The sequence below is a fragment of the Mya arenaria genome, chromosome 7 (genome assembly GCF_026914265.1).
Source record: "Mya arenaria isolate MELC-2E11 chromosome 7, ASM2691426v1".
NCBI classification, from domain to species: domain Eukaryota; kingdom Metazoa; phylum Mollusca; class Bivalvia; order Myida; family Myidae; genus Mya; species Mya arenaria.
Window position 1 is genome coordinate 15,349,856 of NC_069128.1, and position 72,089 is coordinate 15,421,944.

At 35.4% G+C, this 72,089-nt stretch overlaps 1 protein-coding gene across 1 annotated transcript; it reads left to right on the top strand.

Annotated features, from left to right (window-relative positions):
- The first annotated feature begins 5,562 nt into the window (after positions 1 to 5,562).
- LOC128240889 (uncharacterized) lies at positions 5,563 to 38,807 on the top strand. Its single transcript, XM_052957875.1, has 19 exons — positions 5,563 to 5,815; positions 8,041 to 8,235; positions 8,722 to 8,889; positions 9,334 to 9,360; positions 18,454 to 18,746; positions 19,586 to 19,681; positions 23,186 to 23,578; positions 24,479 to 24,564; positions 27,690 to 27,753; positions 28,019 to 28,201; positions 29,416 to 29,585; positions 29,747 to 30,074; positions 32,009 to 32,152; positions 33,559 to 33,835; positions 34,291 to 34,481; positions 35,478 to 35,756; positions 35,948 to 36,050; positions 36,245 to 36,386; positions 36,995 to 38,807. The coding sequence occupies exons 1-19, from the start codon at positions 5,743 to 5,745 to the stop codon at positions 37,071 to 37,073; spliced, it is 3,291 nt and encodes a 1,096-aa protein (XP_052813835.1). The 5' UTR covers positions 5,563 to 5,742; the 3' UTR covers positions 37,074 to 38,807.
- Positions 38,808 to 72,089: the final 33,282 nt, after the last annotated feature.

Genomic DNA, 72,089 nt, shown 5'->3' on the forward strand with positions numbered 1-72,089 from the left:
TTTGGTTTTAACATTACTTTCACATGGGTACGAACAATAATTAGAATCGACCAATATTAATTTGTTTGTTCAAGGAGTTGAAATAATACGGTCTCATGCACAATTCTTCATTGTTTTCATAATTAAACAATTTTTGTGAAAAATTAACAATTATTAAGGAAGGGAACTCTTTCTCTTTGCCGAAGGTTCAGTTGTCCGCCCTTCTTATGTTGGCGCCTTTCTCACTTGTTCTTTTGTTTTAATCCGGTTCGGACGTGTGTTTTTCCTGAGCGCAATGATAAATTCTCATACTTGATTGCAATTTAATATAATTTTAAAATGTATGCGTGCCCTTTACCTTTAAGCCTCTTTGTACCAAATTAGTGTAAACTCTTCCGTAAAACCTTCCGTTTAAAAAAGCAGACATTTAATACAGTAACCTGACCGGGTGGAGCGGCATGTACATTCAAATGTTATATAATCAGACAATTCATTTAGATGTAAGGAGCTGAAGTGAAGTAAACCATGGGGAATATTGTTATTGAAGTTTAAACGACGACAAACGATGTTATCAGTGGTTTAAACGATAAACATATTATGCGTCGTAAAATAGTGACTGATGAATAACATTTACACATTTAAATGGCTAGAAGTCTGGTAATTTGGAAGTGAGATAAATGAGTTCTGACATGAGCTGTGATTGATCTGCCGTGGCAGTTACAGCAGATGTATGCATTACCAATTCAACTTAGTGGTAAAGAACCGACCCAACTTTAACAGTCAAAACAACAGGAACACCTAAAAAGCTGTATCAGCCCAATAAACTCATCAAGACATGTATTATGATTGGTTTAAACAATTGTGATTTATTTCAACATATTGTGTAATATTTTTTTGTTATTAAACGTCAACCTGTCAAGAAGGTGTTTGACGAAACTGAAACCGAAATTACACAAATCAAGCTCAAAAGTGTATAGTTATCCAAATCACACGCGAAACATTTTGGAACGTTTCAAATTGTCATTGAAACGAAACAGAAATGCATTACATGTCAAGTTCTTATGACGGCAGGTAATAGTGCAACTCCCGTTGGAACAGCAGAAATAATGCTAACGGATGACTTAAGAAGTTATATGTTATGCAAGCAAATCATTACCAGATATGGGAACTCGTTATTCGCAAACAGAAAGAGAAAATATAGTAATCGTATGGGCCATAGAACAGTGGCATATTGACATTACTTTAATAAGTGATGCAAAAGCTCGAACAAATATATGCAAATACAAAGTCGAGACCATCAGTGCGACCAGAAAGACGGATAATGAGGCTCCAAGCGTACGATTTCAAGGTGAACTATAGACATGGCGAGTCAAACATGTCTGACTACTTCAGTAGAAATCCGAATGCAGCTAGATCAAAGCCAACAAAACCGCCAAAACGTGCCTAGGAAAATTAGTAATTTATAACACATCACGCTGTACCAAAGGATATGAAATTGAATGAAAATATTGATGAAATACGCAAGGATGACGACCTATAAACGATGGTGTCTTAAGTTAAACCGTTCGACATGGAAATAGTCACAAAACAATGTAATTGAGGCATTTGCACGGTGTAAGAATGCACATGCAATCGCGTATGTTGAAGATGGTGAAGTGTTACTAAGTCTTCATGAATCAAAACTGGTGATACCGAAAAAAGTGATGAATATTGCCCATGAAGACCATTAGGGTATTGTCAAAATCAAGCAGTTGTTACGAGAAAATGTGTATGTTTCAGGCATCGACAAGCAAGTTAAACTAAAATGCAAAAGCTGCATCCCATGTCTGGCATCTACATGAGTAAAATTCTTGAAAGTGGTCCAAATCAATCATCGCTGAATTTTAAATGTGTGTGGTCCATTTCCCAATGGAAAGTATCTATTGGTATATATTGACAAAAACTCCATAAAACCAATTGTTAAGCTCATCAAGTCACTTTTAGCAAAGACTGTATTACCTATCTTAGATAACATAATGTCTAAATATGGAATACCAAAAGTACTCAAAACGGATATCGGTCCACCGATGAATGGTACAAAATTCGCTTCTCATATGATTTAAAACCACTGAAAGATAACTCCAATGTGGTCGTAAGCAAATGCAGAAGTTTAACGGTTTAATAAATCAGTCTTCAAGTCCTACAAGCAGCAACTGTAGAAGAAATTCCATAGAACCAGGCGATTAACTCATATCTGAGAATTTCCAGAGCAACACGGCATGCAAGTACAAAACAAACTCCAATTGATATTTTCAATGGAATACCCTTGAAACACGAAACTACCGTTAGCAACCAAAGAAGAACAACTTCTGTAATGCACCAACAGACAAATTAGAATGACTTCAAAGCCAAACAGAAGATGAAAACATATGCACACAACAGACGACAGGCAAAAGACTCAAACTTAAAAAAGGGAGATCAAGTACTTGCTAAACAAGAAAAACGCAATTAATTTGTGACACCAATTGATCCCAAACCATATAAGATCATTGAACAGGAAAGGATTAATGATATATGGCGCGCAGCGGGAAGACAAGAAAAGCACAAGAATATTGTCAAAATTTAAATATGTTCATAATCCACCCGCTTTACCCGGTATCAGTAAACAAAGGATACACAGTCCACCCATTACAGCTTTGGAGGTCAGAAGAGTTCCTAAAGCCGCCGAAATAACTCAAAAACTATATGTGTAAAAAGCAGTGTAAATGTATTAGTTTTATGCAATGGCACAATAATCCATTAGGATAATAATCAATTGAAGATTAAGACGATGTATGTATATGTGTAAATAATTTCATTTTTAAACTACTATATGAGTATGTGTATAATTTTTATTTACATGTATTTTTTGTTGTTTTTAAAATATAAGAATATGTGTCGTTTCTTAAAATGCTTTAACTTTGTTTTGAATCCAGTGACCAATCTAATCTATTGAGCACTAGTTTGGAATATTTGATAGAACTCATCGGTATGGAATTTCATTCATAAGCAAGTGAAACATGATACTGACTGAAACATGTTTTCCTGGATTTTTAAAGCCGCGCTGATAACTTGACATTTATATCTATTTACTCTTACAAGTTGCGCTTTAATAAAGTGGTTCACCCGTGCATCATTGGTTGTGTGTTATTTTTATGCAACCTTTATCAAATAGGAGCAATAAAACTAAACTTTGAATTAGATGGCAATTATTTTTGCAAAAACAGTTTTATAAGCCATGTGAATTTGTGAAGTTGTGAGGGGATGTAACTTATTGTTATTTAAATGTCAACCTGTCAAGCACGTCTAGCTATATTGGCACCGTACTCCAAATATTATATTTGAGTTCACTTAGAATATATAGTCATGTAGTGCGTTGCATCTTCGTCCCTTAACACGTTACATGTTACATATAGTAGAAAAGAAAACATACAAACACTACAACACAATCATAGGAAATACATTGTAGAAACATTAGAGCAAGATACCCTATCTGAAATATGTTAAATGATTTAACTTTGACAGAATCAGGAATCGCGGTTGGTTTGGCACCCACCTACACCAGACACAGGTTGTATGATACAGTGATTAATGTTGCGTCTTGGATTGTTCTTCACTTGCCAGCTTGGGACTGTTTTAAAGTTAAAAGTCAGATCAGCGTCTATCTGAAACATATAGTAAAAATAACTGTAGCATGACGCCAGTAGAAAAACTGATTTTCGTTTGGCTACAAACAACCAATGTGTATCTTACCTCCACAGATATTTCGTATAATTACACTGGAACATATCAACGTTGTTGTTTGTTTTTTTCAATTAATGGTCAAAATAAATTTAACTCTCTGAAATCAGTTACAGGCTTTTCTTCTCCTCCGTTCAATTTTAATTAAATGCTAATATTTGTAAACGAGCACATTTTTGTATAAATATCCAGATAACGATGTGTAAATCACCGTGGTCTTGATCCAAATGTCCTATTTATTAATCTGGCCCCAATTTCTCGAAACTTCTTAAGTCCCTTATAACAGGGTTAAGCTAATCTCACTATTTTTGTTGTTCTATAAAATGAGTAATATTTACTTCTTCAATAAATTTTAGAAATTATGTTGGAATAATCTGTATGATTATCAGAATAAACCATTTTTCATTTATCAAATCCATCTTCATTATGTATGTCGTCTAATTAAGCCTGTTACGTTTAAGAAGTTTCGAGAAATTGGCGCCTGGTCATAATATTAGACATACTGAATTTTAAAAAACAAAACAACTTTCTCTTAATATTTGTATACAGATAAATAATGTAATCACTGTATGCCTGCAGACTTCAATAATTGTAAATCGGAATCTACCATCGGCAGATCGAGAATCATTATTTACATTTGACACCCCTAGCGCTGTTAAAACTGCAGTGGTTGCAACGTCCTATTGTAAATAACCAATCTGCTCATATATCGCCGAAACTGCGTTATGCATGAGTATGAGTAACTTGTTAAAAATAGCATTAATCGGCTCCTACTTTTTTGAGATTGTTAGGATGTATTTACACAAAAATAGTTTTTGTCGCATCAAACCAAATTTTCGTGTAAGTACATACTATCAGCCTTTAACCGTTACTGAATTCAAAACGCTTAAAGCTCTAAAAGCGTTGCAGGCTTTCGGACTGCTGCGATTTGTGAGTGTTATCATGTAATGCCGAATGGAACGTAAACTATGGGAAGGTTTCCAAGTTTGTCTCAGTAGTTTCTGCACAGATAAAGGCTACAAAATTGGTAGTTACTTTAATTGGCGGCAATTGACGGTTGGCAAAGTGGGAACAAACTACAGAAACAAGCTCTGTAGCAAAAGGTTTAAACATAAACCACTGATATAAATGTGTTCACTTTGTCCACGAGTGACATAGTTTAAAGGCAATGATATACAGGGAATAGATAGTATGTTGTTGATTCGGTCGAGATACATTTTGCGCTAGGATCCTGTCATTGTAGGAATATACCTTAAACATAAACTTTATTAACATGTCCAACGCATTTTGTTGGATGCATTTGATTAAGCGAACATACCCTGTTAGTAAATTGAATTAAACTCAGTCATGAGAGTAGATTTTAGTAAAAATGCCAAAAGGCTTAAACCGTGGCAGAGCCTTGTTTATGAAGTTCTAGATAAGGTTTCGTAAGCAATTGAATATTACTCCAAACTTTTGCATTAATTTTTGTATTCCATATATTTAATGAGTATTTCAAGTGACTGATACTCCATGATTTTGATTTAATTAAATATCAGCATAAAAAAATAAATGTGACAAGTAAAATGTATTTGCGAAGGAATTCATGAGCATGCATAAACTATCTTAAGATGTGTATCTTAATTTGTTTAACAAGTATTGCTATACGTAGCAGGTCGAATGTCTCTCAATGCTCTACGCGCTTTGATTTATCAGAAATCAGTCAAGTTCTTGGTCGAATAGAATTTACCAACGCTCAAACAGATAGAATTAGGTCATTAAATTTTATCATCGTTTGCAGAAGTTTCCAGTTCGAAAGCACTGCACTTGGCTTTTATTCCCTGCAGAAGATACAGCCATATGCAATAGCAGTAGCCATGTGTTTTTGTGCATTTGCAGATAACATCATCGTGCACAATTAAATAGCTGTGGCCGGGGAATAAAGTATTCTAAGAGAAAGGATATTTGGTGGTTCTACATCGACCAGAATTGTGAAAACATTTATTGCAAGGGTTCTGACTAATCATGCCAGTTTTGCTTAAATACTTGTTTGGAGTATTGTTCATGTTTATTCTGGATATGAAACTCCACGCATTTGGTAAATGTTGTTTGTTTGTTTATATTATAATTTGTTCCCAAAGAACGTTCAATTTTCTTTTAATGAATTGACTTAAAAATTCATTTAAAGCTCGTTTATGGAAACTTTCCACCCAAAAAGGTTTTTCTCGAAACATAAACTTTGTCCTGATGACATTTGTTACTGGCTGTGAAATTTATTTTTTTCCCTAATGTAAAACAAATTTTCACTGCATAATTTCCCATCTTCAAAACTGTTGTGAAACACTCATAGCATGTACAAAAATAACTGCATTCAATTGTTACCGTTTATAGTCCAAGAGCACAGAATGACCTATTCTAAGGAAGTTATTCACCCACTAGGATATTCGTAAGTACATGCTTCAAGTCAAGTACGCCGTATGGAGGAAATACTTAGTTTTATGTTATTATACAAAATATTATTTTATTCATTTATATACGCTCGTTACAATAATGGGAATATACGCATTAGGATGTTTAATTTTCTTTCTATTTGACTCAAATATACATTTATTACAAGGATTCAATTGCATATAAAAATAATGCAGTAATTGCTAAATTAGCATTTAAATTGTAAATTTGTCATTAAAAAAAACAGATAATATTTTCTCTGGCCTCTAGCTTTGGAACCCTGAAACAAATTAATCTTGAAGAGTCTTATGTCATTTTTTCATGCGGTCGTAATATTTTCTCCGCGTGCTGGTACATTAACAAACTATTCCTGTTTTATTATTTCATATCAATCTAAATTTGAATTTTATTTTATTATTATAAGTGGTGCATCTATTGATGGTAAGTCCTTTACAGGCAATAGCCTTATTTAAGTGTGAAGAGTACATCGTCCCTTATTTAGGTCTCTTTTTATTAGTTTTAAAGGGGGGGAGAAACCATCGCACGGATTAAAAATGTCATTGGCGCCCCCTTGGGGGAGGGGAACCTTTATGAAACACCATTTTCTGGTTGAACATGGGAGAACGAGTTATTAATACAATTTGTATGAAATTCGTTAAATCAATCGTACATCGTTTTTGTTACTCTTTCCTGATTGTTTTAATACGACAAAGCCAACAAATGTGTGTTGTTCCTTAACACGCTAAAACATAACACACAAATATATTTTTATAAAAACATTGCAACAGCTTTTCCCGTTGTTGTGATAATTGTATATTTAATACATGACGACATAACTTCTTTATAGAGAAGCGTAGCAGACAGCATTTTCGGCGGTCTGATGACACCGATATTGTTAACACGGCTGCTACTCTCCTTTGAAATTATGTTTAAAAGCTTTAACATTTGCATATTCTTTGTAGTTTTACCAACGACAGGCGATGACAGATATTTATAATGCAACTGAAACGTAAAAATAGCTAAAGTCAAGACTTGATTGTATCATAAACAGAAGTTAATGTATTTCTAAAGGTCATCATACATCCTATTTTACTGTAAAAAAATAAGTTGCATGTAACCTTGAATAACATTTGTATTGTATCGCCGTTTGCAGCAAATATATAATACTGTTAAAAACATGCAACTGAAATAAAACAAAATCTTAAGTAGGATAACAGATATTTAAGTTAACAGTTATCGCACATTAATGAACAGTCCTAATTCACGAGTCATGCGTCAAGATTACCTGCGTATCTGCAAAAACTTGAAGAATGCATGAAATAAATTATGCGTATCGCAATATACACGTTGACTGGACGAGAGTAGTCTCTTGTTTTTTTGTTTTTTTTATTAAAAACCCTTAAAAGAATATTTTAATAACGTATCGCAATGTATCGTTATACAGATCTAGCGTCTTGCGATCCGTTTTCTTCTGGCGTATCGTTACAACCTTATTTGTACATATGGACTAAATGAGAGCCGTCACGTGGTGTTAAATTGAAACCGATAAAGGATATTTAAAACAATATATTTATCTTAAATGCGTTTGTCATTCATTCATTTCCAACGATTTTATTAACATTACAATCTAATTCATGGCGCCCTTTGATGCTTTGCAATGGTCTTTCTTGTTTATTTGTTGCAATTATGGTGCAACATTTCAAACTAAATGTGAGTCCATACATCAAATGACTTCACAAATGGTGTTGGTGTAGAAAAACGGCGAAATTGGTAACCTAACTACTGTGACCTCTTACTTTCAGTCGTTTTAGGTATATTTTACTACTGTAGCATATAACGTTTTAACTACAATACTAATAGTCCTGTTTGTTGCAGTGTCTGCTACCTGTGCTTCAAAAAACGCAACCATCCTAGATTTTCTCGACAAACGACTGGCTGGTAGACCACTTGTCGGCGACGAAAGCGCTATTTGCGATTACTATCTAACAGAAAAATGGTATTCCATGTATAATTACACATTGGCGTCCACCCCTGACAGATGTGGCACAGAATATAACTGGTACAGAAAGGGTAGGTCATACAAACCTATTGTAAACCATGTGTTTCGACACCTTAAATGCAAAATCTTAATATCTGTTTCTTTGTCTATATGCAGTTATTGAGTTACTTTACTAGAGTGACGAATTGTGAAAAAAGCTGTGCTTCATGAGTTTGCATTTCATTGTATGTTTATATATGTTTACCTGATCAGGGCGATGACGTTCACCTGTTTACGAATGATATATTGCGATTGTTATATTCTTTTAGAGCTTTGACGATTTTAAAAAGTATAGTTGTGTTTCACATCGTATACAAACAAACATATTTGTGGAAAGTTTAATCTGGTTTTATGTTTTAAACATTGCATTCTATACCATATCTGCAAGACGCACAATTCCAGATAAAAAAAGACGAACTGTATTGCTATGTGGTCCAAATCTGTTCTGAATTAGAACTGTCCTGATTTCTTGTATAATAATGTCTTATCAGTAGTAAGTGCTGTATCTACCAATGTAGGTTCGCTGCCAACGAAGAAAAATGTTGAAGAAGCTTTGGAAATGTGCAGGAACGGCATAAGCGGCAATTGTGATCAACAAATGAACACAAAAGCAATGCTTTGTGACGATGGCTCTTACATATTTTTCCTCCCATACGTTTTTGGATGTCCAGAAGCATACTGCATTGGTAAGGAATACAACGTAGATAAAATATTGATTTTGTAAATGACATTTATGCAAAAGAACTGAATATATAATATAACATCGACAGCGGCCGTATATTGTTTGCAGCATATATGTATGTAATGTGGTGAAGAGCTACTCTAGTACTTTATCATGTCAAGACGGTTACTTTTGTACAATACCAATAATGAACCATATGTTTATGCTATCTATACATAAGAATATACACTGACAGTTTGTTGTTGTATTAACACATGCATTCATCAGCCGAGACTATGCACTTTGTATATTTCCTTAGAGCACGTCTAATGTTTATAGTTATTAAGAAAGTTCACGATTCTTGTCATTGCCTTTCGATGAATACGTAAATGTTTGCATGGATGAAAAGAGTAGCCATATTCCTTAAACATTTCGATCGCTTATCAATTTTGTAATGGTTTCATTTCAGAGGACCGAGACGATGAACAACAGCAAGGTAAGCTAAAATTAATTTGGCATTCCAATAATAAATAAAGCTTGATTTTGGTATTCAGATTAATTGCGACCCATTTACCAATTGTTTATTAACAATCAGTTGATTATAACTTGGCGGTATGTGTAATTATATAGTAGCATATCATTGAATAGTCTGAGTGATTAATTGCTTTAAAAACTCGTAGTATCAAAATTATTTTGACTATTGATAATGTAAACACAATCCCTAATCGGGCATATGGTGTTTTATTTGTCTACCGATTTTCGAACTCGGACAAGGCTCAGGGTTGCGTTCAAACTAAAATAACGCGTAGCACGCAGAGCAAGGGTACTTTACTTATCAAATACCTCGTATTCATAATGGCCAGATTCAAGTACAGCGAACAACTTTTAAGAAATAGATCTTCTTATTTTTTGCCAAGATTGGATTCAATGACTTCCGTTAAAGCTCGTTGTATGGTACATGTCATCGGATATAATCCCACAGTTATCTCAGTGACTTCATGCGCATATATAGAGATCCTTTTAACCGTTTTCGTGTTCACAATTGCTGCTGTATTGGTCTTGTTTTGTCATTGTCAGTGGTAAATATACACATGCCCAATAATCGCCGTGGTTATTGATCATATGCTATGTTTGCTTCCCTTATAATATTTGAAAAATAGTAAATTATAATGTCCGAACGGATCGATACAATTTATTATTATGGTTATATTTCATCTGATGATTTTGTTAGTAGCCATTTTGAATTTATAACGAAAATGAATTTGTTTATAAAATATTCAAAAGGCGGACCGCAAAACTGATAATCATTATTATACGAGACGAAAATCTATTACCATATATAGTATCGTATGTAGTAATGCCTATCAATTGGAACGATTGTAAAGTTAATATGAACTAAGGCGCTGCCTCTACGGGCTTGAAGTGTTATTGCCGGAATCGTAGTTCTTTTTATGAAACACGTGTTCTACAATACATCGCGGCCGGCATTTTTGGCCTCCCGGGCCATCAAGAACAACTAGCTGTTTTATATAGACAAGTCAAAAAACTTTTCAGTATTAAAGTTAAACACAGAGCCTTAATTTATGAATATTCATATGGCAAGGACGAAGAGGCTTTTTTTAATGTGCTTTTCAGCTGTATAATTATTTTGATATCGGGTCTACACTCCAGTTACCAGAAAACCATTTTTTGAAAAAGTAAAAGACACAGACCATTATTTGTCCATGATTTAATGAATACTAGTATGATAATACAGGCATATCTCTGTTGTTCGCCATCTTCCTTGCCACATACTTTGCATGATCTCTCAGTATTTTGATCAGTAATTAAGACCATACTGAAAGAAATCGGCTAAGTAGTGTGAAGGAAATCGTTCCTATTACCAGATGTAAATCCTTATAAGTATTGATCTTTCACACCTTCCATAAAGCAAGCAGTAAGTATTTCACAGTTCATTTATGAGTCCTTAATTTACATAGATACACTATCTACATACATTTATAAACTAAAGCTATAAAATATGAGATAAATATGCACATGGCCATTGTAAATGAGTAATGTGATAATCATATAGTTATGTTGCAGTAGACAAATAATTAATTATTATAAACAAGAACTAGGTAGCAAATAATTATAATGAGGATAAAACATGAGCATTCAGCTGATACTGAAGACATTTTTTTTTAAAAAGTAAAAGATGAGTACATGGTCACCTTAGTGCAAGAACACAATATCTACTTCTATTTCTATATGCAGTTATTGAGTTATTGCACTAAGGTGATTTATTATATTCTTGTAACAATAACATTCAATACTCATATTTGAAGATTTAACTTCAACACTATTCATATGTCGATTTAACTGCAACATCAGTAAAACATTCCTTTGACCAAATGCATGAGTATAATCCCTGATAAACAGTAAATCAAACAATTTTTTTAATATATGTCAAGAGCATTATCACATTTGAAAAAAAATATATTGTTTACACAGAAAAAAATAAAAATAAAATAGTAGTTAAGGAAAAATATGAATGCAATAAATTGCCCATTGAGGTCAAACATAAGAACATTACTCAACTTTTATTAAAACTTCAAACCAAAAGATTTAAGGGGTTTACTTCCATTTTCAAAAACTAGCAACTAGTATATTTTTTAAAGCACATTTCAATATCTGCACTATATTTCCATCACATAAGTGTTTTGTTTATAGTAAGTATAATTGTAGAATAAGTCTGTAATTAGAAAATAAATATATAAAAAAGTAACATGGCATGGATTTTTTTTAATTGAAAATGAAAACAAAAGTGAGTCTTACAGTTTTCAACAAAAATGTTTTATCATTTGAATGTGGAGGGCAACATAAGTGAATGAATAAGTTAATGCTAAAATATATTTAAGGCTTATACTAAGAATAACTGATAATCTATTGAAAAATAATGGATTGAAAGTAACTACATGGTCTTAATTAAGCAGTGTAATGTACATGTTTGTAAAGTTTAGAAGTTAATAACTTAACTGTTTGTACATGAACTAAAGCAAGTACTTTTTGCTTTTGATTGTTTTTCTTTAAAGCATTGATATATAATAAAGAAAAATCCACTAATTTGAGGTTGTCATTTCTGCACACACTTGATTATGGAGGAAAATATCAAAATGCCATAAAAGTTTTGCTGTTACTTAAAGCTGCACTCTCGCAGATTTACTGTTTTGACAACTTTTTTATTCTTTGTCTTGGAATAAGATTTTTTTGTAATTATCTGCTTACCAGTGATGAAAGACTGCTGACAAAAGATCAGATCGCAGATTTTCATATTTCCATTCCAAATTTAATGTTTTATGACTTAAACCGTTACTAACGGTTTAATAAAAATCCATAAAACATCGTTTTTGGGACGGAAATATGAAAAGCTGCGATCTGATCTTTTGTCAGAAGTCTTTTATCATTGGTTTGCAGATATTTATGCAAAAACTGGTTCATTCAGACAAAAAATAAAAAAGTTGTCAAAAACGTTAATCTGTGAGAGTGCAGCTTTAACATCAGATATCAGAATAAATGAAAAAAAAACAGGTATAACACATGTCCGAAAATAAATTACATAAAAAGCTGTTTAATTTCTGATAAAAATAGGATAGAAACTCTATCGCTAAACTATGACAAAAACAGTGCTATTACTTTGATATATAAAGTCTTCTTGATGTTTTTTGTTCTGAGTAATATCCCAAAATATGACATTATATAAATATTGCATGGCTTCCAGTGTGACAGTACAGATTTACCCGAATGTTGACAATATGTACTGTCACACTGGAAGCCATGCAATAATTATTTTATTACACAGATACATTTATATACATATATAAGATTTTTACCATAACACAACTTTCAAGTTTAATCAATTCATTCTGTAATTATTGTTTGTTTACATTAGCTGTCATTTTTTTGGAAATGTCGTTTAGAAATAAGGCAAACACCGGTTGTTACCAGATTCACAATACATTTTAATACATGCAAGCAATTTTCATAGTTCCACAGACAATGATTTTTCCAATTTTTACACTGAAAACTATCAGTTTTTGCAATACAGTGTCAAATTATTTTCAGCTCTATGCCACCTGTTTCTTCTCTAGCATTCAACTTTAATAAAATATTGATACTTGAACACAAGCACTCTTTTTTCTGTATTCACATCCGGATCTTGGTCAACGGGGGGGGGGGGCAGATAACTGTGGTCTTGAGCCTATTGAAGCAACAGTTTTTCAGAAACATACTAGTACTTCAAAACTCCTATAGTTCAACTTCAGGCTATATGCAGGCTATATGAAACACATACTGAAAGTTAAACAATGATATCGATATTAAACACTAAATGAATGAGACAAGTATTAGCACCTGTGGTATTTTCATAAAAAAGCAGAAACAGCCATTTCCCTCAAATGGTAAGCCGCAAACCTTTGAAGAGCCATTATTTCCTTATGCATTGGAATAATTTGACCGAGTAAAGTTTTCCTTGTAGCTTTCAATAGTGTCTATAGAACAGACCACAAAAATGGCCTGCCTACTCTTTCAAAAAATTTATCTAAGCAAAATAAGGTTTTTTCACTTCATCGGCTTAGTGTTTTACATAAAAAAAGACAAAGAGCCAAACTGAAATGCTTCAACTTGTCAAAATTTTGCTTTTCTGGTCCACTTATATACAAAGGTAACAGAACTGTTCAGTTTAACAAAAGAAATTTAGTGATCATGTGTTTCTAGACAGTCTAAACACCTCTATATGTCAAATTGTTTGCTTCTGGGACAAATGGCGCAACAAAGGGAATGGCAAAAAAACACCAAAACTGAAAGATTCATGACAACTGCTAGTGTTTTCATGTATGAGGTGGCTACATGATGTAGAAAATGCAGAGATAGCATTATTATGCCCATTTTTTAAAAAAAAAAAAACTTTAAGTATCTGTTTTGAAGGCTAGATTTGGCATAAAATTCAGAGTACAGCACTTCACCATTGTCCATAAGTTGCTTATTTACACCTGATTTGCTATAAATCTCACTCTTTGGAATCATTTACATACAAACAAGTACTACAGAGTTGACTAACATCTTCATTCTTCCGTAATATTGGATTCAGAGCTGCATCTCCTGGATTCAGATTGCAGGACTACCGCCGGGGGGGGGGGGAAGCCGCAGCTAACTGGAGCTTATTGGCACATCATGATCTGCAAGCAAGACACAAAAGCAATGTTTTACACTAATAGAACTATCTGCCACTACTGTTAAAGTTTGAAAAAGGCCTGTAAACACTCATTTGAGGCATACACAATCTTTTATGAATCAAAAATGTGATAAATATGTAGAAAAGTTCATGAATTCAAGGATTTTCAGGACAATTTTATGAAATATATAGTCTTTTGGACATTTTGCAATCAGTTAACAACTCAAAGGTTAATCTCATCTTATTGAGTACCCAGATGCATTTTGAAAGCATTAAAACCAGACATGCTTAGAATTTCTTCTTATTTGGAGACGGTATTCCTTTCTCGGAAATCCTTGCCGAGAACCGGTATGGAAAACCACACGAGACCACATTTTGACCAGCACTGGTTCTTGTCCTTGAAAATTCCTGTGTGACTACAGCAACCAGGCTGGCTATTGAAATAAGCAATAAATTACGGTTTTTAAGACATTTATAATGTATTAAGGTTTTTTTAAATGCATGAAGGGAAAAGGCTCTAATGTGTATGAACGCGGCTCACTTTTTTATTTCGTTTGCCTTGAGAAATGGCAAGTTTTTAAATGTATAAACTGAATAAATGAATGAATATATATGAATTAATTAATGAATTAATGAAAGGTGGCATTATTTCTTTAAAATAGGGATCTCAGTGTGTTGCTGTGATTGTTAAAGTAGATGTTTTCTTGTCCATAAGCTGAAAATCATATGCACACTAATGCACCAGTCAATTGTAACGCGGCCCCCTCAGGTCTAGGGGTATACCGGGGAAAAGGGCCGTGTTTTTACTTCCAGGTGGTCCCGTAGGGCCGGGTGACCGCGGAGATTGGGCCTTATATAGAATCTCTGGGGTGCGGGGGCATTGGCCGGGGTTTCACCATCAGTTTGTCCCCGCAGGCCGGGATTTTACCCGGGGTTTGCTGGACCAAATGTCAAAGTCCCGGCTAATCCCCGGACCTGGGGGGGGGGGGCTTGGTAACAATTGACTGGTGCATGAAGAAAACATGTTGCTGCATCAAATGTTTAGTAAGTTTTGATTATTGGCTTATAGAATTTGCAATTAATGTAATGTTTGCGTAAAAGAGCAAACAAAATGTGCAAATAGATGCACAATACAGACCAAAGACTAATACAAGTCAGCAGTTTCATTAGAAAATAATATTATTTATAATTATCAAAGCCGCACCAGAAATGATTGACAAACAACATGAAAGAAATTTATTAGGAATGGAACAAACTGAAACAGTATCAATGGTCTTATATGACCAAACTTACTCACTTTATACTTCAGTTTGGATACAATTTTCCATTAAAAGATCTTGAAGCGCTAACAAATTTTAGCATGTCGGCATGTTGGCATACACCAAGTACAGCTCGGCCGGGTGGCGGGCGGGCTGTCTGGCTGGTTCATCATCGTTTCCTCCCGGGTCTGTTTAAAATAATAAGAAATGAAAATAAATAACCGCACAACACCTACTCAAACATTCAATAATTGACACCCTTATAGCCTATACAACATACTCAATCAACACATTTCTGGCATACCAGTTAAATTGATGGGATTCAATATCTATTTGAGAGCTGGCTTTAATTTCACACAGTAAAAAATATATCAATATGTTTGAAACAGTGAAAGATTGTTTTTATTGTTTATAAATGTCTATAAATCACCACAAAGCATATATAATAAAAATGTTTTGAATTTTGCTATGCCTATGGCGTATGCTTTACTATATTAGAGCTGGCATTGTAAATGTCTTGTTAATTTTACATGAACAATATTGCTTTTTTAGTAATTCATATATAGACTGTGTTTTAAGAACAAATTGAGAAGAAAATATTTCGCTACTATATTCTATCTCAAGTCAAAACAGCTGTTAGGAAGAGTAAATTGCATACCTACAAGCATGTGAAAAATATTGTGCTGAACTAATGACCCCGCATTTTCTGATTATACGCAGGAGAAAAAAGGTTTTATTAACATTGCTTGTCGGGAGGGGTTTAAATTATGTGCGGAAATATGTGCCAGTTTAAGCACGACATGTCAATACATTTCATCTCGCCTAAAGGTATCCTTCTGAAAACCTTTGTAAAAAAAATCACCAGTAAGACACTGTAGCTCTAGTGTTATCATGTGTTATCGTGTAATTCTGCCTAAAAGAAACACTGCCTTTTATGCTGAAACCTCCCCTGGGTTCATAATCTATAATACTCACATTATAATGCTTGTTGAAACCAGGTCAAATTTGATGGTTGTCGGGAGGGGTTTTTCGGGAGTAACAAATTATGAATTAGGCCTAAACAAAAAAATTGTTTGGTTAGGGTTACATCCTTTTCAAAAATAGGTAGGGTAGGTAGGCTTTTTATTATTTATTTTTTTTATTAGGCTTTATATAAGAATGTCATTTTCATCATTGGAGAATGGTGTTAAAGTTATCTTCTATATAAGCAATTAAGGTTTTAAACTACATATTGAAAAGCAAAAAAAACCTGACTATAAAAACGTTAGGGTCGGCGCCTATTCCGTAGGTAGGGTCGGGTAACCCGAACCAAATGTATTTTTTTTTTAGACCTTACTAAACATTTGATTTCGTTATTTGTGCTGAAGTGTTTTTTCTGTAATTTCATTCATACATCTTTATCGCTTAAAGTATTCGCGAGTCATATTCCACTCTGCCATGACAATTTTTTTTATTCAATAAACATTTTTAATTTTTAAACTGGGTTCACCGTTGAAGTGTGTTTGGGTTAGGACCAGCCGCCGAGTTAGCTCTAAGTAGCTATATAGAGTTCCGGCTGTGGTGTTGTGTTTAATCACCTCATTGGGCATAATTACACTCAGGTTACCCACAATCGTGGCAGCAGTAAAAGAGCAGAGGTGCCTACATGTCGGCCTAAATGGTTAAAGGGACTGTGTCACAGATCTATAAGCACCAAAAAAAGTTTTTTTCTGTAACGAATCTCAGGACACCGACTAGCTAATCACGCATGAGGAATGAATTCTACCTGGTAATCTTTTTTAATGGAAAAATATGAAATATCTCGTGAACTTAAATAAAAATAAAATTGTAAACTATGTGATACTTCTGTTAGTAAGTTTCAATGCATTGTACACATTGATGCCACATTTATGATATTTTTCGACAATTTTCATTTTTTTTCGCTATTTTATCATTCTGTGAGACAGCCCCTTTAATGGGCGGACGAGTCTAGTCTGTGTGAGTAGTTCGCCCGGTTAGCTCAATCGGTAGAGCGTTGGACTCTGAATCGGACAACTCGGGTTCGATTCCCGGGCGGACCAGGTCACTTCTATTCAATACTTTAATTTTACAATACAATAATCGAAGTACACAATCGCACAGTTAACAGTTAGTTTGGCATGTATAGTGATGAGTCATAAATTATGACCTGAAGGTCATATCTGGATACCGATTGCATCAACTTGGCTTGTTCATTATTCTTAAAAACCAACGTTATGTCATTATGGTGTCCAAACAGCAACGTATGAACGATTGGATTGACAATAACAAGTATAATTCTTAGTACAACTCACCGTGAAAGCAACATTAAATCCGTGTTATTGCATCATGATGAAAGTTTCAATATAATATACACATTGAAGGAAGACGTCACGCGCACCTGCAATGTACCTATATTCAAATCATTGTTTACATCAGCTGTCGTAAAATGCGCATAAATACATTTAACTTAATTATTTAGATATTCAGTTTAAACAGTATTTTTTAAGATGTGGGGTAAAAAAACACAATTGTTATGACAAACCCTGTTCGTTTTGTATTATTATTGCAGAGTTATGAAATATAATTTCCGGTCAAAAGTGTACTCTTTAGACGTGTATTCATAATATGTGTTATCCACTCCTTTTATGGAAGTGCCGAAGGTGGATTGTACATATACCTCGGGTATTTCCGTATTGATTTTTATTGGTTAACGGAGGTCAAACCCCGCCCTAAACATGTACAATTTGCTTGCCGGCATGCACGCGCTTTATATGAACAATGTATGACGAGCTTTTCTGGTTCTCATTTTCACGGTTCAGTGGTGCCCAAAATTTTTAATGCCTATCACTCCGGCAAAAAAGAAGTAGGCCCTTGCATACACGTACAAACCGTAAGAGGGCTTGTACTGATTCGCGTTTGTCTTCAAGACCGTACTAAAAGGTCTCCTATTATAAGTATCCGTAATATACGAGATCGTCAAATGCACTTGCAGAGTATGTTTCTTTGTTCTTTCCTATTTCTTTACGTAGTGTTAATTATCTATACCATATAAACTTGTTCCTTTTTCCGATCCCTTTTGATATCATGAAAATAAGATATGTTTACATATTTCGCCTAGGAATCGAACAACCACCTAATATCGATGGAATGAAAAAACCTGTTTTGGAGATAGCTGCTGTTCTTCTCCCAAACAGTCGCAGTCAGCTAGAGTTTTATTGTGATGTCTCTACTTCCTCCGACACGTCACTATTCTACACGGCTACGTACGTGCTAACTACGGGAACAAGCGTAACAGACGAATTGTTCGTGTCCCGACGTGCACAATTCAAGAACACGAGACAATTTAGAGAGATGGTAAAAATGACCGAGGAAGATCTGCAACATAAGATTCTGCGACCTTTGGGGATTACGGTATTGTTCTAGCGTCGCTAACTAATTTACAGGGGTGGGATGTTGTACTGGTACAGGTTACCACCTTTCACCGAAGAGGCCGGGGCTTTGATCCACATGTTTTAGCCTTTTCATAGTCCTCATAATAAGCTCCGTACCGGAAGATTGACTTAAGTCGGATTCTATAAGCTATCAGTTTTACCTAGATATAAAGTTATGACAAGTGATATTAAAGCGATTATAAAACATTAATTTCACGGTACGTGTATGTGTGCGCGTCACTACGCCATGCGGAAATAATAATAATAAGTTTAAAATGACACGCGAGTTTCTGTGTGTCTACAAATACAAATATAAAGTTCGCAAATGACTGAAACTCCAAAGCTTATCGATGGTTGAACATCCTCTTGGGTCTTTTTGTGCGATAACCTGTATACAAGTATTCGTATAATTATAAATTAATCAGCCGGCTTATTTCATAAACGTTGTTCTTGGTACTTTAAAGTTTACAAAACAAAGAAACAAACGCTACATTTCTTACATATTTTAAGAAAACGGACGACAACAGATTAAAATGTCGTCATGTTAATATAATAGACAGGTTCCAAACTTGCTTTATGCTCAGTGACATTTAAAATACGTTTTCCCGAAAGTTTGTGTATTTCATTGCCATTATAACTATGTGTGTATATCATGAAGTAAAATTACCTTACTAGGCTATTCAGACATGTGCAAGATCGATAAGACATTTTACTTCTGAATTCTGTGCATACGTAGAATACAATACACGTACAATACACGTAACGTTTCGCAACCGCTTTATATCAATAATTAATTACCCCGTTTATTCTGTTTCACAGATGGCATGTTTTATCCAAGCAAGTAACACAGCTACCTCACCCAATAAAACCTTGAGCAAACAAAAAGACAGCGACTTCAAATATATTGGAATAAAGGTTGGTGTGACAGTTGCTCTCTTCTCTCCCCCCCCCCCCCCTCTCTCTCTCTCTCTCTCTCTCTCCTTCTCTCTCTCTCTTTCTCTCTCTCTCTCTCTCTCTCTCTCTCTCTCTCTCTCTCTCTCTCTCTCTCTCTCTCTCTGGAGTTTTTTTTAGATTAGAATCCATTTTAAGTTGCATTTAAGAAAGTTTGTACTGCATATGTATTTCGAGTTTTATTTTGAGAAAGTGTGTCATTTTATTTATGTTCAATGAATGGTTGAAATGATCTACTTGCAACTAACATTTTTGTTTTAAATTAAATTATTTTACCCAGATGGAAGTATTTTCATTACCATGGAAATAGTTCAGCATTATACCAACATTCTGGACTCATCAACGTTTATGTTTGGTTGGCCTTCTAAATGCGCTGGCCACAACTGTATTGTTTTAATACTGGTTATTTTGTCACAATTCATGATAGAAATATTCACTTATTTATTTACACGCCGTGCAAGTAAATTAGCATGTGAGACTATGCGGGCATAGTGTGAATAGTATCTTAATTATGCAAATTATATATTTGCTAAAACAAGAAATTATTTGACTAATCTAAATTCAAGAGATATAAAAGCTTAATTCACACGATTTAGAAGCATTAATGGTATACAGTAGGCCGACAACATCGATTGTAAAAGCCGAAAAATAATATGCACAAATGATGTATCGCTTTAACGCAGAACATTAAAATTATTTGCTTAATTTTTATTGTAACAAGTCAACGTTGTTATTTTCCTTTGTTGATCGAAAGCATTGTGCTTAAAACTTCTTACTATTCACGCGCATACCTGTCGTAGGGGTTAATGACAATTACCAGAGGATATAATTAGCGTATGTTAGCGTATGTTAGAGTATAAAATTAGACACATCTCTATTATCTGCCATTTGATCGCCCCGATAGCTCATTGACAGAGCATTTCCTTCGAGTGCGGAATGTCGGACCCCGGCCGCGTCGAACCGAAAGACGTTCAGTCATGGTACCAGAAACTTCCGTGCTTAACCCTCGGCATTTAATTTTCTGAGAATGATGTATTCAGTACTGGTTAAACCCAACATAATTGTATCCAGTGCATCGGTGCTGTAGTCTGTGCACGTTACTCAACCTAGAGGTATATTAAGTGCACGTTGCGTATGTTGTTCACAGAAGCCCCATGAGTCCACTAAATCCATTCGGAGCTCCTCGGTCATTTTTATCGAAAACAACCTCAGATGTATTCCGGTACATCAGTAGAAGTAGTTCGTATTTTTTTTTAATTATATCATGAATTAAATGTATTGTTTTAGCTTGTATTTATTGATCTATATAAGTTTAAATTGATTGCCAGTGAAGTGTTTTATTGCAAACATGATTTAGATTTCCAAGAGTTAAGTCATTAAGTTTTACTGCTGAATTAAATCACTACGCGATCTACTTGCAGCGGACTTAAACAAACCGATTTCTGAGTATGCAGACCGTCCATATACATCCGAGGTGGTTTTCGATAAAAATGGCCGAGGTTGACCTCGTTCCGAATGTACCATATCATCATATCATCACCACAGCGTAATGCTTAGTTTACGGAAATACGTAGGTAGACAGTAGGGGAATACACATCTGATTTCAACCTAGTGTGTATGTGTATGAACATTTTTGCATATTCATTTGCTTATTTATAGCACTTTTAAGAACGTTTATACTTTTGTTTACCTTCATTCAAATAAAATTATGATAAATATATATCCACATTTTAAACTATTGAACTGTGTCTTTGATGACTTGCATCAATATGGACGCAAAAAGCTACAGAAAATCCTTTTGTTATATTATTGCAATGGCTGAATTATGGATTATCACTATAGTCGGTATGTGATAAATGTTGCAAAGCAAGGGAAGCGACCACGATTCTTATCTAGTGAAAAATACAAAGGAAAGTAAATCATAAAATGTTTGCAAAAAACAATCAAAACAATACAAATGTACCACCTTTAACACGATATTTGTTTATAAATATATCTTCAAGAGATACGATTATAAGAATAAATTGCAAAATGTAATATTCGGTAATTATGTCGCATTGTCCGTTATTATATTCGGTGGTATCCGGTATAAAGAGTATTTTGTCATATGGCAATTCCTTCGTAATTGATATTTCCCTGTTTATTCGAAATGATAACAAAAAATGCGACTATCTGTAAATATTGATATTCAATAAACCCATTCAGCCTTTCATCAACATTCGTATAGGAAATGCAGGTTTCCAATTCATAATAGGATATCATCATAGTTCCTGTGTACGATTATGAATGCATTTATGCACGATATCATAGGGCAAGGTCTGATTTAAAAGTAAAGACCCAACACCAGAAAATGTACCTGAAACAAAACCAAAGAAACGTCAATATATGTAGCATAAGGCGCACTCGTCAGATTATAAAAGTGTCATTTAAAACGCTGGAAAAGTAGTTTTTCGGCAAGAGTTGTTTTACTTCAGTTTTGACCTAAATGTTAGGTCAAGGGACTTAGATTGTAGACTTATAATAGACTTTGATACGATTTTGCGTTTTATCTTTATTAAGGATTGTTGGGATAAGAGTTAGGTTTGTGCACATAAACTGGTTTAAACCCCCAGTAAATTTACATTTTACTGACCGTTCCAAGGCGGTACCTAACAAATTTTGATACACATACCTATTTTTTTTATATAGTATGTATGCACTGTGCTGTTTGTGGAGTTTTGTGATGTTCCTCTATGTCTTTTGTTTGTGATTTTATGTTCTTTGTCTTTGGCGCAGTGCCACTAAACCGGTTTTATGTTTAAACTGTTTGCTACTGAGCTTGTTTCTGTAGCTGTTTGCATAAATATTATCAAATAATTACTGTGTTTTATGAACAATGTCGAAGAATCTTGATTGGTATAGTTAAGTCGGGGAGCCTTCGAGAGGCACTTATAAGATGGAGTTTTGAAAAGAAATTCTTTTTATGCAATAACTTCCAGTGAAAACATATCAGTTCATGTGTTTAAGTGCGCGCTATTCAATAATAGAACATGAAGATTTTTAGTAATTTATCGTCAGTTTGTTCTTATTACCGCATTGTGAGCCCCTGGTAACCTCGAGTTATGTGACTTATGTTTCTAATTGAACGACTGGTAAATTAATAATAAAAATCAAGGACCCTATTTATTCTTCTCAAATTAAAAATATAATAGAATTCTCCCAAAGGCTAATAATTTATTTTCTCAAAATAAAAATTCTCACATTAAAGGATTTGTGTAATGTGCGGCACACGTACCAATTAAAAAACGGGTGTTTTTTTTTGCCAAACTGATCAGAAAGTGAAACGTAAGGAATAACTGGGAGAGTCTGGTAAGGTTTGTTTGGAATGATAATGTATAACGTGCTTATCCACCTTGAGTATTTATGGCGGACAAGGTCGTGGAATGCTGACTGTTCCCGTATTAACTGATACATTATCTATTCTTTCAGTGCTTAAATAAATCGGTGACGATTGGCAAAGGTGATACAGTTAAACTATATTTCGAATCAACAGTACCATTTGGGTGTCCACGGGGTGGTTCAACATGTCAATTACCTATTGAGCTTTTCGACCCAACGCCATCAGAATGCCACTTTCCACAGCCTGTTCAAACGATGACAACTTTGATAGAGGATCCTCGGGAAGCTAGCAGAAGGCCTACTTGCGGACTAATGATTTCCAACAAAATGAAAGAGGCCAATTCCGTTTTGTTAAAAAGCTTACCCGGTCATAACAGAAACAAAAGAGGGACTCCATACTCTGTACACGTTCTTTACTTCCGAACAATTAGCAGTTTTCCAAGCCATCCACTCTTTGAACGGTATCAAATTGAACCAGTATCGGTGAGTACATACATTTGCCTGTTGTCAGTTCTGTTTCTTGGTGTTTTAAAACATACAAGTACAAATATTGTCTTGAGAGAATAATCGATGAAGGTGCAAGTAATTCTAATGAACACTTAAAATGCATGAAATGAGTTTATATTGTTAACGTTCAAGAGAAAACAGAAGAGTGTGAGGGAGGCGCTACAATTATTATTGTATGTGATTATGTGTAACCCAATGAAAATCTAGTATTATCACAATGTCCATGGCACAGCACGCTTCTAGGCCGATAATGTCATTCTTTTGCAGTCTTCCGTATTGAGTGACAGTTATTGCATGGAAACTTAAACACAAATAAACAACAGAAAATTTCGACTTATAATTTGATAATCTAAAAAGTAAGCTACAGTTGCATTGTTCCATATTCTATGACAACAAAATAGCGGCGTATCGATCATCATTAAATTATCCCATTTTTTTTTTTAATTCTAAACAAACGTCAGTTTCGTGCAAATTGCACTTGCGAAAGAACGTTCTTTGAACATGCTTACTCACGTGCTCTAAAAACCGGAAGCTCTCGAATCGTTTCTAAAAATAATAAGCGGGGAAGCGTTCTATGGACTATAACAAGGGGAAAGTTTGTATAATACTTATTTGCATTGGTCCACACATATACCAAAACACTAAATACGTATTATATTTCTTTCGTAGAATCTTGTTAATACTATTTGCTTCGGGATTTGAATGGACAAATGTTTATAACTCGATCATTTATATGCCATTCGATAATTGTTTTGTCCTAATTATCATTGCATATGTTTACCTTGAATTAAACCATCCCAATATACTCGGTTAACTTTATTTGTATACAAAAAAATGTAAATGGTTTGATAAGTATATATTTTCTTCCTGTTTAAGGTCACTATAAATGACACCAAACCAGACCTGCTTAACAAGCAATGTGGATCCTATGCAGACCCAAGAATCGCCACATTTGACGGAAGGTAAGCGGCAAATTCAATAATGTTGTTTTTCAATCGGACATTTCTACACTGAAAACAATTGGACTGTTATACCTATACCCTAAACCTGCTCCGGCTCCACTAACCGTTACAATTGTGAAAAAATAAAGCTGCTGAAGTCACGAATTAATATACAACAGGAACCAAGCCATAATGAAGTATTAATGGTTACGGTATTGCATTAAATTTGACTTATGATCCTTTGCCCTAAAATTTAAGAAAAATAAAATATCGTTAAAATTGTTATAATCCAATGTCGTCGATTGATTCGTACTAAATGTACTCGATGTTAATATTTCGAAAAACAAAGTAAAAAAACTCATCGAATTTCGGCTTTTTTACAATAGTAAACGAAGAGAAACTTTAACGCACGTCGTTGTAAACATTTTCGTCCATTTGGTGAAATTGACTAAGCGATTATGGGCGATTCGATATTTTTAAACTACATGTTGCAAAACTGTGAGATATACCAGCGTTTCATTAAGAATATAATGACATGAACATACCATAAGCTATAGCTATACCGCGATTAATTTAGTAATACCTCCGGTACTATAACCACCTTGCCACCACCGCTATGAACGAAAGAGGGTTGTGTCAGCAAAAAGCAATATCTTGTAATAAACGACAAACCTTTGACAGAAAACAAATGAAATAGTATCCAGAAAAATCTGCAAATTATACATTTCGACGGAAAATGTAGACACTCGTCGCGGAGATTACCACCTTCATGTTGGCGGTGAAAATGCTGAGCCACAAGTTTTAAAATAATCGCAGTTCCTTTGAAACCCGTTCAACGTTTGCGATAACACCACAGACGCAACATCAACCACAACTTCTTCCATAAGAATTTGAACCCTCAATTTCTGAACGTTCGGATTTAGTTATGGCAGCCCGAAGTTATATGTTAGAACAATAAAAAGACACTAAAAGGCTGCCAAAGTCTTCTTTTATTTGAAAGCCATCAACGACCCAATTGTTGGATCGATTGGTTTTAATATGCAAATACGAGCGTCGCACGAAAATAACCGGACCCGGTACATTCGTCAATTTGGAGGCACATAGTCATGGGCATTTATATCGCCTAGAACAAAGTATTTTTACGTCACAATTAGGATCAGTGGACATATTTTTCACGCTCTCACAGTGTCTCAGACAAGGACAACGTGAAAACACTAATCTCGTACACTCTTGTATAACCTTCTGTGACTTTACGCCAAAAAGAGACCGTGTCTCCTTAAGGTTCAAATACTCAGATCTGAGTTAGCGGCTTCCACATGAATCAGTTGCTAAGAAACGTCGAAATACAAGGCAAAACCTTTAATGCGAGAGCACCTTCCGTTTCATGTTGACACCCGTCGACATAACACCGAAAACACTACATAAAAGTATACGTTCTACTCTCTAGACGACAGCAATGACCTGCGCGGTCATATCATTTTGTCTGTGCTCTTATATGTAACGTTAGCGCGTTTCTATAGTTTTGAGCAATGTTGAGGCTGTAGACCACCAGGATGCAGACTTTCATCACCGTTAATCGGAATCTACCATCGGCAGATTGACAAAACATTTTTAGTATTTAACGAATTAATGCACGCACGAGCGTATCAACACCAGCTCTGTTGGCACTGCGGTGGCTAATGAGCTAATTTTCATTACCTATATGCTCTACAAAACTGCAGTCTGCATTTTAAGTAACTCGCTAATAGTAGCGCTGTAATGAGTATTCGTACAATGTTTTGCGGTTATTGCGGCAAAGAGGCTGCATTTTTTTGCGTAAATTCGCAATTAATCGTTTCAAAATGAACCCGTGCTGAACGCATTACTTAATGCATAGTATACACTTGAACAACTAAAATCAAGGGATTAAAGCATTGACAAGCTTTCGACCTGCTATTGTCTGTGAGTATATTAATGTAATGCTGAATGAACCGGAACGCGTCCACCACGTTAACCACTGATATAAATCTGTTCATTTTGTCCAGGAGGGACATAGGTTGAGAGCAATATTAAAATATACCAAACCATACCGGAAATTAATAGTATATGGGTGATTCGATCCAGAAAAATTCTGTGAGAGGATCAGGCCATTGAAGAAGGAAACCTTAAACACAATCTTAATTTACATGCATTTTGTTTGGTGCATTTGGTTGAGCGGTCATTCCCTGGTAGTAAAGTCAATACGACTTATGAATAAATTATAGAGTAGTGTTTACTAAAGTTCCAGAGAACATGTCATATGCAATTTAGTATTACTTCATACTTTAGTAATTATTTGGATATTCCACATATTAAATTAATAATAAAAGTGACTCATGATACTCCATGGTTTTTATTAATTGAGTATCAGTATACAAATCTAAAAGTATTTGCGAAAGAAGTCAAAAGCATGTATATTCATGTATACTCTAGTGTATTTAAGTGGTTTCCAAATTTTCGAAAGTTTGATCTTTTAAACGTTAACATTTAAAGTTGGACGTTTTGTTTGAGAATTGGACACAAAGTGTTTTATTTTACTTCTTGTTTAAGGATTTAAACCAAAATTTCAAATTGTGTCAGTGGAGGAACAAATGTCCGGCTGGGTTAATGGAGATGCATATTCCTTTAGAAAAGCTTTCATTTCGTCAGTGTAAAGTTGAATTATTTTAGAATTTTCTTAGTTCCATTTATTTCAGTATATAACATTTTCGTTCAAAGTTTGTATTCCCGTTATTGTTTCATTTCTTACTTTAATTTTTTGATAGCCTTTTCCTCGGTGCAGTTTTTCTCAAGGTTTGAAAAAAGTTGTGTGTTCTATTCATTCTTTTCAAAATGGATATATTTAGCTCATAGTATAATACCGTTTACATCTTAGTTCCATCTTACTTTTTTTAAATTATGAACATTTCAGTGACTTAATCTATTTTATCTTTGTCGTTAGTATTGCGTTTCTACGACTTGCTTTTGTCTGAAATGAAAGAAACCTAAAAAGAAATCTAAGTACTATCAACATGCAATTTTAAGGAGCGAAATTACACTATATGACAATACTTGTATTTCGACTATTTCTAAAGTAATGAGCTTTAAGAGATAATGTACAAGCTGTTTATTATCAAATGTTTTTGCAGGGGTTACAGTCTTCGAGCTGAAGGTACCTATATCCTGTATAAAAGTACAAGTTTGCAACAAGAGGTATGTCAATATTTCCACAGAAAGGTAGCTAAACGTTAATCGAGAAAATCTAGTTGACATTATAAAATTTTGAAGTTTTTTTTTCATTATTATAATGTATTACAATGAATCATAGTGTTTCCTTTGAGAGGCGGATCAAACACTCGAACCATCGGCATGCCATCGCTACCATCATGCCAAATATGTTCTATGTACATAAAAACCAAAAATCGTTTCAACGATCATTTAAAAAACTGTGAAAAAAGAATATTTATTTTTAATTCAGATTCAGACGAAAACGATTTCATGCACAGCAAGCGGAACCGCCTTCTGTAACTGCGGGGTTGCTGTTCGCGCCGGAAGAGATCTTTATGTCATAGACTTATGTGACAAAAAAGAACCTGGAAGTTTTCGTGAATGCGAACATGGAATCTTAATCAAAGAGTATTCTCAAAATGGACACACAAAGGTTTTTTTTTATCTTTTTTCCTTCTATTGTTTAATAAATAAAACTCATCTTATGTAGATTTTAAATGTTATTTTGCTTGCCAGGTGATACATTGGAATTTTCATCATCAGCTGCATAAACTACATGTATACGAAATACAGACGGACAATTTGTTATGAGCAGTAAAGGAATTATCGTACTGTTACTTTGCAGTGTACATTTGTTTCCTATCCTATCATTGTACAATAGTTACAATGCTTGCACATTTCAATTTTTTTAACTATATCAGAAAACTGGCTTAAATAGCAATAGTATTGAGCTGCATCATTTGGGATTGCACAAGTTTTCTTAAACTATTGTCTTAAAAAGATCAACCAAACCATTTATATTCTTGAATGAGTATAATTGTTAAACAAAAAAAATGAAACAAATACAGGATTGAACACTGGAAGTAATGTTTTATTGCATGACCTTTGCTATTGAACGGTATGGTTACCCCACCTATCAGATACAGAAAAGTATGTTTTAGTTGAAAATGTATTAGCTTTCTTGTTATGGGTTGGTTATGACTTTCATCAACACAAGCATTAATATTTACTTTTATTTTCTGTAGGTACAATAACAGCGCATCAAGCTAGTTTCAGTTTTAGTTTCAATAGTTTCGGCGGTTTGAAAACCTTTTTTGAAACCTTGATTTTGCCCCCCAATGTTTTTTTATCTATTTTGGTATATTTATTTTGGGACAATACGTAACTTTAATTTAAAATAAATTGGCAATTTCATCTTGACCTTGATATGACCAAACTATCAACAAAAATGCAAGATATATAATGCAACTAATGCAATACTACAAATGTTTGACACTATAGTATATTTCTATCAGAATTAGAATATACCAATTGTATATCCTAAATTAACATGTAGTCCAGTGGTATCCATACTATGGACTTGTGCAAGACCAGAGTCATATCCAACAACTTTTTTACAAATTAGAAACATTGCTCTAACAGATGGTGTGTGTCACTAAAGTGTATCTGGGTGAACAACCTAAAAATCATCTTTTGAGTCTTTGAGTCTAGGGTTGAGTACAATTTACCTAAAAGTACAAAAAATTTAGTTAACTTAAATTATTAAATATATATTGTGGTCTATACATTTTGGAACATGTTACCAGTTTATTTGAACATTTTCAATGACAATATTGCATTTCAAGAAATAACTCGTTGCTATTTTAGATGAAATTACCGTCTGGGACTGAAGTGGACATCTATGTGAAAAGCAAGAAATACTTTGACGTCTATGTCCATCCATCGGCTGAGGATTATCAACATACTGAAGGACTTTGTGGAAATTTTGATGGTAACCCTAATAACGATGAAAGTGGAAGCACTATTATCAATTGGCGGTAGGTTCGTTGTCCATCAGATTAATATATAATAACTAGGTGTTTGTGTTAACATAAAAGTAGAACTTATGGTTTTTATGAGTTTGACACACGCTTTAAGTATGTATCTATCGTGTCCATTTCAAGCTGCTAATTTGTAAATATAAAATATATATACATAGCGTTGATGGTGGACATCGGCTGAGCTTATTCGATGAAAGAAACGACAAACAGTTAAGCGAATGGAGAAAATCACGGTACCTATGTAGATGTCCCACTGTCAAATCACAAAACATAGACAAGAAAATAGAATGCCACGCAGACACACAGAAAGTATGTGAAACTAAATATGATGCCAAACATTCACATCGGAGATGTTCTTCTCAAAGGAAAAGAACAAAGCGCGATGGAACGAAACATTTTAAAATGGTGTACGATTTCTACAAAAGTCCGAAAACAGCATTTGTCTCTCATCGAGGCAGTTTACCGGAGCCTGAAATTTTATCAAAGGTAAATGTAATTAAAATGGTTAAAATCGTGTTTTAACGTAAACAATATAGTGTTTACGAAATTCCACATAGCTGCCACTAGGCTAGTTATGATCCTGCTAGCATATTGTGAAAATAAAGTATATATAAAGACTATACACTGTATAAGAACATACTATGTTATGCCCCTTTCGAAGTGTGTGTGTATTCTTTCTATGTATTGGAAGGAGAAAAATTACACACGTTATATGCTTCTTTGACTCTTGATCACAAGACGTGACATTCACATTGAACTCATGTTTTCACTGGCAGTTTTAAGACATTATCTCAAAATGTATACAGATAGATATTTAAAGACAATAGTTTTTGGCTAGACAGTATTTCCTTAATAACATTTATTAACAATAGTATGGTGTTGTATTTGCAAATAATATTTTAAGTGAAAATTGTACTCTGGATTTCGGCATATATCAGGTATCTAAAGTTGAATTTGAAATTGTGTATAACTTCTTTAAATACGAAAATATGTGTTCATAGATAGTGCCTTTATGAGTCGTGACGCCTTTTATGTGTCGTTCTTGCTAGTAAACGTGTTAGTTGTTTTGTTTAAACAATATTTCTTCGAATATTTCAATTACAATTTGTACACAATTTAAGCATACTAGTATTACATAAAACATAGACACGTGATTTATGCACAAAACAATAAATATACAGAGTGGAGAAAAACAATTTAAAGTGTATACTATACTAATTGCCAAAAGTTTTGTCCGCTCTACAAAAACTACAATATCCAAAAGTCTTGCCCGGTCTACAAAAACTACAATATCCAAAAGTCTTGCTCGGTCTACAAAAACTACAATATCTGTTTTGTTTTATATCGCACACTCATAAATTTTGGAGTTTGAGCTAGTACTGCCATTAGTATACGTCTCGCTTCAGTCATTCCGTCAAGCCTCTTATAAGTAAGTCTTGTAAGGGCTGTTATGTTTAATCGAATATATACAAAATGAGTTCTGATTAAAAGGTGGGGGACATAATGCAAAAGAATGGTGAAGTGAAGCAAGTGATAATATGGAAATAATAAGAGGGATGAGACTGGGAAAGCGGTTAGAGTGGGGGATGTGGACAAGTCAGGATAGCTGGTCAAAAGGATTTCTTTGAGCATGATATAGCGGACAGGTGAAGAAGAAAGGATTACTCCACATTGGGGTTATCGACAATGTTTGCGGAGAACAGATTTTCGTTAAGTCTGGTACAGTGCATACGCAGTCTTGCATTAGATATTCGATCATTATCATTATATGTTTGGAGTTGTAGTTATTGTTAAGGCTAAACTTAAATAAGGGCAACGATATAGAAGAACGAACATTTTCTAATTATAAAGCATTCCCAGAAGATATGAGTGATGGCAAAAGATGGTATATAGTTATTGTGGTTACAAACAATATTCCGAAGGTAAGTAGAGTTTCTAAGAGTGTACGAGTTTGTTTCTCCACTTCGGGATGGACAAAGTGTTTTTGATACGTAGGTGTAAGAGAATGAAACCTCTTGTAGAATAATGTCAGTTTATTTTAAAGCTTTCTTATCACTTAGAGATTCAAGTCTCTTTGCACCGGAGATAATTCGTGCCGCTTCGTTTTGTACTTTTTCTAGGACGTCTTCATCAGCTTGAGTAATATAACCCCAGACAAATAAAATCTGCATATTCTAACAAGGTCTAATGAAAATTGTGTAAAGCACTTCAAGATATTTCCGATCAAGGACGAATTTGAATGATCGCATGAAGTAACTACGCTGCCAGGCGTACTTCTTGACGGATTGGATAAGTTCAATGTTGCGCAAGAACAACAAATGAGGGCACATAAACGACATTTCCATACGCACCTAACTACATCAGCTTCTCGCCTTAAAATACAATATTCATGTTAATTAATTGGTCCCCTTTTGTTGCAGAGATCGGTGGATAAAGTTTACACCAAGGAAACCGCTTACACTGAGTGCATGGAAGTGTTAAATACCACCGCTTATCAGATGTGCAGCCAAATACCAGGACTAAATTTCTCTTCCTTTATTGAGCACTGCGTCCTAGATGCCATTGTAAGTAGGTTGATTTATTTTTCAACTTATAATATTGTTAAATAATCTGTGAGTTGTGCTTGTTCCTGTAGTTGCCGTTGTTTTATCATAAAAACGATAGTTTTTAGGTATGTGAACTCAAAACAAAGTTTAGGCATATATTAAATAAGACAAACATTTATTCATATATTTTTTCTAGTACTTTGTAAAGAAATCGGACACAGACGTTACCTAAACGTGTGGAAATAACCACAAGTCACAGTTTTATTTACTCTCATCATATAATACAAATATGTATTTTGAGGTCATTAACATGAATAATACAAATGCTGTATACAAACATGTAAAAGAACAATAATATATATTAACCAGGCTGTATGGTTAGTAATGTAATACTAAGTATGTACAAATATAAGAGTTTGAGTACATAAACAGATATTTATAAGGACAGTGGATGATATAATTTGTGAAATAAAGTAATTTTGGGACATATACGCATATAACCAGATAAGCATAAGACAAGAATTTTTGTTTTGAGAAACCGGGTCCATATTCACTATTAACATCCTGATTCTGAGTTTTAGACAGGGGTCGAAAAGTGAATTCTTAAATGTTTTAAGATTTCTACAATATTACTTGTTGTATGCCATATTGTAGAACAGTTTCGTTGGTTACAGAAACAGCAATGTTTTCCATCTTTGCACCTGTAATAGCATTTTTACAACAACATTTGAATTGTGCGTTTCTAAGTCTGAGTCTCAGACCCAAGACGATAGTAAATATGGGCCCTGACTTTTGTAAATGCACAAATGAATATTATGCCTAAATATATTAAACTCCACGTGTTTACAAAAGCAATTGGGGTAGCAACGGAAATCATGCTTGCTATGATATATTGAGTTATGCCCTATGCCAGACGGCCAATAACACATGTTCTGGTTGGTTTTGCATAGATAACACGCGTATGAAAGCTAATGTCTTTGAAACAGTAAGGGAAGCGCTATGCTGAATTAATAAGATTACTAGTAACTGATTAAAAAGTTCATGACAATAATAAATAAATAAAACACGTTTCTCCAATTCGCCAAAAGCAACAACAATTGTTCAACATAGTTATTTGTTGGTGAATTGGAGAAACGTGTTTTAACTATCTATTATTTCACCTAAATATTTCGGAATATGCAAATGACAATAGAAATAAAGAAAACAGATCCATACAAAACAATGAACAGAATTTCATTTGTACCTTTTTTAAACAGTATTATAGTATGGATTACCACATATATTCATTGCAAATTACATATCTTTAATTGCAATAATGCTGGAATTCACAACATAGTTGTGTTTTATCTGAATAACACGTTGTTTATGTTCATGCTACTATTAAAATGCAACGTTAAATTTAATAAACAAAATTAACATTTCAGGATTCAAATAGTATGTTCTGGGCACAAAGTCATTTAGAGGGAATAAAATCAAAATGTGTTTATGAAGTAAAAGCTGAACAGCCACCTCCGCCAGAAGCATTCGAAGGAATGACTTTTAATGTTAACGGAACAACGATAACGTTTGAAAATGACACGAAGCCCAATATTACATTTCTGAGAGCAGAAACTGTTCCTGAACTCAGCGAAGAAAATCTAAAAGCTATTGAGAATATTGTTTGTCAAAATGAATGCAGCGGGAACGGCAAATGTGAAAATGGTAGGTGCAATGTGGACATGTTTAATACCATAACGCGCCATTATCTTTTGCATATTTCAATTCATCGAAGTATCGATGCGATTAAGCTTGAAAATACATTCCGAACGTTTGGATACGTTATTAAATGTTTGCTTTTCTGTGTGAACAGAGGCTTACTTGTGGCAAGTATTAAATTACACCACCAGGAAAATATAAAATGGAGTGCCACTAGTAGACAAATCAATGGCCAAAAGTTTCAGATGATTCTGACTCAGACTGTTAACCAATTGAGAAAATTATCTCAATTCATATGTAACGCGACAAAGTTTGTAATAGTATTATTATGGTACGTAAAACTAACGAACAACAACTCGTGGTATCATAAAATATAAGTCGTGATATCTAGATTATAGAGTGTAGGGTGTGGAGTCATTGGTTTTTGTTTGTATCAATAACTTCGTTTTATTTTGTTGTAGGTACGTGTGAATGTTATGCGCCTTTCATTGGTACCGATTGCTCGATAGACTCATCTGCACCTCCGGAAATGTTGGGAATACCGGACGAAGGTCTTTGTGATTTACAGCAAAGGCCGTGCAATATTATTTACGTCCTGGCAGATGACTTTGTTGACACTGAAAACTTGACGTGTAAACTCACAACCTTTACGGTATTCCTGTTTTGCTTACATTCAAAATATTACGATTCATGGTCAAGTTTTCAAGAGCCTCCCATAATAAATTGCGGGTATGAAAGGCCAAAACCAAATAGGAGACGTTTTATATATTTATTGTTTAATGGAAATTTGAGATTCAAAAGTTTGCAACCGTTTATCATTTTTCCATTGCCAAAATATAATGTTTCGATTTTTATCTAATCATTTTGTGGCTTCCTGGTGTTATCTCTGCAAATAAGAACTGAATTCAAAAAAAAAATGAGGTAAAATTCACTTCCTGGTTATCATTTATACTAAACAGTGAAGTCACAAGGCATTGTTTCCTGTGTAGTGATACATATTATAGCATCTAAAAGATATGTTACTTTTGCAAAACTACTATTTTGGTGCTATTTTTTATCACATTTTTGGTCTAATACGGTATGCAAATATCTTTCAAATACGGTTATGAAATTATATATAAATATTTGCAGCTTAAAATATGTGTTTCATATCCAAATGCTTAACACTATCAAAAACAATTTCTTCCTCCATTAATTAATGTACTTAAGTTACTTAAAGATTATGTATTTATAAAATAAGTGCATGTGTATTGCGGCAAGAATAAAGCTTTCTTAATTAAAAAATGCATGTAGTATAAAAATCATTTTGGCCCTTAGAAATTGTTGTTTTGAGTTATTTGTATTGATACTGTTGCAATTGGATTGAATTCGATTTTGTCGTGAAACAAATAAATAAAAGTTCCTAGTCCAAACCAATTATGACATCAAATTGCTCTCCACACATTTAAGATCAATTAGTAAAAATCATAAAAACTCATATCGGTCTAAAAATCAACATAACGATCTTATATTGATCCTGTTTTAACTGTACTTAAGCTTGCAATAAACTCGGTTCTGTTTAAGAAAAATATTGGAAAATATTGGAATTGATTACAAGTTTACTAATAACACTAAACAACGGCGATTATTTTATCCTTATCCATTTCAGGTTACTCCAGACAGTATTACATATGGGGATATCGTTTACGTTAGAGCACAGATTGGTGGCTTCTTTGAAGTGTCATGTTCAATAGCAAAACACCGAAAAAAGCGCTCCACTATTTCACCAAATTTGTTTCCAAATGACGTCATAGCAACTGGTTACCTTGTTGGCATAAGCAATACAAATGAAACTGACAGTTACAGCGAAGAGGATTCTGTTGTTAATTTCGATACGGACTGTGTTCAATGTTCGAAGATAAACGGAACAGTTTCATGTGAAACACTGGTAACGTAAAACCTTACTATTTAACTAAATTAAAAATCGAGAGTCTTCGCTATTTTTATTATTTAAAACGAACGTTGCTTTGAAATGAGAAAATAAAATCAATAATTCTTTGAGCATGACATAGTCAATGTTAATTTCTCTAAATTCACAGTGGCATGATTGTTATCAAATATATATGAAAACTTATGCAGCCTGGATTTTGCGTCAGTGACGGACGATGCTACGAGGTTAATGAGACACACCAGTGTTTAAAGTGCTCAATGAATTCAGATGAAACGTTTTCCTGGCAGCCAGGTAATTTGTCAAATTGTTTGCAATATGTACACGTTTACAATATACTTAAAACACTTCAATGTTTGTAATCTTATAATCGTTTCTGAGTAAAAACAACCCATTAGAACGCATATGTTCTTGTCTGAAGTGTAATTGGAGTTGACTTCATGTATATACAAAATACGACTTTTTCAAAATTCTTCGTTATAATTCAGGGTGCGAAAACAACACTGCAACTCTCAAACCGGGTATAGAGACGGTTCCGACTACTGGTGACGACACATGGCTGATACTAGCTATTGTTAGTTCCGTCATTGGCGTGCTGATATTGGTTGTCGGGGCAGTCGTCGTGAAAAGGTAATAAAGAAACAATAGTATGTGCTGACAATAACCCCTTGCTTTTGAAATACCTTTGACTTTGGATAGTGAAACGTTGTTCCTAGGTTGACAACTTGTGAAAGTCGTTTGGGTTTGTACATCACCTCGTTCTACTGAAATATTTCCGAACCGATGACTAGAGTGTTATTATCAGATCATAAACCATTACACGTCAGATGGCCGGTCCGTCGGTTTTTTGTCGATTAACATACTTGTGTGCACGCCATATCAAAACAAAACACTGACCCGACGTCATGACGCTGGTTTGATTGGTTGACTTCGAAAGGGGGGAATATATATGTATACATTGCCTTAAGGATAAAAGAAATGGAAATGAACAAGGTCACGTCCTCTGCTTTTGCCAAAACCACCTTTGTTGTAATTATTTGTGCATATAAATAAAAGTAATAATGTTTGTACTACTGAGCAAAAATAGACTTTTGTATATTTCGTTTAATGCTGTTGTTTGTATCTAATTTATAGTATATTTCATTATAAATGTAGAATTAGCAATAAGGTATATGTTTTAGATTAACACATTGTTTTTTTTATCATTTTTGTTAATACGTTGTTCTTTCTTTGCGCAGGTGTAAGAAACGGAAGGAAATGAGTCTAAACACTCGGAGTAAAAATGCCCAAGTTGGAGACGTTATTCCCATGGGGTGAATTTAGGAAGACTAGTATTCCCGCGGGTTGACTTAAGTAGACTAAATCCCTTTGGTGAAATTAAATAGACTTGTTGTCCATTGGGTGAATTGAAGTATACCAGTTTTACTTTTTTCCAGAGAACTTCGAGTGACTTTCAAAACGTTGAAAAGCGTATAAAAACGATTCACGAATTAAAGGAAATAAACATATTTGTTATATATTGTATTCACTTATATTGTTGTTTACTTTGTTTGTTTGATTTTATAGATTTGCATGCTATGTATGGTATACGCCATGTTTTATTTTGGTATAAACTTTTACAACTTTAGCTATGTTTGATTTGTGCTTTTTGATGTAAGCACGCCCGTTGATGTAATACTAGTATAAAAACAGTAATAATGATTGTATATATTTAATAATAAACTTTTTTGTTCACTAAAATAATTAAATGAGTGTCTGTTTCACATAGAAACAATGATTTTTGTGGTATGTTAGTCGCTTAAATGTTAACAAAAAAGGTTTTAAAATGTGTCGATCTTCATTACGATACATATGGCATGTAATGTTTTAAAAGAATAATCGAAATTATTTTTAATAGAAATTTTACACTCTAAATAAAGAAATGAATTGAAAAAGAGAAAATCTTTCCTAGTCTCGAGATTTGACTGTTATTTCAGTTTTTTTGACAATTAATCGTTCATGAAATGTTTTATATAGTTGAGATCATTAAATATCTCACTCCTCTTAGTTCAATTTTTATTATTAAATTGTTATTACTCATAAATATATGTATACGTTACAACTCTTTCTTGAACAATTTGTATTACTCATCTGCTAGTCAGAGTAGGAGGTCGATAAAAAGGATAACTTTGATCAATGTATGTTAACCTGACCTGTGAGAAATAAAATAAACAGTTGTATGTCAACAATGCAAAGTGGCCTTTAAGGCTTTAAAAAATAATATTGTGTAAATATTGCATTAAAAAAGGAAAAACAATGCTCTTTTTTGTTCATGATTATCGTGTTTACCTGTTCTAATTATAGCATTTCATATAAATTATTCACTTTTGATTTACAAAAGTTTGGTTACATGCCCGTTTTATAATTTGAGTAAGCTTTATACGTTATATGTGCATGTTTACTTTTTTAGAAGATGTATGTTCAATACATAAATTTTGATGTAATATTTATTATCCGTTTGATATTATTTTTCACTTTGAATTTAAGAAAGATATTATTTAATCTTTTAAAAAGTTAAATCAAAATTTCAACTCATTTATGCCTTCAATTGTTTAAAAATGCTTGGATTTCTAACGTGTTTCACTCGTGGTGTTTAAATTATGCAATTATGTTATTTTTGAAATCAATTACAATTGCTGTAAATACCGTTTCATTCTATTCTTATCGTATTGCTTATGTTCATCACAATGCACACGTTATACTCCATGACAACGAACGATTGTTTGTTATGCATGTATATATGCTAATGTATAATTTGCATTTATTTATTTGTATCAAAATATATGCTTAAACATTCGTCACATATTTATTCATATCCCCACCATAAAAAAAAACATCAATATCATTACAATTTTAATGTAACTACATTTTACATGAATGTAATGTGTGGTTTTGAGTTGCTAAAGTAACTAAAACGTGTCTCATCCCATTAATCTATTCCAAGTTGCTATGTACGTTTTAACAACAGCCTTTATTGTATGTTTATGTGCCTTAATTGAACCCGGTCTAAACGTTTACAATGCGCAAATTCATGTGAACACTTGTGAAATGCAACGCATTTGTACTAATTTAGAATAAAGGTTACAAGCTGTAGTTGTTTTATTAAAATATATAAACACATCATAAACAAAATTACGTTGTTTAGTTTAGCAAGCTTCTGAACAATTGGCTCAGTGGTACAAATATTAGATTAACATCATCCTAAACGGTAACATTCTACGGAATCTGGATTATCAAGTAGAAAAATGACATACATTTATAAAATAATTGTTGTATTTATATAAGGGATGCAAACGAATATTCGAATATTCGATTGAACGTTTGGTATTCGAATGTCAAAATCGGTATTCGAATATTCGATTATTTTGTTGTTTTTTGTGCACTTTTTGCCTACAAATGTGTTCTTCGTCCGTCTGTTTTACAATGATTGGCCCTTAATGCCAGAGGTGTGAACTTAATGACACTATACACGCGTCATATCGGATATATCGTCGGGAACTATAAACAGTCCCCGTAATTTTGCATTTACTGGCTGTTAGACAAGTGACATTAAACACATTCCAATTTTTTTTGGTACATCTAAATGACCATGCCAATTAAGGGTTTAAGAGATTGGCCTTTATACCAGTGTGTTGTTTTCACTGCTAATCAAGCTAGGCGATATTGCTCAAATCGCCTTGATGATAGGAAAGACATGTGCTAGTTTTGTGCTTTAATCAGTTTTCCATGTTTCGATAAAACGTTCTTGCATTGAAACGTAACTGTATGGTTTAACGTTTAGGATATATGTCTTGTATTGTTGCACAATACATAAGTCAAAATCGACGTTTGGCCATGGTGTCGTTTCCTTTAAATATTTTTCGTAAACATTTATACTAGAACGAGGCTGCAAGTCACATGTTGGCGCATATCGTCATTTAACGTGACCGGGAAAATACGTAATTCCCGGATCTTATTTTGCATTGTTTACAAATATGAACACACAGGAATTGAAATCATTCGATTTGTCTTGTTAAAGATGTATCCCTTTTCTTGGGATATATTCTAAAAATGAGAAAATTCAGAGGCTAATTTGTGGAACAATAAGTGTCCGTCGCGTGTAAACGATACGACAATGAAGGGTAACAGCGCCCCGACTTAGTTACTACAGTTAATAATAGTTTAAAGCAATTCTAAAAGGTTCATTTAGGTATTCGAATATTCGATCGAAAGAATTACCGAATATTCGAATATCAATTTTGCCATTCGTTTGCATCCCTAATTTATTTATATGTTTGCAAACACATGCAATCCTTATTACATTCGTCACATATTTATTCATACATAACAGACAAATCATTGCTTCAATCGGGTAACTACATGGAAGTCGATTATTGCCTGCACCATCGCATTGCCTGAAGGATCTAGAATTCCGGTTCCTTTGTTAGCTCTCACGAGATCATCAATGAAAGGTAATGAGACCTGGCGACGTACAAGGTCACCATGAGGTAACGGACACTGAGTTTGTCCTCTGCAGTCACCACTGCATTATCTTTATGCATTGCTCAACGTCAAGGCACTAAGTGACAGGCCGGGTCGAACTCGTATGGATGAAGGGAAAACGTAACGTAAGCTTTGAATGAAAATAGGGCATTTATTAATGCCATAAAAGTGTTTTTATGAAATATCGTAAAATAACACATAAGTGTCAATATCATGTGTATAATAACATTTCCCGAAATACATATCTGGGTGAAAAAACCGCCCTACTAGAAATATAGTTATCTGTAAAAATAGTGCCTAACAAAACTTGTGAAGGGAAGAGAAACAAAACACTAACAATACAGATATATGGTAAGAAAATATGAAGAAAAACATTGATAAATGATGTGTTCACAATTAAATGTAACATTAAAAACAGTTAGATCAGCTCATTTCTCGACCATGTAAACTGACAGATAATTAAACGGAAGGTGGGGATGGTGGTGGTTGATTATGTGAAAACTGTGAATTTCATAAAATTTCATATATACGCATAAAAATGGCGTTCGACAAAAATGTGCAGTGCAACATTATTACAACCATCAGATTTGAATCGCGTCACGCACTCTGAATTTGTCTACTTGTACAGTTTGAAGTTATAAGTTTTATGAATGAAATATATATCATGTTCTTCACAACCAGTGTTACAATCAATGTTACACATTTTACTCATCTATGACCTCATAATTCTTGCTAACGCCATATTTACGATTGAGCATATTTCTGCTTGTCACAGTTCATTCAATTTTAGTAACTATAACATTTCGAAGAGAAACACAGTGAATCTGTTTACAAACGAATTGCTTACCAGTAGCCATAATAAGCCTTTTTTACGCAGCATGGAAACTTTTATCATATTCACGCAACGTCTTCCTAATGGACGAGATGACATTCGCTTCAACTGCCTTGAATGGTCTCGTGTTTCTTCCATAAATGACTTTCGCTTCAACTGCCTTGAATGGTCTCGTGTTTCTTCCATTAATGACTTTCGCTTCAACTGCCTTGAATGGTCTCGTGTTTCTTCCATAAATGACTTTCGCTTCAACTGCCTTGAATGGTCTCGTGTTTCTTCCATCAATGACTTTCGCTTCAACTGCCTTGAATGGTCTCGTGTTTCTTCCATAAATGACTTTCGCTTCAACTGCCCTGAATGGTCTCGTGTTTCTTCCATAAATGACTTTCGCTTCAACTGCCTTGAATGGTCTCGTGTTTCTTCCATCAATGACTTTCGCTTCAACTGCCTTGAATGGTCTCGTGTTTCTTCCATAAATGACTTTCGCTTCAACTGCCTTGAATGGTCTCGTGTTTCTTCCATGAACAATATTAGCGTTAAACAATATGACGCCGACGGCGGATTTAACTGTATTCCTCCGGAAGAGTATGTTTTCCAGCATGCCCGATGTCTTGACTGTGTTGATCAAGACCAGATCTGTTTGATTAATCCACATGGCTTTCATAATGAAAACTGTCGACTACTTTATAGACTTCAGTCGGAAAATTAATGGTGGAATATTTTCTACTGATCCAAACAAAAATACTATTGAACATTGAAGGGCAAATGGTTCTCCTGGAATGCTTGCAAACCCAATATAAGAAAAAAGACTAAAACAGTTTAAGAAATATATCAGTTGACCGACTCCCGTTTATAATTTTTAGGACTTGATATGTTACTGCAAATTTCTCCTGCTCATGAGTGCTTCCTTCTAAAAGAGTTTAATACTTGAATACTAGTTAAGAACGCATCGTTAATCATCGACATCAACTGGTTTTTAAAGCGATCGCACTCTTCTTACTCCATAATAACATTTGTTTTGTTTTTCCAAAGGACCATATTGCATTTGCATTGTTTTTGTTTGCGGATTTCTCTTATGTCGTAAATTTCGAAAACCGAGATAGTTGCCGGCTGGGTATTCTACACCGCGTGCTTCATTCTGGATAAGTTTCTCTGGATCAGCTAATTCCATTTCTAACGCACTAGCTTTGCTAGAGTTTCTACAGTATGTGCTTCATTCTGAAAACGTTTCTCTGAATCAGCTGTTTTCATTTAAAAAGTTCCAGCTTTGCAAGGGTATTCTACACCATGCGTTATTTCTGGTTAAGTTTAACTGAAACAGCTAAATCCATTACAAATGTACTTGCTTAGGGTATTCTACACCGTTCGCTTTATTGCGTCTAAGTTTCTCTGAATCACCTATTTCCCTAACAAATGTACCAGCTTAGCTAGAGCATAAACACTCGAACAGGAGGGTAGTGATTAACTCTTGTACCATGTTATCAAGGACAATTTATAAAAACGGTAACACACTAGACAGTCAGGCCAGGGTTCACAGGTTCGATTCCCCGCCGCATCACTAAAAAAACTAATCGTCTTCCGGGAGGGACGTTAAATAGGGGTCCTGTATGACAGTGCTATGCACTAATGCACGTTAAAGAACCAGGGTAGCTCTAACCAGAGTTACATTCTGTATATGCACTATGCTCCAAAAACCTAAAATGACTAAAAATCTTGTCGGAGCACTAACCGAATGAGCAAGGCCGCAGTGCGAGAATAAATAAGCTTGCATACACGCACTAGTGGTATATGTATAAAAGTAGTTTTGGATTGTTACGTTTTCTTATCATATGATTAGTGGTATACTTAACACAGAAAGTGCCTTAAAGTGACACTCTTATTTAAAATCAATACATACACATGTATAACAAACACAAGTTTTGCTGAAAACGCAAAATTTGGCGAGTGCTAAAAAATATAGTGCGATCTACTATCCTTTCATAAGATAAAAATACCGTATTTATTGCACCTTTCTTTAAAAAGTAAGTTGTGTTCGACATTTCTTCATACTTTTCGGTATATTACAACAACTGTATTAATTGTGGTAAGACGTATTAAGGAGTAAGAGTGCAACTTTAAGCTAGGGAATGACTTGAGGTGTTTTACGAATACCGGCACTTGTTTCTGTCCTTGATACGTAGGCTAAATTTCTTACTTAATTTTGACTCTAGTAAATAAAATAATGAGTGAATCGTGTTTATCATAAAAGATAATTTCCAAAAACTCGTAAGAATGTAAATATTACACAATTTATACAAACAACGAAAACAATGGGCTTAGATTACTTATATAATGGGGACTCACTGTGTTTTAAAAAATAGGGCCTGTCTCGCTGACCGCTTAAAATCGTCAACTCCTTGCCGGCAACCTTTGTTAAATAATAATGATTTGTTGATGCATGTGTTGATTTGTTTCCTTGTTATATATTTTTTATTTCCATTTGTTTGGGTAAATGTCTGGAAACCAGTGAATAAGACTGCTGACAAAAGATCAGATCGCAGTTTTTCATATTTATGTAAAATATTATGTTGTTGTCGTTTTTAAAGCGACAGTAACGCTTTTAGGCATAACTAATTAATTTTCTAACATAAATATTTAAACATGCAATCTGATCTCTTGTCAACAGTCTTATACAACTGATTTTCAGATATTTACTCAAAACTGGCTCTTTATAGGAAAAAAAGATTTGTCCAAACGACAAAAGTTGATTTGGGACGAAAGAGTGCGACAGTTAGAAAGAGTGAACTATATTTTTTTATGGGGAAGACGTTACTAATGTTGTTAGAACTTGTGTCAAATCCATTTGCTTTTAAATACACTATATCATTGTGTATTGTAAATACCGATCATGTTGAAAGAAAAAAGGCAATAAAATATGTTTAAATCAACTATAATTTCACTGATAAATCTCTATAAACCATCAGTTATTATGTCTGTGTTATCTTTCTTCGATGTGTTTTATATTTAATTTATAAATTGGTATTTCCTCGAAAACAATAACCTTATCCAAAATGACACGGTTAAAAAAGCCCGACAATATGCGCTGCTTCACTTTATGATCATCAATCTGTGAAAGTTTGGTAGAAATCGCATAAAAAACGTAAGAGGAGTTGCGAAGAAACCAATTTAAAAAGTAAAATAAGCAAAGGGCAATAACTCTTTCAAAAATGGTCAAATCAGGAAAACCCGACAATATGCGCTGCTTCACTTTATGATCATCAATATGTGAAAGTTTGGTAGAAATCGCATGAAAAACGTATAAGAGGAATTGCGAAGAAACCAATTTTAAATGTAAAATAAACAAAGGGCTATAACTCTTTCAAAAATGGTCAAATCAGGAAAGCCCGACAATATGCGCTTCTTCACTTTATGATCATCAATCTGTGAAAGTTTGGTAGAAATCGCATGAGAAATGTAAGAGATGCAAAGAAATGAATGTGGGACGGACGGACGGACGGACGCACATACGTACGCACACACGCACGCACACACGCACGGAATCGCGCCTATCATTACTATATCCCCTCGTCTTTTCAAGGCGGGGGATAAAAAAATAATTAAGGCAAAATTGAATATGACTATCAGTCAGTTTCTCAGCAGAAACTGGTTTAAAACTAAACTCACACATAGTGATTAATTCCCCCAGACAGTAATCAAAATATTGTGGTTATGGAGCAATTCCTACAAAGTTCCTAGTAGAGATTCATATACAATTATGGAGGTACAATCGCATATACTTAGGCCTAAAAGAAGGTTTGGTTAGGGTGACATCCTTTTCAAAAAAAGGTAGGGGAGGAAGGCTTTTTTTAAACAATAAATAATGGAGAATGGTGTTAAAGTAATCTTCAAGGGTTTTAAACTACTACTTCTTTAAAAAAAATGTTTTAGTTTTTCTTTTCTTTTCAAACTATAAAAACGGTAGGGTCGGCGCCTATTTCGTAGGTAGGGTCGGGTAACCCGAACCAAATGTTGTTTTTTTCCGGGCCTTAAAGAAATTTAAATGAACATCAACCATTACCTTACTGGCTTAGTATTCGGAAGAAGTATACCACGTGATAAATCACGCCATAAATGCTACGTCAGAAGGTAACTTTTTACTTTGAATGAAGACTTTTAACAGATAACTTTACTATTTTAAATGAAACATAGCACAGTCGTACGCCGCTTACAGAGCCCCGCATTCGGTCTTATGCCAGAGTTTGATTGAGAGTTTATTTTAGTTTCCTTATTTCACAAAACAGGTTTATTAAAAGTTTTTCAATGTATCTAAATCTCATAAATCATCATCGAAAGAGAATTAAAATTAACACAAATAATACAATTACATTACAATAACAAAACCTATAAATGTATGTATGTGGTGTAACAATGTGTAGGGGAGTGTTTCGACAAACTTCGTAAAAACAATGGGTACTACAGGTAGTTCTGCAGGATTCATAATGCAGGACCAGGAGGTATCCCTGTCCAAATGGACATCGTCACAAGAGGTGTTTGCCCCTCACTTTCTAGGGCACCCATATGACGGACATCGAGAGTAAAACTTTGTTCAACAGATTGTTTAACAACTTCCGTGCCAATGCCCACTTTCCTCCTTGGTGGCCCCACCTCCAAATGTGTACATAGGAGATAAGAACTCGTTACAACCATGCCCACAACTCCTAGTCTGAAAATAGTCTTTAAACTTCCTTTAAAAGCTTGAAGAGATAATCGTGTCACCTTGGCGCAAGATTAAGTACGCACAGTTATAACCAACTTTTCAGATTTTTTCAAAAAAGGCAAAAACTTATTTTCTTTTTTCTTATCATGCTTTCTCATTCAACTAGTATTCAAGCTGAACTCTCATAGATGTATCATTTTTACAACTTTTTTTTATTTTTTATCTTGGAAAGAGCAAATTTTTGCATAGATTTCTGCAAACCAATGATTTAAGATTGCTGACAAAAAATCAGATCATATATTTATTAACTTGTTTCCATGGATTTTCGCAAAAATTGGCTCGTCCCAAGACAAAAAATAAAAAAGTTGTCAAAACGTTCGATCTGTGAGAGTGCAGCTTTAATATGCATAGAATTCATCTTGATTAACTTTTTTTTTATTTGGTTAAAAAACTTAATAGTTACCTACTTACTATTCAGTTTTGTGCCAAGTTAGATCTAGTAACAGATCTTTTGGCAAAAAAACTGCGGTGCAAAATTAATGCACAAGTTTACTAATTTACTTTTTACACTGACATCAAACTTAATTCAGTTTATATTTATTAAAACTTTTACTTAAAGAGTTATTTATGTAAAACATTCCATTTTTAGTTAATAATATCGTAAAACATCAACTGAACTTTTTACATGCAATATGATCATTTAAAATCATAATTTTAAATACAATATTGCTCTAAAACTTTTACAGGTTTTGTAAAATGTTCAATTTCATTCAAATACATGTATGTGGAGTTAATATTTTTCAAAAAAATGTAAGTTACACGATTTTTTTTGCACCAAGGTGACAATTGCCAGTTGCACTGAAGCAAACCCATAAATCCTGACATTGCCATATGCTTTGATGATTCTTAAACAGAGCAATTTAAGGCATGTGTTACCTCCTCCTGCCTGAAAGATTACACTGCGGACAAGCCAACCATATGGCATGTGTTACCTCCTCCTGCCTGAAAGATTCCACTGTGGACAAGCCAACCATATGGCATGTGTTACCTCCTCCTGCCTGAAAGATTCCACTGCGGACAAGCCAACCATATGGCATGTGTTACCTCCTCCTGCCTGAAAGATTCCACTGCGGACAAGCCAACCATATGGCATGTGTTATCTCCTCCTGCCTGAAAGATTCCACTGCGGACAAGCCAACCATATGGCATGTGTTACCTCCTCCTGCCTGAAAGATTCCACTGTGGACAAGCCAACCATATGGCATGTGTTACCTCCTCCTGCCTGAAAGATTCAACTGCGGACAAGCCAACCATATGGCATGTGTTACCTCCTCCTGCCGGAAAGATTCCACTGTGGACAAGCCAACCATATGGCATGTGTTACCTCCTCCTGCCTGAAAGATTCCACTGCGGACAAGCCAACCATATGGAATGTGTTACCTCCTCCTGCCTGAAAGATTCCACTGTGGACAAGCCAACCATATGGCATGTGTTACCTCCTCCTGCCTGAAAGATTCCACTGCGGACAAGCCAACCATATGGCATGTGTTACCTCCTCCTGCCTGAAAGATTCCACTGCGGACAAGCCAACCATATGGCATGTGTTATCTCCTCCTGCCTGAAATATTCCACTGCGGACAAGCCAACCATATGGCATGTGTTACCTCCTCCTGCCTGAAAGATTCCACTGCGGACAAGCCAACCATATGGCATGTGTTACCTCCTCCTGCCTGAAATATTCCACTGCGGACAAGCCAACCATATGGCATGTGTTACCTCCTCCTTCCTGAAAGATTCCACTGTGGACAAGCCAACCATATGGCATGTGTTACCTCCTCCTGCCTGAAATATTCCACTGCGGACAAGCCAACCATATGGCATGTGTTACCTCCTCCTGCCTAAAAGATTCCACTGCGGACAAGCCAACCATATGGCATGTGTTACCTCCTCCTTCCTAAAAGATTCCACTGCGGACAAGCCAACCATATGGCATGTGTTACCTCCTCCTGCCTGAAAGATTCCACTGCGGACAAGCCAACCATATGGCTTTATGCAGAATCGAGATTTTGCCTATGAAAAATGTGAACGAGCCACTTTAATAGACACTTTAATTTGGATATGTCTTAGATATAATGTATGTCTGCATATCATTGGGTAAAAATGCATGGACAGAAATGAAGAGCATATGATGGAGCCCCGAACCATTAGCCGAACCAAATTGATGTTTAGTTCCACAGATATACATTTCTTTTCAAACATTGCATAAAAAACATTTTTTTTTAAATTTAATTATGAGCTTATTAGCAACCAGCCTAAAGGGATCCAACACCACCAACCAGTCATATGTTTGCCCCTATGGCAAGGCCCATGGCGGTGATGGTCCCAAGGAAACAGAAGCTCTCTTTGTCTTCTGGTGTTTTTCCACCCCGGAGGCGAAGAAGGACCGTCTTGGGACTGGCTGCCCCATCTAGGGATCTTAAAACCTCTGGACAAAGATGCGGGTGTCTACAAGAACCTATTTTCCTCAAAAGGCCGTTAAGGCCTAAATATGTAAGTGAATCGATATTCAATTTTATGTAGGTTAATAATTTGTATGTTTATAGGTTATAAGTATGTATCATGACTCTTTCATTTTGAGAAATTGTTCAAGTACATTCTTTGTTCTAGATTTCCTATTATTTGTAATAATGACATCAAACTGTTTACCACCATTCATTAGAAAAAGCCTATAAAAAAAGGTGTTACACAGAACATTTTGACATTAATAAAAAAATATAATAAAAAAATCCAGGCAAACGCACTGGGGACTAGTCCCCAGTGCGTTTGCCTGGATTTTTTTATTATATTTTTTTATTAATGTCAAAATGTTCTGTGTAAATACACATACCGCCCCTATCATTGAAAGGGGAGGTTTAGGAAACTAGCTGGTAAGAAATCCTCATAGATTCTTTTACTATTTAGACATTTTCTTTATATAAATGTAGGCTGAGCCTAAAATGTTTGTAATTTTTATATTGATAAATTTTAATTCCTTCTAGTAGAATTTTTATTTATGGATCTGAATTGTTCCATTTTAAAAATGTATGTGATAGAATCTTAAGATATTATTTTAATATTGAATTTCTAACCATAGATTTTTACTTTTTGTGTAGAATTTAACATATATATTATTGTCCATAGCACCCACGCTACGATCAACGAAGCATAAAAATGTTTTAAAAGCTGTAGGATTATTGTAAAACTTAGCGTGCTCGCCGAATGGGTATAACCTGATGGCGAGGGTAAATAAGGTCACCCCCCCCCCCACACACACACACACACACACACATTTTGACAAGGTCCTTCTATTGCGATCATGTTATTTACTTAAACATCGTGATCTTCGCTTTGAAAACATTTTCTGTAAACATTCAAAGACATTTAAACTCTAAACAAAAAATAGTTACAAGGCACTGTTTTAATGTCTCTCAAGGTATCTCAATAGAAATAATGGCACCTATGAACAGGCCCCTGGGAGACAAATTCATTCGCCTGCAGCAGCCAGCACAAAGGGATCAATCACTGCCATCCAGTCACATTTTTCCCCATATGACAAAACCCACGGCGGTGATGGTCCCAAGGAAACAGCCTGGAGCGGTCCTTATCTCTGGGTGTTTCTCCCCCCCCCCCGGAGGCGAAGAAGGACCAGCCCGGGGCTGGCTGCCCCATCCAGGCATCTGTCCCGCTGGACATTAAGATGCCGGTGTCGACAAGAACATACTTTCCAAATAGACCGCTTAGAATATGTAAGTGAATCGTTGTACAATTTTATGTAGACATGCTGACAAGGTCTTCCTTATTGGAATAATGATTTTCTTAAAAATAGTAAAATTGCACTGCTTTAATGTGTATTAGTATCCGAATTGCGAGTGTCCCCCATAAACAGGCCCCAAACTGATTATGAAGCTAGCAGCCACCACTGAAAACCAGTCACATGTTCGCCCCATATGGCAAAGCCCACTCTGGTGGTGGACCTAAGGAAACTGGTGCAGTCCTTGTGTGCGGGTGTTTATCAACCCCGGAGGTGCAGAAGGACCGTCCAAAAGCTGTTACGAAATAGTTACATTACACTTCTCAATATTTAAAGGTGACGTCAGGCTTATTGCACAAGTGGCCCCTTTCAACCATGCACTCAGAATCAGCAAACCCTAAGTAAAATCTGAAATCTGAAAAAAAATCCTGCCTCCCAGTCCAACAACAACAAACACCGGCAGCCCTAATTTAAAGGTAACGGGAGCAGGAACACGGTTTTTTCCTGCCCCTGAGGCGAAGAAAGACAGTCCTGGGGCTGGCTGCTCCATCCATGGAGCTGTCGCCTTCAATGCACGCGCGTGCAGTGCAGATAAAGTCGCTGGTGGCTCAACATAGCAAATACTTCCCAAAAGCAGAGGAGCTAATTCCCTGAAATGCCTTTAAGGCCAATATATGAAAGTTAATGAGATGCTGAAAATACGTACTGTAATGATGATCATGGTTGGGTAAAATTTAAAGAAAGTCTAAGTTGTTTTATTGTTCCCACTCAACTCAACAGTAAAATATCGAACCAATAAAAGGCTTTGAGATATAGCCCACAAGGTTACAGAGCTGAAAACACCATGTCAATGGTGTAGGAAATAAGTCTTGCATTCATCCACCATTGCCATATCATCTTGCAGTCATCCATCATTCCCCTTACGTCTTGCAGTCCTCCACAATTTGCATTGCGAGTATGTCTTGCAGTATTCCATCAATTTCATCACTGGTACGTCTTGCAGTTGTCCACCAGTTCCATTGCCAGTCTTGCAGTTGTTTTAATATACTTTCGTCTCATAAGGTAGAATTACAGTGCTTTCTGCACCTTTCTTTCAACTTAAACTTGGTATCCTTCATAAGAACCATTATTTTCGACATTTATTCATCCTCTTTAGTATATTAAAACAATTGCATTAATTGTGGTTAATCTTATTTGGGAGTAAGAGTGCATCTTTAACAAAAGAGCAGAACATTCTTTTATGGATTCAAGCAACGAAATTTATATACTATTTCTTAAAATAGTATATAAATTTTGATAAATTAATAAGAGATTTATTTGAATTTTTAGATAACAAATTGATATTTTTTTGCTTTGTTGGTCACGTGTAGTAATATCTTTTTATATATTTGGCTCTTAAGTCTGCGTATTTCGGACAAATTATTAAAAAGTGATATTCATTTTCAATCATTCTTTGGTTGCAGTAGATGTTTAATCTTTGAGATCTTGGTGTATTTATATATGTACCACGTTCAATTTTGTTTTAAATTTAAAATACTGACTATGAGACTGAATTGCCATCAACAAACATTGTAATCTTAAAGTTCTACTCTGCCTGGACTCTCTGTCCAGTGTATAAATATCACAGCTTGTCCGTGGGCTTGTGTTGATTTGTAAGCCTATTTCTTTTTATTAGCCAGTACATACTCTATAAGAATAAAGGTGTTAAAATACTGACAACAATCAAAAGTAGCTTGCTTAAGAATTAAATTATGTAAAGGGTTGATTACATAAAAATGTAAAAAATATTGTACATTACATAAAGATACAATATAATAAGTTATATAAATGAATCACTGATAAAAAGGCAATGATTTTAAACTATAAACGTCATACAAATGAAATGCAAATGTTTTTAATAGTTGTTAGTATACAAAAAAAGTATTAATCATAATGATTATTAAAATTTATGCGATATTTTAGAATGCAAAAGAATAATCATCATAGTTTTACTGGAGTCTCTAAATTTCGGACCCTAAAGATTAAAGCTGCCCTCTCACAGATTGAACATTTCGACAACTTATTTTTTATTTTTGTCTGGGAGCGAGTCATTTTTTTGCGAAAATGCATGTAACCAGTTATATAAGACTGCTGACAAAAAACTAGATCGCAGATTTTTTATATTTTAGTTAAAAAAAGATGTTTTATGCAGTTTTATTAAACCATTAGTAACGCTTTAAGCCATAAAACATTAATTTTCGAACGGAAATATGAAATCTGCGATCTCTTATTTTGTCGGCAAACTTTTATCATTGGTACGCACATGCACGCATAAATGCACGAGAACGCAGGCACGCACGCACACACACGTACGTACGCACTCACATCAGACTCTTTAAAACTTATTTATTTTACAACGATTATTTTTTTCAACATAATATAATCACTCTGGTTGGCATGATTTTAAGCGAGAGAGTAATCTTGTGTTGTGGGGGAACCCGGAGAAAACTCACTTGCCCGGCTTGGTGACCACTAATCAAACTCACAGGCCGGGGATCGATTCCGGGTCGCTTTGGTGAGAATCGAGCGCGCTTACCACAGCGCAAACCATATAACCTAAAAGACATAACTTAAAAGACATTAATACTAGTTTAAAAAAAACACGCTTAAAAGAAAAACTGGCTATCATTTCAGTTTTAATTTTTAATTTTGGACTTCCCTTTAACAATCATGTGCAGGTCCGGGCCTAAAGTGCCTACGTGGTACTAAAAGTTAGAGGCTATCGTCATAAAACTATAAGATTCAAATGTGTTGCGATTTATTAGCGATTCAACCAATAAGTACGGCACGTAGAACGTCCGTTAATATGGAATAAAAGCAGAATATTTTGAAAGATACTTCCATCTCATTGGTTCAAAAATGATTTAAGCCAACATATTTGCGACAACCGCATTGAACAACCTTACAATGGGTCCGCGAGTTACCTGTTCCAAAAGTTTCGATATCAATCTACAGTCGGACCCCCTTTGCTCGAACTCCTAGTGACCGGCGAGAATACCTCGAGCCTCGGAAAAAATCGAGCCAAGAGGGATTGCTTACATTCAGTATAAAGAAATCGATCCTTTACATCCAGTTCGAAACAACGATGATTTCGAGCCAACAGGGTTCGACTGTATTACAAAAGTACTTGAAAACTCATGACTGATGACTATATATTAAAGAGATAAATTAAATTAAACAATAATCCCCAGGCTTAACGAAACTATTTTTGACATGGTCATAATTACTGACCCAAATCCCACCTACGTATTACCATAAATGTCATTAAAGTCTTTACGCTATAAAGTCATAAAACAACAAATTCCCACATTCATGACCACGACATGCTGCTCTGACGTCGATTGTGGTCATTGTAACAAGCCTTCGGCTGTCAGTGGGCAGTTAATTGGCTGATATATCAAGAGATTACATATAGTTGAAATAAAATCTTGTTATCTAATTAAGAATGTCGTTTTAGAAAAGAAAATAGCGATAAGCGTTTTATGTTTGTTTACAACAGGATGCTAATTTGTACGGGTGAATGCTTCGCGTCATGTACGGGGCCTGGGATATCTGTATAAATGTCCGCCATCCGGACTGTCCGGCACAACAGGTCCAGGGACTGACCACAGCAACAAGGAGTCGGCTGACCAGTGGTATACAGACGGACACATATCGGATAGACAAAACTTCAAGAAAAAAACAGGAGATTAAGATGCAACATTTCACGAAACAGTCTACTTTGAAGTGAAAGGTTAGTCTTATATTTGGCATTTCTTTAATCTGCACGCCCACAGATTGACAGTTTTTACATTTTTTTAGTTTTTGTCTCAAAATCAGCTGATTTTGGTATCATTGCATTCAACTCATTCATATAATATAACTGACAATAGAACGGATCCTAATCGTTTGGGAAACTGCGTTAGTAACGCTTTTAGCAATAAAACATCAATTCTCAATGTAAATATGAAAAACCGCGATGTCGTCTTTTGTCAGCATTCTTGTATCACTGGTTTCCAGATATTTACGCAAAAATTGGCTCATTGGAAGCAACAAAAAGTTGTAAACACGATCAATATTTGAAAGTGCAGATTTAAACGTGCTTTCATGTTATAGATGAATTGCCTTTCAATGGTGCTTTTGGGGTAGAAGGTTAAAAAGGGAGTTTTATCTTACCAGGAATATATTTCTTATTTCCACCTTTCAACGTGGAAGTTAAACAAAAGCATGCATACACTGTAATACAAACTATAGATGTGAATAAGTAGTATAAGAGGGGGTGATGTTTTTGAATAACAGGAAGTACATAACAGCAATAAGTTCGAATTTATTCTTCGGTTCGGATTTTTTTCTTAATAGTATACGTCATCAAATAATGCGCGAACGCCGTCATTTTCTTATTCTAATAGGCGCACGTCACCTAAAATCTTCCAAGCTTACTCTGACTTTAATATATGAGAAAAAAGTAATAAGATGGGTCCAAACTGCACCATTTTGGACTATAAATTGTTAAAAGTTTCAATCACTCCCGCTGCAAACACTTTAAACCATTGGCAAATAAATTTCGGTTCTGAGGGAGGGCGCAAGTCAGAACGTTACCCTCTTAATTAACCCCCACTGTAGCATCGACACCTGGATCCGCCACTGAGTTAAGGGAACGTTTAATTTATTAGCTATTTCAACTTTCAATTTGATTTGTGACACTCGCTATATATGCTATAAAATTGAATTTTTTGATTTTACAATATAATGTTGTTCGCTCGTTGTCAAGATGGCTACAGTGTTCCGGGTATCGAAGTGCAACGATTTCCAAATTGTACAATTATTGTGATTTAAATCTGATGTTCTGAAAAGTAAATGCAGTCTAACCCCGCTGGGTCGAACTCGCTTGGCTTGATTTCCCCCTTGGCTCGAACTGGATGTTAAGGATCGATTTATTTATACTGAATGTAAGCATTCTCGCTTGGCTCGATTTTTCCAAGACCGAGGTATTTTCGCCGGTCCCTAGCAGTTTGAGCCAACGGGGTTAAACTATAATTTAAATATTCAACTTGTGATAATGCCATAATTTGTTTCTCTTCAGGAAACACATAATTTGGAACTCATCAATATGAAGGGTGTGTTCTGTCTAGCGCTCGTTGCGGTTCTAACGCTGCAACTGGTGCACGGGAAAATGTCAAAAGGTACGTGGTAAACGCAACTTCATTTATAGATTGTTCTGTATTCGACTGATGTATTATTTTATTCTAAAAGAATAATATATACGTAATGTTTCTTTATAAATTTCATATGTGGATTTTCGCAATCCTTGCTTCGAGTTGAACAGATATGTCCCCATATTATTTCCGTGATTTGCTTGAATATTTAATGAAAAGACATCATGTGCCATTCAATATTTCAATTCAACCATATGTCCAATTATAACTGATGTAAAGCAGTTTGTTTATTTATCTGTTTAACAATGAGAAATGAGTAATATTAAAACAATTGCCTATTTATATTTCTAAACAACTCTTGGTCGATGACTATTTGTTTGAGAGTTAATTGACTTATAAGGTTCTATTTTTAATGCAAGTTCTTATTTATTTATATCAGGCAAGAGGTGTAAGTTTAATTTTCAATCAGCGCGACGAAATCGGTTCAAAAACGAAAACACTCTTCCGACTGAGCTGAGTTACACCATGGAGGTCGAAGGTCGGGGAACGTTTGACCTTGACCTTGTCCTTGACCCAAGAATGGATCTGCCATCCGCCACGATGGATAATGGAAGACACAAATTGAAGAAACAAACACGCAATGTGGTAATGTTCTTATAATTAAACAAAATAGATCATACGATTATTCCAATGTGCGTTGACTATATGAAGCTTTTACTACAGCACCCACTACCCGATTTATAAAAATGATTAACGAGTTGCGGCTGTCACTGTTTGTTCGCATTCGGAACTCCTCTGCCATTTTCTATCGAAAACAACCTCGGATGTATATGAACGGTTTACAATGTCAGAAATATGTTAACTTTAACTACGCTGCAAGTAGATCGCGTAGTAATTTCGATTTAGCAGTTAAACTTAATGATTTTACTGTTGGGAATCTTATTTATGGTTGCAATAATACACTTCCCTGGCAATCAGTTTAACTTAGATGATACAAGTACACGTTAAAACACTACAATTAATTAACAATGTAATTCAAAATTTTACGAACTAATCCTTCTGATGAACCGGCATACAACCGAGGTTGTTTTCGATAGAAAATGGCCGAGAAGTTCCAAATGTGTTTGTTATACATCGTTTGAATACAGTTTGAGTAGCGGGCATATAAATGAATATCGTTTCAAATTATTCATAAGCTACTTATTGAACGGTTTAACTCCGCCCATGGTTACCGTTCTGATATGGTAAATTAATGTAGTCAACTCTCCCAAATATGTTACAAACGAAACGTTTAGATTCAAATATATGACACTCTAAATTGCATTTTCTGCGCAGTGCAACATTGTAGAAAGTAAATTGCATGAAATATGTACGTTGTATTTTTATAACGGCCATGTTTTGAAAAGCATCACCCATGTATATGGATGGTTTACAATGTCAGAATTCTTTACATTAAACTACAATAAAAGGAGATCGCGGTGTTATTTCAATTTGGCAGTTAAACCGAAGGATTTTACTCTTGGGAATCTTACTTAAAATACGTATGCACGTCGACATAATATAACGATATTTTATAAATTATTATTACAATTTTAATTTCAGAAAATCGGAATCTACACAGACAGGAACGGGCGAGGTTCATTTGCCTGCGAAATGAAACGGAAAAACGGTGGCATGTCCTGTGAATTGGTGAGCATTTCAACTCCATTTGAAAACTCAAAGTATTTATTTATTTCTTATTTTCAGATATTCGTAATAGCATTGCCTTTCTAGGTGGATTTAAACACAGTACTGTATACACGTATCGACGGAGCATCAGCTACAGTCGAACCCCGTTGGCTCGAACTCGCTTTGCTCGAACTCATCGTTGGCTCGCACTAGATGTTAAGGATCGATTTCCTTTAACTGGAGATCAACATTCCCGCTTGGCTCGAATTGCCTGAATCTCGAGATATTTTCGCCGGTCCCTGGGAGTTCGAACCATCGGGGGTCGACTGTATATGTAAAATGTATCTACTCGGATATAAGAAGAGTCAAGGTCAATGATATAGTTCAATAAATTCAAACTCGAAGTAATTCATGTAAATAAAACAACTCCCTCCCTTCCAGAGCGCCCTGGCGACATTCCAGGACGAGGATTGTTACATAGCGGGTGGGACGGTTACCGACGCACTCTGTTTCCCCCGGGTGAACGGGACGCTCAAGTATTACGAAGTTCCCGGAGGTAAGGACATATTTGTTGTAGTTTTCGCTGGTTCAATTACGGCATTTCTATCTTAATACTACATGTATCCTAAAATCTACTAAGATAGAATTTATTAAAGACTGTTGTTGAAAATCCATGAAAACATGTCATGACTTGAGTCAAACAGTCATATACTTTGCAGTCGAACCCCGCTGGCTCGAACTCGTTTAGCTCGAATTCCTTGTTGGCTCGAACTGGATGTAAAGGGCCGATTTCTTTATACTGAATGTAAGCATTTTCGCTTGGCTCGATTTTTCGAGGCTCGAGGTATTTTCGCCGGTCCCTGTGAGTTCGAGCCAACGGGGTTCGACTGAGCTTGAACGCAATTCAATTGGTATCATAAATTGTACATAAAATACCAACTGTTTAATAAAAGGATGTAAGAAAAATAAAAAAAATAAGAATGATGTTTTGTTACCCACAGAGGATGGAGTACGTCGAGAGAGCGGAAGTGGCACCGTGTTTAACCCCCGGTTTGACGCGAGCCGGAAGAGGCGGTCGATACTTCCGGAGGCCGGGTTCAAGGTGGTGAAGATCGCATTCATTGTTGATGCCCCATTCATGGAACAGTGAGTACCATGTCCGTGGGCCGCACCTACGGACATTTTTTTCTGATTGTTATTTACGAATTTCTTGGGCCAGTGTTTACAGGCCCATTTGCGCACCTGATCCATTTTTTGAAGAATAAATCAATGTAATTAAATCTATTGATTATTTACCGTTCCAAATTTTATCCTGGATCAGTTGAGAAACAGTTTATACACTTTTTACAAAATCTATAAATTTTGAGTACTAAACCTTTAACTTCTTTAACTTTTTTTTATAAACTGAAAATGCAAAAATATTAAATGATTGGTGAATGCTCAAATATTTACTGTTATCTACCATCGTCTAAGGTAGAAATGCCATGTTTTCTGCCTCCCTCTTTCAAATTCAACTCGGTATCCTTAATAAAAACCATTGTTTTCAACATTCATTCATCCTTTTTGGTATACATGTATTAAAACAATATTATTAATCGTGGTAAATCTTATTTGGGTGTAAGAGTGCATCTTTAAAATTCACCAGTGTGCGGGAAAATTAACATTTTCAGTGTCGAGTCATAGGTCAAACGTTTGTGAATATAGTATTTCTGTATCCCTTACTGAACTGTTTATAATCATACCTTAAAGGTTTTACGACCGTAACCCTGGTGACAACGATGCAGCTCAGAACGAGGCAGAAGTGTACGTGACGCTTCTCGCTAACGAGGTACGCTAACGGAACGGAACATTTACGTTGAAAACCTAAATGACTTTGTAGCTATCATAGTTTTAAACCAATGGGAGCAATTTAAGACAAATGACGAAAATTTATTATTAAAATTGTGTCCAATATGTCATGATCATATTAAGATGTTATCTCTAGTTTTCTTCAAGATGACCTTTACGCTTTTTAAACAGATACATATCGCATTATGAAGTGAAACTAATATCAAATTTACGTTCTTTGAAGCGAACATTTTATTATCAATTATTTGCTTGTAACGAAAGGGAAACATTGGACAAAATCGCGTCCCTCGCTGTTTCAGATAAACGTATACTACAGCTCCGTGAAGGAGGCATCCGGAGGAAGTTTGGATCTGTACGTGTATCCTGCTGACATCGTTTACCCTCCGGTGAGTGAGTGAATGATGATGATGATGATGATGATGATGATGATGATGATGATGATGATGATGATGATGATGATGATGATGATGATGATGATGATGAATATAATGTTGATGAATATGATGAATATGATGAATATGAATATGATGATGATGATGATGATGATGATGATGATGATGATGATGATGATGATGATGATGATGATGATGATGATGATGAATATAATGCTGATGAATATGATGAATATGATGAATATGAATATGATGATGATGATGAGCAGGAGGAGGAGAAAGAGGAGGAGGAGGAGGAGGAGGAGGAGGAGGATGGCGTTGGCGCAGGCGTTGGCGCAGCCGATAATGCTGATCGAAGTAGTGGTGATTAAGTTGCTTAATATGATATTGTTGTTTTTGAAGATGATTATCAACGAGACAAAGTTACCAAATATATATCCCACGGAATATTACTTTTCAATTCATGCAACTGCTTGCAGGCTGGCACAAACTTTGCCTGGTCGGCTGACTACGTGTCTGGCAACGTTATTGACGCGGGGGATGCTTTTGATGCAGCGCTGTACAGCTACGTCGGCAGTAGCTTCACCAGCCAGGAGTTTCACCACGCAATGGCCATCACTGGGTACGCAGTGTACAACTTTACCCGCTAGGAGATGCTATTTAATTAACAAACTTTTAATCATGTTATCATACTAATCCTGCCCCTACATTTTCGAATGTTTTCTGTTGCCTGCCTGATTTATAAAATAATATAACAATACTCATGTGTTTTTTTCAAATGCTATACGCACCATGCACGTATGTAATGTTATATCAATTTAGAATACCATGGTGCAAATTAGTGAAGGTCATCTTAAATAAAATCTTAAATAACTAATAGCTTACTTCAATTCCTTTACAGGTACGATTTGGCGGGAGGGTTGCTAGGTGAGTTAGCGTGTACTATCTGTAATACACTATGGTTGTCTGTGTTCTATTTAAGCTTACAAATAATCTTCTTTAACAACATGTGTAATGGTTAAAGAGTGTCAGTATGACACCGACTCATAACCATTTATTTTGTGTTTAAACATACTGACTATTTTTAAGTGTTTTAGTGGTCTACATTATGTTGTGTAAATACCCACTTACTGGGCCAGCAACTGTTTATATCTACCGCTTCACTTGATTAAAATCAATAACGGCTAAAGTTACTGAAATAAATGCATTAGAAAACTTGAGAAATACCGCCATCTCATAGGACAAAATGTTATGTTGACCACTGATGACCCAACAGAGTGGTATATCGGATATCTTAAATAACAACTCCTCAAATAGTAAGAGTAAAGTAAATAATATATGGTGGCATATTACTGCCGTAAGATAAACTTATAGCGTTCACGAATTGTTTCGAGCTAACCACTTTAGTTAAATGTCCCAAAAATAATGAAATCTCAATCTCAACTCTTTTTATCACGTTGAATCGTTATATGATTCAAAATGGTATATGTTTTACCATTTTTATATTCGCATTCCCTCTTAGATTATCCTGAAAAAAAAATTGGTCAATATTTCATAAAAAAAATAAATAAAAGAGCAAAAATTGTACTCGAGTCCAATTAATTATTTTCGAAGTTTACTCAAGAACATTTTGTGCCGTAGAAATAGTACTTTTTGGAAAATTGCGAAATTGTGTTAAGAATGCACAGGAGAATGTGCTTTTAAAAATAGTAAAGCATTATTAATAGGAAAAAAATGAGTTGAGACTTAAGATTGAGATTTGACTGAGTATTTTCGTGATATTGGGGCCAGTTGTTTCTGATAATGTTCTCCATAAAACCCCTGCAACTAATCCAAAACCATGTTGTCGGTTGTGCAGGTTACGCATACGTGTCCACGGTCTGCAGCAGCACGTTCCGCCGTTACTCCATCAACGAGTTCACGTCATACAACGTCGCCCCCGTCGCCGCTCACGAGCTAGGACACGCGTAAGTTTCCTCCCATTTGTAAATACGCGTATCTATATCCTCCATGGTTCGCCATTGTTCGTGTATACTGTAACTTATTTCTTGTGCTCGATTGGAGTGTGTACATGAGTGGATGAGGCATTTCTTGAGTATAATCAGGATTTACCATTTGCTTATTTGATACAGTCGAACCCCGCTAGCTCGAACCCGCTTGGCTCGAACTGGATTTCTTTATCCTTAATTTAAGCATTCTCGTTTGACTCGATTTTTTCCCTAGGAGTTCGAGCCAACGGGGTTCGACTCTATTCAAAGCAGCTCTAATTGGTATTTGTAATTTTCAGAACTAACTTTATTTTTACTGTTTTTTTTCCATCAACCTCCAACAAACACTGATAAGACTGAAGCCAGTTGCAACTGTAACAATAGGTCATGTTAGTAAAACATAGCTACTAATAAATGCTTTATAATACCTCACGTGATTTTCCCATACAAATCCACATATACACGCTATTAGCAAATCCGTAATGTTACCCAGTGACTGAACGAAATTTTCCTGTGAAATAAAAAATTACCCTCTCGCGGGTCTAAAGAGTAAAAACAGTACTGACGAATTAAAGTACAGATCCTTTAATCAAGCAGATGAAATCATCTGTCAGATTTGAAAGATTCGGCTTAGAGTCTACACCTCGGTTGTCAATTTCATAGTTATATATTACAGTGTGTGTATACCACGTGATACACTACGTCATATATGCTACGTCAGAATGCAACTTTTTGCTTAAAATAAAGACTTAAATCAAAGATAACTTTTCTTATACTGCACCATTTTAAATAAAACAAAGGGCAGTCTATGCCGTTTAAAGAGCCCCGTCTTCGTTTTATTACCGAAGTTTCATAAGGTGATTAGTTTTATCAAACACTTCGACAAACCTGTTTCCGAAATAATGTTTTGACAGTGCTTCGTCAGACGGCCGTATTGTGAAAAGGTTTTTCTAAGTGTTTTAAGAAACTAAACTCGCAATCAAACTCTGGTAAAAGACCGAATGCGGGGCTCCGTAAGCGGCGTAGACTGCGCTATGTTTCATTTAAAATGGTGAACAAATAGTAAAGTTATCTTTGTTTAATGTCTTCTTTCGAAGCAAAATGTTGCTTTCCGACGTAGCATTTATGACGCAATTTATCACGTGGTATACACACACTGTATTAACACATTCGGAATCATTTGCCCGTGCACACAAATCATAAAATAACTAATAGAACTTTTATACAATTGAATGCAGTTGACAACTTCACGCACAGGGTTATATTTGTTTTTCGTAGAGGTAATTTTAGATGTCAATGTTGTCGTAGAAATGGAAAAAGGGCAAACAAAACAGCTTGGTGGACACCATATATTTATTTCTGTGTACACCTTCTAGGCTTGGGTCGCAACATGACGGGACTGGTAACGACTGCCCTGCCTCCGTGAACGTTATGTCGCCGAGTCTGGGCACGCCCTCCTCCTCCACTGTGGACAATTTCTACAAGTTCTCTACATGTAGTGCCGACTACTTCGTCAACCATCTTAGCCAGTAAGGGCGCTACTGTTTGTGGAGCTTTTCTTTCTCCAATATGCCCACCATTTTATCCATTAGAAAATTGATCAGGTACAGTAAAACTGAGATCGCTCGAGAAAGCCGGGGACCGAGCTTAACCCTCGAGTGATCCGATGTTACTAACGACCCAAGTTTCCATTTTAAACTGTTATGTTATCATACCATGTATTTTCAAATTTTGAAGTCGTCATACCGATAGTTTATTTCGGGACCGAATATTTATTGTGTTGTGGAAATCGCTCTTATTTTCAAAGGCTTTCGTATACTAAATGTGAAAATGTAAAAGTATAGAAAAAACTGTATACAATGTTTTATACAGCTGTTTCTGCTTCACTTTCGGTCATATATTTTATGATTCTCAAGATTATTCAGATGTTGTTGTTTTTTAAATATTTTCTAAAAAATACGGTGTTCATGATATATTTTCGACTTCCTGTAGATATCCAAGCTGCTCAGTGAACACCGGTGGATTGACGGACGAGCAGTTTCAGGCGGCGTTCTGCAGCGGCCTTCTAGGACAGCGGGATTCTAGCCTTGACCTCCAGTGTAAGCGGCGCACCGGAAACCCCGACAGCACAGCCTGCAGCCAGGTACTTTAAAGACACATTTGTTACCAAGCATCGTATACTGATATGTATTTTATGCTCATTGCTAAAGAAATGTGTTCGCATTTATAATGTAGGTAAGGCTTAAAAATACTTCTGGTTCGGGTTACCCTACCGTACCGATGAAATAGACACGTACCCTACCGCTGTCGGTTAAAACATGTCTTAAAATGTTCAAAAGGCTTTACACTGAAGATGTCTTTAACAAAATTCCCAAAAGGTGACAATCGAGTTATAACATGACGAGAAGCCTGATTATAAATAATATTAAGATTCTACCAACTTACCTGTTTTTGGACAAGATGGAAGTTCACCAACTTTTTTGGTCTCGAATATATTCTGAGATGTTTCAACGTTTCTTAGCAAAATGAACACTTAAAAATTGAAAGAAAGTTCCAATTCACACTTATTCAAATTACAGTTTGCTTTTTAGCATGTTAATATTTAAAGTACACTGCATTACATGGATTTGATCTCGGGCCATTTTGGCTAGTTTGAATTATGTTCGGATGGTCGTTATACTAGTATTTCTTTGCATAAACTCTTCTAGTTTTTTCGCAGTCTGTAAGCGGGGACGCGGGTTGCTATGGAAGCGGACAGGTGTCGTGACGGACCACCCCGGGAGGCTCGTGCTCCACTTCTCTGACAATCTTTGTCTGGAACGGGACTCCCTGTGGTTCGGGAACGGTAAGCACGTGATCCCGTGTATTATATGTGAAGTGCATTATAAGTAAATTCATAATGATTTGTGGTAACCAAGCCGGAAAAGTGGGATTCCTTCGGGTACCCCGGTTTCCCCCACAACACTAGACCACACTCTCGCGTAAAGTCGTGCCGAAGAGAGTGGTTAATATAATGTTGAAATAACTTGTTTCACAATCGTTGTTAAATAAATGAGTTAAAACAAAACTAATGATTATATGGACAGTACATTTGTATACCTCACAATAGCAAAACATCACTAATATTCATCACACCAATTATACAGCGAATATGAGATTGTTGGGTCGGGTTGTGGGTGGGGAAGGGTTGAAGGGGTGTCCCGGGAAACTGTATTTATAACTGAAGAACTTCTTTGATCTACCAAATGTAAACCATCTGATAAACTTACTTATTTTAGGTTATTCTGGAAAGTGTGTTACTCAATGGAAAGGTTTAGGAATTAGGTTCGATTATTTTGTTCACTTCATCTAATGTTATTCTGCGATGATTAATTGTATATTTCTCTTTATCAGATGTGCTACAAAGGCCGATGCGTCTCAGAGTTCAACATATGTCCAAGCGAAGAAACCACAACAGAAACACCTGAGCCCACCACAACCACTGCGAGACCTACGACCACTTCTGCGAAACCTACGACCACTACGGAAGAGCCTACGACTACAACTGAAGAACCTACGACCACTAAAGAACCTACTACTACCACTGAAGAACCTACGACTACCACTGAAGAACCTACGACTACCACTGAAGAACCTACGACTACCACTGAAGAACCTACGACCACGACAACAACAACGACAACGCCTGCACCGACGACCACAGCCCCAGCGCCCTGCTCCTGCTGCGGTAAGCGGGGAAGGAAAAAGAAGAAATGTTGCCGTCGGGGCAACCGCAGATTCGGCGAAAAATGCTACTGCTGCGGGGACCGCGGTCCGGCTCCTCATTACTGAAGGCTGCTGTTAATAGATCAATCATACTAGAAGTGTCCAAAAATCAATTTTGTTCTACGACTTATGTGAACTTATGACACCAACGTCAACTATTGTATCTAAATCTTTATTGTCAACTGTAAGATAAAATTGGTATAAATTACACATCGGGGACATTTCAATGCGATATTATGTTAGTCTTTAATTAGTGCCAGTTCCATTTTATTTATCAAGCGTTTTGTTACAAATTTCATGGTGGTGTTGACGCTTCATGGTCTTTTGTTCTATATTAGAGATTACCTGCATGAGTATTTTGCACGATTTACATTATACGCAACATGTTGTTAACGTATGATTATATTTTTTTTCATATTGAAACACTATTGTAAGTTAGTTAAACTTATATCATATACATTTTGTAGGTCCTTAATGGGCGCCAAAAATCTTGAGTGTTCGAACTTATATATTTTTTAAAATTGGATGCTTGTATATTTCAAATCTGCATTACATTGGCGACGTTTTTTAGTACATAAGCTGAGTCAGCCGTTAATTATTCATCAGGTGACTCTGCAGATTTCAACAGGAATAATTTATATATGAAATATTCCCAAACAATAAGCTTTTCCAGTGGTCAACATTTGTTTGTCCAATGAGAAGGCAGTATTTCACAAGGTTACCAATATATTAATATTAATGAATCAATTCGGTCGAACCCCATTGGCTCGAACTTCTAGGTACCGGCGAAAATACCTCGAGCCTCGGAAAAATCGTGCCAAGCGAGAATGCTTACATTCAGTGTAAAGAATTCGGTCCTTTAATTCTAGTTCGAGCCAACAGATTTCAAGCGAGCTCGAGCCAGCGGGGTTGGACTGTAGTTGATTTAGATCAGGATAATCGATATATATGTAGTGGCTGGCCCACTTATTAGGTTGATTACATAATTATTGTTGACTATTGTAAAGATTGTTATTATGTACTTACGCATACTACTTACATACTAACAATCTCAAACCATTACTTAATAGTTTTAGCATGCATTTCCCAATTAGATGTACCGAAAGTATGAGATATTCCAGGAACATTTATTTTGGTAAGTGCTTTCTAATAAACTTTAACCGATACATAACTTTAATTCACTGTTTTTATTTCCCATTTCATTTCTTTCTTCTTTGCCAACCGTAATCACATACATTGTAAATCAAATAAATGTTCTAGATTATTCAATCGAACATGTGTTTTTTGCATGTCTATGGAATCTATGAAATAAATAGTATAGCTGACTTACATGTTCTTCCTATTTTCCGGAACTAACGATTAAACACGACGACCTCAGTTTGATCCTGCCAGTTCGTGAAATAGTTTACGGCACATTTCAATATAAATTTGAAACAAAACAAAACTGAATATAAAGCAAATCCGTAATAAAATATTTTTACTATTTAACATACATATTTTCAGTAATGGTTTATTGTGTTACTGTTAAACCCTCAAATTATAATATGATGTGACAAGTGAGTCCATGTATTGCGCATTTTGAATACTAAATTTTGACGTCTTTCATAGGACGTCGTTACGAAAGCACATTATTCAAATAACGTGCAAAAATTAACGTATCAATATTAAAATTTGCTTATAATTTAAATTATGGCCTTATCACAGAATCTTTAAGGAACATGAATGAAGATAAAAAAATGAATCATTTTTTTTGTATTTTTAATACATTTGGCCGTTTTAAACAAAGACTATTAATGCAGTAAAAATAGGCTGGGACGAAAACCATGGTTTCTATGGAAACATGAGTAAACCAATGGTCTTAAAACGTCGAGAAAATGATGCACCAATGACAAACCTTTAAAATAAAGAAGTCTGGGAGAAATTGATATACATAGAATTTTTTATTTTATTTTATTTTTCATTTTTTTTATTTTTTATCTTTTTTTTTTTTTTTTTTTTTTTTTGGGGGGGGGGCATTTTTAACTTATGATTATTTCATTTGTAATAATGATGTCCGAAGGCCCCAAATCGCGCGATGCGGCTCATATGTCAAATTCATAAACTAATCGTGTAGTTCATGTATTAGCTTAAGAATGATAGTCCGATTATGGAACATTTTACAAACCTTTGGATTGATAACAACACTGGGGTGCGTTTCAGATAGATTTTACGATCTGCCATTATCACCTAACGATCGTCTCTGAAACGCACCCCTGCTTTGCAAACGAACATCCTTGAATCAACGTCATTTTTTCTTTTACATATTTTTTTTTATACTACGCCCTTATGTCAAGGAAAAAAATGGCCATTGTTCCGAAAACCTATTAAGGAAATGTTTAAGTTGTTGTGCAAAAATGATAGTTTTCAATGTGTGAACATTTTCAATGGACAATAAATTGACACTATCACCGAAACTCGACCTTTAGAAACAACTTAAGCCACTTACATGAGTTTTCAGTGTTAATAAATGAAGTTGGTACAATGAGTAGCTATTGTTGCGGTCCTATTACGCATATAAAAATGGGGTTGGGGTGCGTTGTGTGACTATTGTTTCCACCCTGTAGTGCCAATAAATGAAGGGGGTGCGGTGTGTGGCTATTGTTTCAGCCTTGTTGTGCCAATTAGAAGGGGACGCGTTGTTGGCTATTGTTTCCGCCCTGATGTGCCGATAAATGAAGGAGTGCGTTGTGTGGCTATTGTTTAATTCCGCCCTGATGTGTCAATAAATGAAGGGGTGCGATGTGTGGCTATTGTGTCAGTCCTGTTGTGCCAATAAAAGAAAGGGGTGCGTTGTACGGCTATTGTGTCCGCCCTGTTGTGCCAAAAATGAAGGGAGTGCGGTTTGTTGATATTGTTTCTGCCTTTTTGTGCCAATAAATGAAGGAGTGCGTTGTGTGGCTATTGTTTCCGCCCTGTTGTGCCAAAAATGAAGGGAGTGCGGTGTTTTGCTATTGTTTTTGCCCTGATGTGCCAATAAATGAGGGGTGCGTTGTTGGCTATTGTTTCCGCCCTGATGTGCCGATAAATGAAGGAGTGCGTTGTGTGGCTATTGTTTAATTCCGCCCTGATGTGTCAATAAATGAAGGGGTGCGTTGTGTGGCTATTGTGTCCGTCCTGTTGTGCCAATAAAAGAAAGGGGTGCGTTGGATGGCTCTCGTGTCCGTCCTGATGTGTCAATAAATGAAGGGGTGCGTTGTGTGGCTATTGTGTCCGTCCTGTTGTGCCAATAAAAGAAAGGGGTGCGTTGTATGGCTATTGTGTCTGTCCTGTTGTGCCAATAGATGAAGGAGGTGCGTTATATGGCCATTGTTTCCGTCCTGATGTGCCAATTAATGAAGGGTGTGCGTTGTGTGGCTATTGTGTCCGTCCTGTTGTGCCAATAGATGAAGGAGGGGCGTTATATGGCCATTGTCTCCGCCCTGATGTGCCAATTAGTGAAGGGGGTTTGTTGTGTGGCTATTGTGTCCGTCCTGTTGTGCCAATAGATGAAGGAGGTGCGTTATATGGCCATTGTTTCCGTCCTGTTGTGCCAATAAATGATGATGGTGTGGTATGTAGCTATTGTTTCCACCTTGTTGTGCCAATAAATGATGATTGTGTGGCTATTGTTTCCTCATTGTTGTGCCAATAAATGAATATTGTGTGGTTTGTGGCTATTGTTTCCTCATTGTTGTGCCAATAACTGAGGGGTGCGTTGTGTGGCTATTGTTTCCGCCTTGTTGTGCCAATAAATGAAGGGGTGCATTGTGTGGCTAATGTTTCCGCCTTGCTGGCCAATAAATGAGGAGGTGCATTGTGTGGCTATTGTTTCCACATTGTTGTGCCAATATTTGAGGGGTGCGTTGTGTGGCTATTGTTTCCGCCTTGTTGTGCCAATAAATGAAGGGGGTGCACTGTGTGGCTAATGTTTCCGCCTTGTTGTGACAATAAAAGAAGGGTGTGCGTTGTGTGGCTATTGTTTCCGTCCTGTTGTGCCAATAAAAGAAGGGAGTGTGTTGTTTGGCTATTGTTTCTGCCTTTTTGTGCCAATAAATGAATGGGGTGCAATCTGTAGCTATTGTTTCAGTCTTGTTGTGACAATAAAAGAAGGGGGGGTGTTGTGTGGCTATTGTTTCAGCCCTATTGTGCCAATAAATGAAGGGGGTGTGGTTTGTTGCTATTGTTCCGTCTTGTTGTGCCAATAAATGAAGGGGGTGCTTGTGTGGCTATTATTTCTGTCCAGTTGTGTCAATAAATGAAGGGGAAGCGGTTTATTGCTATTGTTTCCGCCTTGTTGTGCCAATAAAAGAAGGGTGTGCGTTGTGTGGCTATTGCTTCCGTCCTGTTGTGCCAATAAAAGAAGGGAGTGCGTTGTTGGCTATTGTTTCTGCCTTGTTGTGCCAATAAAAGAAGGGGGTGCGTTCAGTAGCTATTGTTTCAGTCTTGTTGTGACAATAAAAGAAGGGGTGTGTTGTGTGGCTATTGTTTCAGCCCTGTTGTGCCAATAAATGAAGGGGGTGTGGTTTGTTGATATTGTTTCCGTCTTGTTGTGCCAATAAATAAAGGGGGTGCTTGTGTGGCTAATATTTCTGTCCAGTTGTGTCAATAAATGAAGGGGAAGCGGTTTATTGATATTGTTTCCGCCTTGTTGTGCCACTAAAAGAGGGGGTGCGATGTGTGGTTTTTGTTTCCGTCCTGTTGTGCCAATAAATGAAGGGGATGCGTTGTATGGCTATTGTTTCCGTCCAGCTGTGCAAATAATTGAAGGGGGTTTTGTGTGTTGCTATTGTTTCCGTCCTGTTGTGCCAATAAACGAAGGGAAAGCGGTGTGTTATAATTATAAAATATGCGAATAAAATTAGGTCATAAAGTTAGGAATTTCTAGTTACTAATGGATTATGGGGTATCCCTTTGAAAAGTGTGTGTGCCGAACAATCTGTCTTCTTAAGTATACACATATGCATGCTGTCGCTTTTATTAAGGTCAAAAGAAATGATATGCATTGATTTTAATAGGGTTGAAAACAACGTATCCACAAGACTCACCTAATTCTTGAACTAACGGGGAACTTATGCCTTTAAAGCTGAACTCTCACAGATTGATATTTAAGACATTATTTTAAGTTTTTGACGCAAAATCAGCTAATTTTGGTATCAATGCCTTTAATTCAGTCATATAAGATAACTCACAATAGAACAGATCTCAATTGTTTCGAAAACTGCCGATTTTTTTTTATTTCTCCTAAAGCCTTAGTAAGGCTTTTAGCCATAAAACATCATACTTAGATATGAATAATTGCAATCTGATATTTTGTCCCCAGTCTAACATCAATGGTCCCTAGACATTTATGCAAAAGTTGGTTCATTCGAAGACAAAAATAAAAAAAGTTGACATAACGGTCAATCTGTGAGAGTGCAGCTTTAATACCAAGAGCTGTCGTAAGACAGCGCGCTCGACTACGCCGCTTTGACTTAGAAGTAAATAAAAAAACAATGTAATATGTGCCTGTCAAAAGCAATAAAACAATCAAATTGAAAAGTGAACAAGAATCGCAATGTGACAAAACCAGGTTTATAATGATTGGCAGAAGAGATTCAGTTTCAACTGTTTCTTCTATTTTTTGTAACAGTGACCTCGATCCTAAGGGCCCCAAACACAATCCCATGGAACACCTCCATAAACTCTTCTTACATATCAAGTTTGGTCACAGTATGTCAACCATAACTGAAATAGTAATCTATTTTTAGTAACAGTGACCTTGACCCTAGGGGGCCAAAAGGCAATCCATGAAAGCACTGCATAAACTTGTCCTACATACCAAGTTTGGTCTCAATATGTAAACCCTTACTTGAGTTTTTCAGTACTGACCATATTTCTATTTTGACCTTGACCTAGACCATAACTCTCGGGGCCCAAAACACAATATCAGGAAAGGTCTCTATAAACTCTTCCTATATACCAAATTTGGTACCAATATGAAGACCCTTACTTAAGTTATTCAATACCAACCCTTTTTCTATTAATAGTTACCTAGACCTTGATCCTAGGGGCCTCAAACACATTCCCATAAAAGGTCTCTATAAACTCTTTGTATATACCAGGTTTGGTCTCTTTATGTCAAACCTAGCTAAAATTATTCGATACATAAGACGACTTTGACGCTGCCCTAACACCATCCCGCCAGAATAATGACGCAAGTCATTGAAATAACTTGTTTCCCATTTATGAAAATGTGGTTAAAAATGTGCATTTCATAAGAAATTAAAAGAAAAATTAAAAAACAAAACAAACAAACAACATACAAGGGCAATATTTTGTATTAAGGGCTAAAATGGAGTTATGTTCCTTGTTGTAAGATGGTCGTCAATAATTCTGCAAAGTATTAAGTGCATTGGGAAGGGTATAGAAGTTTTTTTTTAATTAAAATCCCACCTTGCCCTAAAACTTTAACCTGCCCTAAAACTTTAACCTGAGTCAATCAGGGGCCATAACTTGTATAAAAGATAATATGGAGTTATCTAACCTCATTATGTGACAACTGTGTGAAGTATTAAGTCAATTGAATGAAGGGTATTGGACTTATAAGTGAAAATCTCAACTTGCCCTTAAACTTTAACCTGCCCTTAAACTTTAACCTAAGTCAATCAGGGGCCATAACTTGTATTAAGGATAACGTGGAGTTATGTAACCTCATTGTTTGATGGTCCTGAACAACTGTGTGAAGTATTAAGTCAATTGAACGAAGGGTATAGAAGTTATTAATAAATATCACAACCTGCACTAAAACTTTCACCTTAGTTCCATAGTCAATCAGGGGCCATAATTTGTATAAAGGATAATATGGAGTTATATAACCTCATTATGTGATGACCTTGAACAACTGTGTGAAGTATTAAGTCAATTGAATGAAGGGTATTGGACTTATAAGTGAAAATCCCAACTTGCCCTAAAACTTTAACAGAACAGAACAGAACAGAACAGATATCTTATTAGACTTATACAATTGTACATCGTCTTAATACATATAGTTATACATAAGTTCATGTCATTTCTCTAAACAAACTAAGAGGATTTTTTAACAAATTTAAGGCATGTTGTCAAGCAAAAGTCAAGAATTGATTTCTAAGTAACTAACCTTATAGTATGTATTACTTGATAACATTGGCAGTGAGGACAATTATCTTTAGTAGTGTACTTATGTCATGTTATTACTTATTGAGTTGCGTATAACAAATGCTTGTTTCATATATTTACAGACATTCATAATTTCAGTCTTGTCATACGAAGTCAGTAATTTATGAAACTTAAAAACAGATGGATTTACATAATACAGTGGTTTTATAAAAAGTTTACGTATTTGCGAATAGCACCTACAAACACAAATGAAATGAAATTCATCTTCAATATCTAAGTCATTACAACATAGGCAATAACGTTCATTGCGAGATATATTGTTGCGTGCATATCTTCCGGTTTGTATTCTCAACGGATGTACAGAAACTCTAAGCTTGACAAAGTATAAACGTAAATTTTTAGGCGCTAAATCTAGATATTTTTCATACTCGAAAGAGGTTTTAAATAGTCTATACATGTCTAAAACAGTACTCTTACTAATATTTCCGTACCACTCTTGTTTAAAAG

Bases quoted from the DNA above. Each gene is read 5' to 3' on its own strand.
- LOC128240889 (XM_052957875.1), top strand. From the start codon at position 5,743: ATGCCAGTTTTGCTTAAATACTTGTTTGGAGTATTGTTCATGTTTATT. The intron at 28,202-29,415 runs GTTTTTTTTTAT...TTGCTATTTTAG, and splicing joins CTCAAAATGGACACACAAAG to ATGAAATTACCGTCTGGGAC. The intron at 36,051-36,244 runs GTAATTTGTCAA...GTTATAATTCAG, and splicing joins AACGTTTTCCTGGCAGCCAG to GGTGCGAAAACAACACTGCA.